This window comes from Zophobas morio, unplaced genomic scaffold, assembly GCF_036711695.1.
Source record: "Zophobas morio isolate AGI-343-1 ecotype UQ-CSIRO unplaced genomic scaffold, CSIRO_AGI_Zmor_V1 ptg000046l, whole genome shotgun sequence".
In the NCBI taxonomy this organism is placed as follows: Eukaryota; Metazoa; Arthropoda; class Insecta; order Coleoptera; family Tenebrionidae; genus Zophobas; species Zophobas morio.
In genome coordinates, this window is record NW_026972151.1 from 5807474 (window position 1) to 5879562 (window position 72089).

Consider the following 72089-nt stretch of genomic DNA (forward strand, 5'->3'; position numbering starts at 1 on the left):
AGATTGGCGCTTTACTACGCGAGGGTGGTCTAACAAGAAGGAACATCTCGCACCGATGACAGACTTAGTAGCTCCCGAGTCTAGAAGGGCGGTCAACGCTGTCTGGCCGAGACGTACCCCGATACGTGGTCGATGATCGTCCTTGTTGTCCAGGCAGACCGTATTAAGTTGAGTCATTGTCGGCGACCTACAAAAAGCTCTGACAAAATCGAGCCAACGGGTCCACTGTCGAGGTGATTCGCTGGTCTTGATAAGGGGTGCGTGGTTACGACCAGCCGGAACGGCGCCCCTACCTAGTTTTTTGGCTGACAATTAGTGCAGTCCGCAGTGATAACACCTTTAGTCCCGCACTTGTAACAAAAACGCGTACGCTCCTGGGTGCAATACGCATGGAAATGATTAAGTTCCCCGCAATTATAACACCTCACTCGTTCTTCAGTCTGGGAACTGACTTTCGCAGGCCTACCTGCTTTCCGGAAACGATGTTTGCCCTCATTCTTCGGTTTATCTAACTCCTCTCTAGTTGACGACGTACTCTCAGGCGACGCTGAAGGACCTACTGCATCCACCAGTGATAACCCTGGTCTTACAGAAGAAATTGGGGTTTTCGATATCTGTCTCGACACGGGGTGGGAAAGAGAGGATGATTCCAGCTTCTTACACAGGTCACGAAGTTGTTGTACCGTCCCGACATCGTGTAGCGCCAACGGAGTGACGTACTCGGGCCGGATCAAACGTCGTAGCCACCGAACTTTCACTTCCTCAGGAGGGGTCTCAGACAACCTACCGAAGTAGGATTCCATTAACGCGAAATAAATAACGACCTGTTCATCGTTTCTCTGAAACCGCTGTCTAATCTGGGCCCACAACACATCGTCATAGTCGCTAGGTAGAAAGTCTTTCTTGAGAGATTTTTCTAAGGAATTCCAGTCCGAAAGTCGATCACGCACAGAGCGGTACCATATAAGAGCATTACCAGAAAAGAGATCTACAGCATCACGAAATAAATCACGGGAAGACACGTTCCTGGCAACCGCTAATTCTTTAACTCGTTCAAGAAACGCACACAAATCATCGGAAGCTTCCCCTGAAAAAGTAAGGCCCCATTTGCAGACCGGAACTACCTTCGATGTGCTTTCCTTTGAAGAACCAGGAGAGCTAGGAACCCAAAGCAGAGATAAAGGACTGTAACCGGGCGAAGTGACGATGCGATCTCGCAAATCCGCCTCCAAAGTCAAACATGTCGCATACAACTCGTCTCGCACCCCCCTTGTAGTATCTAGGTCTGTCTCCGAAGTAGGCATCCGCATAATACGACCACGAACATGGTTCAATCGCGACGCAATCCGCCGACAAAGAGAGTCGGTGATGGATCCTGACTCAAATTCCAAAATCAATGTCGTTACTGACTCCAAAGTGGTCTCAATTTCGCCCCGATCAGTTTCAAAATCTAAACTCTCCACACAGATATTAAGAGGAGTACTTTTTTCTTTGAGGAACTCGTGCTCTAAGAGTCGCCGCTTTTCCTTCACGGGCCTACTAGTCCTAACACGCCTAATAAGCAACTCATATTCTACCTCGTAGTCTGACAGATAATCTACAATAATTCCTAATGCTTCCATCGCCAAACAATAGTTTGCTCTCTCTTTCAATTCGCGAAAACGCACCAGCTAGCCAAAATAATTTTAAGAACGCCCCACGTTTGAGCGCCAATTGTGTTACCTTAAAACGTCGTCTCTGCTATAAAAGCGAGGGAAGATACACTTGCCCGTGCTCACTTCCGGGAGAGCCGGTAGGTGGATCCGAGGTTTTAATTCAGAATGAAAGGCTAATTATTTTGGCGAGCTGTATAATAATTAAAATATTTAGGGCTTTTAGTACAAAAAAAAATATTATCTAGGTTAGTAAAAGGTAACAAAACTACAACTAATGTCAGTAACGAATTACCACAACAAATGAACTGACGAACTACTACGCAACAACGGTCTACTAGCTAGTTACAGGAAATGCTGACTATTTCACAAATAAAAAAAATTGGGCGCCATCAAATTTATGCGGGTACGTGAAAATTTGAAAAAACGTTGAAAAGCATGTAAAGAGTGAAAGAGAGAGACGCAAAAAAAACGGTTGGGTCTGGCGACAAACGATAAGAAAATTTCCGATCGCGATAAGGCGTGTTCTTTTACTCGTAGCTCAAAAAAACAGGAGTCTTCCCACAGGACGACGGCGACGCGCTGACCAAGTCCTGCCGCGGCCTGGATCCCCCGATGTTCAACTCACCAGGTCCGCGTCTTCGACGTCGCGATCATCCAAAAACTCCGGGTCTCCTAGCTGGCGCTACGCCCAGCAAATTTCCCTCGTTTCGCTGCCCTCTACGTCGCCTCTGTACGGCTCCGAAACTTCGCCCCTGGCGTGGACCCTACAGGTGGAGCAATAAGCCTACATGCGGCAAAAGGCACGAAATTTACCTTATACAAGGGATACGCCTCACTATCAATCTATGGAACTGAGTACTCTCAAAAAAGAAAGGAAACCATCAGGTCAAACCTCGCCAAACTCAAATCACCTCTTCTCGGCACCAACTCTCACTCTTCTCTCACTTTGCACCCCCACCTCTCGCTTGGCCGTCTCCGTCCCCGCCAGTACTACTTCGTAGAGGCAAAAAAAACTCAAAATTTGGCGGAGCTGCCGGCGACAATCCGCAATAAAAAAAGAGGTCGAGATCGGTGACAGGCGTTCGCTACGACCGATTAAAACCATCGAGCGAGACTTCGTCTAAGCCCCTTTCACCCTCGACTCCAAAAAAAATCGTAACAACTTTTACAAACTTTTCTTTGTTCCAATAGGTTTTAATGACATTTTCTGTGTGTTTAACATAGCTTTTCCACTGTTTCGGTGTTACATTTTGTAGGGCTCGGTTCCAGGCATTAAGCGGGTTTTTAGATTTTAAAACGTCTTTGTCGTAGAAACGTTTTGCTTGACTCCATACCATTTCTATGGGATTAAATATACAATGGTATGGAGGCAAACGTAAAACATCATGACCAGCTGCAGTAATAATATTGTCTACTAGATACACTGGATTTTTATAATGAGCTTTACATAGCTTTAACAGTGTATCTTTTTTATGCAACTCTGAAAATGCGATACAGTTCTTTTGCAGCCACAATTGAAGATCAACTTTTTTCCACGCCGTTGTAGGGCGCTTTTCTTCAAGTCGACTATGGTAACTGGCGTTGTCTAAGACTATTATACTAGGTTCTTCCAGTTTTGGTAACAAATCGTTTTGCAGCCACTTTTCAAAATTTTCAGCGTTCATTTCGTGATGATAATCCAGAGTGTTGTTTTTACTTTTAAATATAAGAGAAGCATTTTCTACAAATCCTTCTTCGTTACCAGCATTGATTATAATGTATCTCCCTAAAATTGTTTTGAGGTAACTTCAGTATTAGACATAAATGCATTGATCCTGTATTAGCCTGAATTAAACTCAGTGCAGCAGATACTCTACAGCCGTCTCCTGAAGTTCTTTTGACAGAACGTAGATCCTCATCCTGCCATGATCTCCTAACGGTTCCATTTGAAAATACCCAAGTTTCATCCAAATATATGAAAGGTTTTTTCTCTGCAGAATTAACATTCTCCATATATTTTGATAGAAACACTTTCCTCAGCGCTACAACATGTGGTTTTTCCATTAAAGCACGTCTGTTATCATCTTTTTTGTATGAAAATCCCAAATTCTTTAATAGAAGTGCTACACTAGATCTTTTATATGTGTAGATAAATTTAGCTGATAATTCTGCTCCCAAAGTATCCAAATTTACATGAATTCCTAGAACAAATTTAATGTAATTAAAATTTATTGTATCTATTTGAATTGAATCTCTGGGAATCTATAGAATAGTTAAGTTCAAATTCTAGTTGGAAGAAAATTGGGTCAGAAAAGTTAAATTTGATGTAAGTCTTACTGTTTTGCACCATATCGTACAATACAAGACGAACTTCTCGTTTGATGTTTGGATCCAGGTCAGATGTTGCTTTTTTTGGACGTTTTCGTTTTATTTTTCTTGCAGTTGCATCAGTAAATTTTTTATACTTTATTACTTGGTTCCTACTAATTCCGAGACATTTAGCTGTGATCTATAAACATTCAAATACCCATAAGAAACCATGCATACAACTGCACGATTTGTTGACCTCAGCTGGCGATCCCAAGCATAGATTTTTATTTTTGAAGAAAGCGTAAGCATTTGCAATCATCTTTTGCGCCACAGTATTGTCTATTACTGTTAAGTAATTTAGCTTCATTTGGTTTTCCTAAAAAATATACACATGAAGCCTTTTAAATAAGCCATCATACACTTACCTGGGCAATATTACTCATTATTAGATCGTTATTGTTTATGGAGTTTATATTTTTGTCTAGGTAGGTTTGTATTTACCCACAACACTAGTTCACAGATAACATAATTTTAACTTAACTTACAAATATTATAATAAACACATCACTATACGATTAATGTAACCCAATACAAAAATCTAAAGCTCAACATGAATTCTAAAAACCCGAAAAAATGTAATTTTTAATTTAAACGATTGAAACCAACGCATGCGCGTCTAACCTCAATGACATTTGTCAAAAAATTCAAGGCTGCAATTCACCAAACTACAATTCGCGCGCTTAATTCTGGGGACTTTTGTGATCTATGGATATTTAAAATAGTTGAATCTATCACTGGAAATACTATAGAATCAAAGCGTTCAGTGAATTAAAAAATTTCAATTAAGAACAGATTTTTATTTCTTCTCCAAAAATATTAACATTGAATTAGTCTTTTTCATTGTAGTGTGAAATATAAAAGTTACAATTATTCAAATTATTAAAATTTATATCAAATTTCCGATGAATGGGCAAAATAATGTCTTCGTGTCTGGAATTTGGACTACAAGTACGCTACCCCTGTCTTCAACATCATCAACTGACATGGCCACCAATTCACCCATTCTACATCCTCCAAAAACTCCCACGACAAAAATTACTTTTTGCAGTACATATTCATCATCAGAAGCATTATCTAAAAACCTTTCCATTTCTTCGAGCGTGAACACTTTGGATTTCTTTGGTCTGTGCCCTACAGACTGTTGTTTTAGGAAAGCTGACACTTGATGAAATCTATAATAATGAATATTTTAAACCTTATATTAATCATTGCAATGTCACAAACCTGCTTATATCAATATTTTCCTTCACAGATAACATCTTCTTCAGTTGGGAATAATACGACCATAGTGATGAAGATTTAGCATTTTTTGACCGTTCCGAAATATAATCCAAAATTATTCTTTCATCTACTCCTTTTGCATGCTTTCGTTTCCTCCATTCACAAAAATTCGTATACTCTTTTTCATATGAATGCTTGGATTTTGCTGGCACCACCTTATTGATAGCTTCCAAAGCTTCGTCTAAGACTGCTGAGGGTACAAACACTTCGTTTTCGTCTTTATCTTCCAAAATTCCAGACATTTTTGTCTAGGAAAACACAAATGCCGCAAGTGTCACAAATTTAGAAAAATGTAAACAACTGGTTGTTAAGCTGGTTGTCACGAAAATTAGTTTCGCAGTTTACACGATTTCTCGATTCGAATTTTTATTTATTGAAATTTTATTAATAAAATTCGTCAAAATGGAATAATAGTACATTATGGAACTAGTGGATGAAGTTGAATTTCAACGGCGAGAGTGATTTTTTCACACGAGCGAGTGCAACGAGCGAGTGCGAAAAAGAAACTCGAGCCGTTGAAATTTCTTCATCCGCGAGTTGCATATACTATTTTTTCTAAGAAATTAGGAAATAAATGTTTGTTTATGGTAGGTATTTTATTTTTGAAATACATTAACTGTAATAGAACAATTTGTGCAATTATCACCAATAATATTTACACTTTTATCGTAAGTATTATTTGAACTTGTATCTTTGTTTAAACTTAGTTGGCTGCTTCCTGTATCAATAACTGCACTTGTATCAGATTCGAAAATGCCGCATTGGCAGCATTCAAAATTTCTTCAGAAACTTCGTCAGTCTCACTCATGTTCATTGTTTTCACTTGTGTAAACTAGCAGTATTAAACGTCAAACACTAACGGGTCGTCCAGCCTAGGCGTCATGATTTTCGAAGCGCGCGAAGCGGACGGTGCGGTCGGTGCAGGCGATACGCGACACGTTTCGCTAGCTGCGAAACGCTCAGGCTGGACGACCCGTTAAAATCGTAGACGGCCGAGTATTTTTCCACTAGAGGGTGAAATGAAATTTCATCCACTGCCAGCGATGGGAAAATGACAAACTTCAACCTTAATGAGTAGAAAAATAGTTATTTATCTTATTAGTGGGATAGAGCCATTATTACAGCACTACGAGTGTGAAGATTGCAGAAGACGAGGTCGTTAGACCGAGTCATCTGTAATCACACGAGTTGCTGTAATATGCTCTAGCCCACGTATGAAATACAAAACTTTATCTACAACTGCCCAAAAATGAAAAAGAAAAAAAGCCGATTAAATTTTTTTATTAATTAAAAATCAAGAATCAAGAGAATTTTTGCAGTGTTATGACAACCGCTCAAATTTGTTGTAAACAACTCGTCAATTTTTAGAAAAAAAATGTTGTTCAATCGAGAAATGAGTGATTCTGAAGCAGAAAGCTTGCCTTTTGAAACAGAAGAAGCTGCTGCAAACCTAGTGTCTTCATTGTTCCCTGATAAATCAAAAACCAAATACGAAAAATTTTATAAACGGTTCAGTGACTGGTGTGCATCCAAGAAAATAAATCATGAAGCAAGATAGAAGGTGCTGTTGGCATTTTTTGAAGATTTGTCGAAAAGTTATAAGTGCAGCAGCCTTTGGGCTGTATGTGAAGGTTATATCGACACTTCGATTGAAAACAAGAAAAAGACCGCTTCTGATATTCTTGGAGGTGATCCTGGAGCCAGAACAAATACTGCCAGTAGGTACAACCGAGATTCAAGCATTGTTAGAAGAGAAATCTTAAATACTGGAGCTGTAACAAACATTTTGTCAACAAAACCTAAGCATTATGGACAAAGATACAAATCATTTCATTTCATCTGGTATTAATATCAGTAATTGTAAGGAATGTATTATCGACGTGTATAACAAATAAGTTAAGAATTAATCAATGTAATTTGTTGTAATTTACATGTTAATAAAATTCAACTAAGAAGTGGAGACCTTCATTACACCACTAGTGGTGTAATCTTTCTATTACACCACTAGTGGAATAAGAGGGTTTATTACTCAACTCAAACAGTGCCGAATGAGTTGTGTAATATGGCCTTTATAAAGCAGTTGTAGATAAAACATTTTATCGTATCGCCTGCACCGACCGCACCGTCCGCTTCGCGCGCTTCGAAAATCATGACGCCTAGGCTGGACGACCCGTTAGTGTTTGACGTTTAATACTGCTAGTTTACACAAGTGAAAACAATGAACATGAGTGAGACTGACGAAGTTTCTGAAGAAATTTTGAATGCTGCCAATGCGGCATTTTCGAATCTGATACCCGAAAAGTCTAAAAAGTTTTATGAGCTAACATACCGAAAATTTATGAAGTGGAGAGAGAGAAAACAATGCCGTTCATTTAATGAAGACGTTTTTGGTGCATATTTTGGGGAGTTAGCTAAAGACAAGAAACCGTCCACACTGTGGGCACAATATTCGATGTTAAGGGCGATGCTTGTAAATAAAAACAACATAGATATTTCGAAATATTTAAACCTACGAGCATTTCTGAAAAGAAAATCCGATGGGTATCACCCGAAAAAATCCAACACTTTCTCCAAAGAACAAATCATAAAATTTATAAATGAAGCACCGGACCATGTTTATTTATTGACAAAAGTAATTCAAACATTGTGGATCTACATAAGTAATAATTTCTAATTTGTTATAGGTGGTACTAGTAATTGGTATTTCGGGTGCTTGCCGCTGCGATGAACTTTATGGATTGAAATTAAATAACATGGAAAACGGTGAAAACATAATCATAACACTTCCAAATACTAAAAACAAAACTTCGAGAAAATTTGTTATTCCTGCTGAATATCTTGATCTGTGCAGGAAGTATTTTGCACTCCGTCCTCCCGCTTTAGAGAGTTCAAGATTATTTTGCAATTATCAATCAGGGAAGTGTACAAAACAATTACAGTTAATGTATTTCAAAAATAAAATACCTACCATAAACAAACATTTATTTCCTAATTTCTTAGAAAAAATAGTATATGCAACTCGCGGATGAAGAAATTTCAACGGCTCGAGTTTCTTTTTCGCACTCGCTCGTTGCACTCGCTCGTGTGAAAAAATCACTCTCGCCGTTGAAATTCAACTTCATCCACTAGTTCCATAATGTACTAATATACACCGCGTGAATCAAACATATTTATTCACTCGAAGAAATGATCTCACTCGCACTGCGTGCTCGTGATATCAACATCTTCTCGTGAATAAACGTATGTTTGATTCACTTGGTGTATAATATTTATTATTAAATGTTAAAAAAACGGTAACTCTAAACATAAAAGTAAAGCATTTCTGTTGGATCATAATAAAATATCACAAAATAAAATAACTTCTTAAAAAATACTTATCCCATAACCTGGGTCGAGATTTGTATATACCTATATTGTGGATGATGTTGAAGTAAAAAACTGTGCTAAATTCTAGCTACCCATAAATACAGATGATAACACTTTTAATTTTTTGTTCACAACTTTCAAATGAAGCACCTTAAAAAAAAACTTTTGAAATGCAAAATTTAACACGTAAGAATTTTTTTTGCACAATAAAGGAGTGTATAACCCCACTTGATAAATTTTCAGAGGTAATTTTCCCCTTTAAAAGTGTTCATGGGCACCTAGAATTTTGCATAGTTTCTTACTTTAGTATTCTCTACGATATATACTTGTAGAAATCTCGACCCAGGTTGAGGTTACATTATCACAAATTTTAATCACATCACTTAAAAAAAAACTAGAATTAAATCAAATATTTTTTCAATAATTTTTTTCAAAAACTAAACTGCCTCTTCTGAGTACCTGAGGTGGAGGTAGTTTCATTATGAATTTGAGATGCATCTTTATGTTGAAGGCAGGTATCTGTTTCTGACTAATACTATTACATTTCTTTTTTGAATAAATCTTTTGAGACGATCCACACTGACTCAATCCTTTTCATTGTCTAACAGCCAGCAAAGTGAAGACTTTTTTATAACTTTTGTTATATTATCTAAGCGTATTCTGACTAGATCACCTTTCTCAACAAAAATATCGTCACTATCAAAACTTCTAAGGTGTATGTCTCTGTCAAATTTCTTAGATTCGTACGAAATTGTGCAAAGATCATTCAGTAAATCTTCATCTTGGTCAACTGGATCGTTTTCCAAACTTTGAAATCAGTTACGTTTCATGGCTATTTGAGAATTGTTGTAATTTTCAATGTGATCGCACTGTTCTTCACTAAACATTTCATCTTCAACTTCGTCATTGCATTCATTGTCTTTACACGGAGGCAAAAATACATAGTTGAAATCTATCACTTTCATTCCTAAATCTTCAGTGTCACGCAGACAATTCCGTAAAGCTGATTCTACGGTGCTTTGTGTATCTTTATCTGAAATGTTTCCTAAGTCATCATTTTTCACAAAATCTCTCTTCATGATTGAACTTTTTTTCTTGATTTCTCTAGGAAAAACGAATTTTTTATCCATATCGTTTTTAATGTTGTTTATGGTTTGCAGTCTGTCACTTCGATGCAACATATCTCTTATACTAAAATTAACAATTGTGCTAAAAGTTGAGGTCATTGATCTAAGGCTTCTAAACATACTCTCACAAGTTTGAGAGCTAAACTTCCAAGGCAAGAACATATCATCAGTAAGATTTTTGCACGACCTGAACTTAATGAATTTGGTATAGTCGTCCAGATCGTACTTCGTTTTTATGACTGCACCCTATTGTGTAGGAGTTAAATCCCTTCACAATGGGTCCGTGCCGCAAGTGATCCAGCGCTCATAAACCATCAACAGACCAACTGTCTACACTACACAGGGCCGTACTTGTTTCGTCCTTGGGAAAATCAAGAAACTGTGAACAACGAACTTAGAGTGGAGAGAATGGAGGTTGAAGAAAATATTTTAGAAGAAAACACAAGACATCAGCATTACCTGTCGCCAGACGCCAAAGAAATAATCAGGAACGTCTACCACAGTTTACTAGAAAAGGAATGTTCTGCTCCCATCAAAGTTTGCAGTGAATTAGTGAAAAAACCCTATTCCACAGTACGAGATATTATAAACAGCAACAATGTTGAAAAAAAAGTTAGAACCCACCAAAAATTTCCAAGAATTCCGGACAAACTGGGAACTGAAATAAAGGAAGTTATTTATAAAATGTATAAAGACAATTAGGTGCCTACAACAAGAAGTCTAAAACTGAAATTACAAGAATTGGGATTTGAAATCATGTATTCGGATGAGACATTTCGACAGTATTTGCGAAGTGTAGGCTTTCATTATAATACCCTGAATCAACGATTGGGTATAATATGTGATCGCTCGAATGATTGTGTTCAGACGTGCAGACGTGCAGACGTGCATTAAAGTGTCTTCCCTTTACTGTGATAAATATTGTGCTTTAGAGACCATGACTAACTTAAAGGCCACTCGAAGTTCTACCGAATTAAAGAATCTTGTGATGGAAGTTGTATCCAGTAAGGACTTCAAAGAAAATCTCTGTGGTTATGTATGCGAGCAGATAATAATTACATTACGTAAATCTGAGGAAGCTAAACAAAGTGCTATGTCCCAGACAGTTACGGATTTAGAAGTTGAAAATGCCCTTCTCAAGTCGGAAGTAGACGAGCTGCGACGTCAGTTGCAGGATTTTAAAAATCACATATCAATCGAACCAGAAAAAAGCAATGCTGACAACAAGAAACTGAGATCACCTTCAATAAACGTTGATAAAAACTCACAGACACTAATCGACATCAATAACACACCGCACGATGAACCCTCACTGTTTGAAAATAATAAAGACCCCCTAGGAGGACGTGGAAAAACCCTGGAAAATACCCATAAACGTGCAAGAAAAGCACCTAACAAAATTGGATCAGCTCCTGTAGATAAGTCGCAGGGAAAACTCATAGGAAAAGTTAGTGAAGTACAAAAAAGGGCGTGGTTCTATGTCGGGAATATTGAAAATAAAGATGCAACCCCGGAAATGTGGTTGGATTATCTCCATGCCTCCTTCCCAGACGACAACTTTGTGATTGAAAAACTAAATAGTAAAGGTGACTATAGTTCCTTCAAAATAGGTGCCCCAATCAAACTTCTAGAGGAGCTATCGCTAGGTGAATTTTGGCCAAAAGGGGTTCATGTTCGCCGTTTCAATTTTTTTGGAAACAGAAGGATAACGCGGATGCCGCCTGCATAAGAATTGTCCATCAGAATGTTCAAAGCTTAAGCAACAAAATTCTGCGATTAGAAAATCTATCATATCCTGCGGATGTATTGGTCCTAACTGAACATTGGATGAATGACAGCAGAATTCAAAGCTGCAACATTGACAACTATAAACTTGTAGGCTTCTTTTGTCGGGAAGAATCTTTTCAACACGGTGGCGTTGCTATTTATGTCAGGGAAAATATTTCAAGTAAAATTTCGTCATATGCATCGGCAAATTCTCTCATGAAAACCATTGAATGTTGTGCAGTTGAATTAACTAATCAGAATATTGTTATACTTGGACTATATAGGCCCCCAAATATTGATAATGTTAGTATAAATACCTTCTTCGAGACATTCGAATCAATTTTGCATCACTATTCTAGATTAACTAATAAATCCTTAATTGTTGTAGGAGACTTTAACTTTGATTTTCTTAACACTAACGACAAAAATGTTAAATACATGACAGATACCTTGAATAGTTACAATATGATACCTCTAATTAAAGAACCAACAAGAATAGGTAACTTCTTCCAGCAAAACTTGCCTTGACAACATCTTGGTATGTAAAGACCAAGCAAAGAAATATTTTAGCTCTGTGTTTAATGAACATATTTCAGACCACTCGGGCCAATTTCTGAGCATGTGCGTAAAAAATTTGCCTAATGGTAATAAGTCCAAATTTTCTTTTAAACGTATTGTGTCGATAACAAATATTGAAAATTTTAAAACCAAATTATCTGAACAGACCTGGGATAGTGTATATACCACAAATGATGTCAATTGGTCATATAATGCTTTTAATTCCATTTTGCAGGCTTCATTTATGGAAACTTTTCCCTTAAAAAAGATATGGCGGAATTGTGGGAGCTACAATAGGGTTTATCGGACATCACCAGAACTGACAGAGTTAAAAAAACAAGTTGTACTCTTTGGGGATTTAGCCAAGCAATACACTGAATTTAGAGGTATTTTTGGTCAATTTAATAATAAATATCAGAACTTATTAAGTGAAATTAAAAAATCCGCAAATGATGAGCGCATTAGAAATGCTAGTAACAAAAACAGAGAAACATGGCGTGTTATACACAACTCTACTGGTAAAACTATTGCAGAGCCTGCCCTTCTGACTGAAGGAAATGTTATCCTGAACCATTCAGATACTGCGAATAAGTTCAACACTTACTTCTCTGAAGCTGCTAATAAAGCGACAAACTCTTTAAGTGACGTTGTTGACTCTGAATTTATTAGGTCCAACATTCCTCTGAGCTCTACTTGTTTCTTCTTTAAACCTGTAAACAGCCTCGATGTAAACGATGCTATTTGCAAATTAAAAAATACCACATCTGCCGGTGAAGACGGTATATCCAATAATTTACTAAAAAATATTATGCACTTTATATCCCCACCACTTGTCCACATAATAAATTTGTCATTCTCTCAAGGCATTTTTCCAGATGCCCTTAAAACAGCTTTCATTATTCCATTCCTCAAAAAAGGAGACCCACGGCTGGTAGACAATTACAGACCAATCAGTCTCCTGTCCAGTATTTCGAAAGTAATTGAACTCATTGTCAATGATAGACTTCTATCCTACTTTGAAAATTATAAACTTTTTAATAAAACTCAATATGGGTTCAGAAAAAATCTAGGGACTGATGCTGCATTAAGCAATTATATTAATAACATTTTTTCATCTGTTGAGAATAAATTAATTACTCTAGGACTTTTTATAGATTATTCAAAGGCATTCGATTGTGTGTCGCATACTATATTACTTCAGAAATTAGAGAGATATGGCTTCCACGGTGTAGCACTTGAATGGTTCCAATCGTACTTGTCCAACCGTACACAACGAGTGGCATTTGCAAGTACAACTATTTCTGATTCAAAAATAGTTACAGTCGGTGTCCCACAAGGTTCCATTTTAGGACCCACTCTTTTTAATATTTTTACAAACGATCTTGCGAGCTATATAGAAGCATCGTGCAATATATTACAAGTATACTTTGCTGATGATGCAAATTTTCTAATTACAGGAAAAGATCCTATTAGCATTTTCAATGTTGTACGGACTTTATACGAAAGAATTTCTGTGTGGTCTAATAAAAACAAATTAATCATCAACAAAGATAAAACCACTTGTGTGCTTTTTGACGAACATACTTTTCTTGTGAAAGACATTCAGGATGTATTAAAAACAATTAATGTAAATCTAACTATTAGACAGCACACAAAGATGCTTGGTATATTTCTAGATCATAAACTATCCTGGATATCTCATATAGATTACGTATGCAATAAACTCTCTCAGGTTTGTTTTATGCTCAAAAATGCATCCCTCCATTGCAATAAAGACATATTAAAGTCATTATACTTCGGATGTTTCCAAAGTTTGTTAATGTATGGGGTGGTACATTGGTATAGATCTACCGCAACTGAAACAATACGTGTATTTAGAATACAGAAATGGGCTTTGAGGATTCTAGTAGGCATAAGAAGAAGAGATTCTTGTCGTCCTTTTTTTAAGAAAGAAAAAATCTTAACACTTGTTAGCTTATATCTGTATCAAGTATTATGCTATGCTTTCAAAAATAGAAGTCATTTTGCAACTTGTGGTCAGGGACATCAATATGAAACGCGCAATAAAGACTTATTGCTGCCAAATAGACATCGTACCTCGCGTTATCAAAAAAGTTTATTGTTTTCGGCTTGTAAAGTTTTTAACTGTTTACCAATGTCGGTCAAAGACACAACAAGTATAACAATCTTTAAAAAAAAGGTGAAACAGTTTCTCTTAGACAAGAACTGCTATTCTTTGGCTGACTACTATGTGTGATGTGTGTAAATTAATGTATGTATTGTCTTCATATATATTCTTTTTATTGACGTATATAACATATGTATTATTTTATGTATGTTTTATTAAATATATTATTATTATTATTATTATTAATGGAAACTCCTCGCTTAAAAAAAATGAGATGGGAATACATTACGAAAATAAGACAATTTCGTGAAGAAGGCCGCTATATCGTTTATGTTGACGAAACTTGGTACGACACACATGATTTAGTAAAGAAGGATCTTACAGACGGGACCGAGAATTGTTACTTACAAGGGCCACCCTCCAGAGGTAAAAGAATAATAATTCTTCATGCTGGCGGAACTGATGGGTGGATGCCGAATGGATTACTTCTTTCAGCCAAACAAATTAAGAATTGTTCAGCTGACTATCATTGTGATATGGATGCGACGTTGTACGAATCTTGGGTTAGACAACAATTAATTCCCAATCTTCCTGCAGGAACGGTGATAGTTATGGACAATGCCAGCTATCATTCAAAACTATTAAACAAAATACCAACAACGTCCACAAAAAAGATGATATTATACATTTTATGAGGCACAATGACATAGACATCCCGGCATGTAAAGCAACAAAAAAAGATCTTTTAAATTGTATAAAACAACTGAATATGCCAAAACAATATCGAATCGATCAAATAGCCAAAGAACATGGACACATTGTGTTGAGATTTCCGCCGTCTTACTGTGTTCTGAATCCCATTGAATTAATATGGAGTAGTCTGAAAAGATCAATTCGACGAAATAACACAACCCCTAATTCAGGCGCTCAAGTGGTGGATCTGATTAGACAAGAGGTTAATAACATAACAATAGATTTGTAGAAAAATTATGTAAAGCATGTAATAGACATTGAAAACAGCTATGTTTCACCTAATTTTCAAGAGTTTGTTGTCCATTTAGAGGACGAAGACAACGACGACGATGTAGTAGACTATTTTTTTGATAGTGATAACGACTGATTTGCAACTACATATTTTTATTATAAAATAACACTATATGTGGATCTGAAAATAGTATGTAAATTATTTATTTATTTATTAATATTGTTAATTTGTTCTCCTTTGTTTAAAATATTTTGTTTATATTATATGAAAAACTGTGAATAAATATATTTATTTCACCATTACGCTGATTTTTGTCCATACCCCACACTTCTGTGAATGAAAGCGGATCCGGTCCTGCATAGGTAGCTCTCGAAAACCTTTAAGACGATTTATGAGACGGCTCTTCACACTTTCAATAGACCTCCAAATGCTTGCGGTAATTGTTATTGCAGTGCCATAAAAACGGAGTACGATCTGGACGACTATACCTCATATCACAAACTCAATTTTTAAAAACTAATTTGGGGTGAAATTATAAATTTGGTTTGTAGGTATAAAGCAATATATTGTATCATTTCTCATCGGAACTGCACTTCATTAACTACAACTTTAATATTTGTCAAGATGAAATATTATGCTGTCAGTTAATGATATACTGGAATTTTCTATCATTATGCCCTTAAAAGGTTATTTAATCTCCACTTTTAAGATTAAATTTATATTTTCTTTCTTATGATGAATGCTATATAGTCATAGTCGTACATGTTACATTTATTAGTTCTAGAAAATATCTAGTTTAACTGGATTTGCTGTGATGATTTTGGATTTCCTTTGTTTTCTTGTTGATTTCTCGTTAATTTCTCATTGATTTCCTCTTGATTTCTCGTTGATTTCCTGTTGATTTCCTTTTGATTTCCTTTGATTTCCTTTGATTTCTTGTGATTTCCTGTGATTTCCTTTGATTTCCTCTAGCGTGTACAATTGATTTCTTCTGCCGTTTACCCCTCGATTTGTTCCAACATCCGGAGCCCCACAGGGCTCTACGTTAGGACCGTTATTATTTTTAATCTTTATAAATCATATAGTTGATGTGATATCTTCAGAAAAGTTATTATTTGCGAATAATCTGAAGCTTTATACAAACATTTATTTAACTCCATTAAGGCTTTTTATCACCTCACCAGCATGACTTTATTGATTCGGAATTATATTTCATTGAGCATATTAATGAAAGGGTAACTAATGTTTTTAGAACTTATGATTTTCTGTAGAAACTGTAGGGACTTCACTCAAACACAAACTCTTTGCACTTTGTTTTGCTCCTTGGTGCACTCAAGACTTGAATATGGTGCTCTGATATGGAATCCTATATATCAGATCCACATTCAGCAGATTGAGTCAGTTTAGCTCAGCTTTTTGAAATTCTTGTGCTTTCTGTTAGACAGTACGTATCCAGAGAGGGGTTATGACCATTCTCCTTTACTTGCAAGGTTTAAATATGAAAAAAAATTACGTCATTATGGTTTCACCGATTTCACATTGGTGAGATTATTATCGTTTAAAATGTACGGCTTCATGTATAGGAATTGTAGAGATTTTACCAATATACAGCGTTGGGCTTTAACTAGATAAATATTTGGTTATCTATTATCTGTATATAGATATAATCAAATTTAGTCACAAAATATTTGCATCTAGATAAAAAATATGTACCACAGATACAGATACCTACATCTTTTTTATTTTACGTTTTATTCGTATTTGATAGTTTATTACTTATTGCAGCAGTAATTTCATGTTGGTGATAGTGCTTCCATAGACAAAAATCGAGATAAGAGGTCCACTAATAGAGTTCTGTGACTAATACTAAGCCATTCATGGTGTATTTCCGAATTCAAATCAACAATTATTATCACCCAGCAAGTAGGCTTCTATCGCGCTTCTTTTGTTAAAGAACAAGCTGTTCCCTTCTTTTCGCAGGTAAGAGTTGAATCTAAGGGAGTCCTTCTCTTTTAGTATAGGGTAAATGAGTTGTAGCAAGAAAACTATTGTGCACTTTCAGCTTGGCTGAATGATATAGCGATTCACTTAGCGGTTAGAGCAGTGACGTTAAAAACGTTGAAGCAGTGCGTTTACATGTACAAGACGAACTGAAATAGCATTTTTTAAAGGTATATAAGCTATTTCTATATTATTTATAATTAATAAAACAAAATTAATCATTTGCTCCATCGGCATCGTGGCAGTGAGCATTACCACGCATTACCTACCATCTCTGAACCGACCGACAGTTGAGAAACCCTGAAATCTGTCAATGTTTTGGCTTAGGCGAACGGAGTTCCGAAATACACTATAATTAATCATCTGTTTACCGGAACCCTCATATTTTAAATACCAAAATATTCTATATTGTAGCCTTCAGTAATATCCATCTTTAAATCAAGCACCCTATACGTGAAAGGCAAGGGACTGTCGTTAATCAAGCACCCCGAAAGGAACAAAAAACTACTTCGTCCACATCGTTGTTCCTGGGTTACGCTAAAAGTAGTTTATTCGTCAGTCATTTCTATAGGAACCAATTCCCTAGTTATTCGAATTTTGCAATATGAATAAACTTTGTTGACCACGAATTTCGAGTATTTACATAAGACGCGAGATTTTCTATTGCCAACATATTACAAAATCGTAAGCATAGGTCCTTAGCAGAAGAAATCGAAAAAATTTGAATTTCTTCGATTCAGCGCCTTCAGCGCCATCTATCACGAATCGAAAAAAAATTTTCAGACAAATCGTACCATACGTACTTTTAGCAGTTCCCATTTGAGGTTTCGAAGTTACCCCCACCCCACCTATAAAGAGAGAGAGAGGGGGGGGGGCTAATTTTAGAACTAATTTATTTTCTTCACGGCGGCATGATTAAAGTTTGATACGAGACATTGTTTTGAAGAGTGCTTATTTTTCGAGATATTTGAAGATTTCAGGTTAAAAATCTGTGCACGTTTCAATAAACATCTTTACTGCAACATTTTTAATTATGTATTTCTGTTACTATGTTGAATACAATAACTAATTAAAGTAATTAATCGCGATATATGTATCAAATCGGTTTAAAATGAAGTAAACACTCAGTCGTGTTTAAGTGTCCAATCAGTATCATTCGACCTATTACAATTCGTGATGGTCTTGCTGTTTAATAAAAATAACATGTAATTTTGGAGATTATGCACACGGCAGATAGCTACAACACAAATCCGTTGGTTAAATATAAATCAAAATTCAATGAAGACAGCAAATGCTAGCTTAGACAGGTAAAATTTAATAAACGTTTGGAATAAAAACGTAAAAATATCAACGTTTTGTTTTTACTCATAAATATGAAGAGTTTACTACTCATAACTATTTAGGTACATGCATGCATTTTTAGAATTCCGTCTGAACGAGGCACTGCATGGAACAGTAAATTTCTAATCAGCGCAGAGAAATACAAAAAGTTTTTGGATTTGTTTCCTGTGGTCGTGAACGACGTAACGAATAACACTACAGACCCACAATTTGCTGAAGCAAATACACACTGAAAACGAACTTCTTCATTATCTCGCCCCCTTTGGTAAAAAATTGAGGGGTTTCATTACATTCATAGCTTACGAAGCTCTTGAAAAACCAGAGAATGTTACACGGGGAAATCGCAGATTAGCAATGCTCATGGTTTGGGCTTTGGAAATTGTAAGTCGAGTTTATTTGGTTATTAGGACCAGGAACAACGAAGCTTCTTCGTTGTTTTTTGCCTTCGCTAGGTTTTACGTGGAGAATTAAACAAAAAGTTCCTAAATCCTTGATTTAAATTGCGATCCGGATTTTGGGCCGTTAAAGTTTTGATCACTTACAATCAAAATAAGACAATAACGTTTAATAACGTGGGCATTCGCACTCGTAACGGGATTTAAAACCTCCGCTTGGGCTTGAGATTTGAATGCGGAGAAGGAAAACCAGAATCGGAAGCACGCGGATTCGGAGAGAGCATAGCATAACTGTGCTTGAAGTACGTATTAACTTTTAGTCTTAGCTTTTTTTATTGTAATTTTATAAAAGGGCGATTACTTAAACAAAAATGGATAGCATTCGACGCCACATTCTGCCCCAACTAGTGTAGTTAGTATAGTATTATTTTATTAATGATTTATACGACGAAATCAAAAATCAAAATTCAAATCAGGTTTTATTGCATATTGCTTCCTCTTAAATAGGACTTTTGGTCCATTTCTTACGCGTCAGGTAATGTTTTTATGTAAGAACACAGTAAGATAAATTTTTGATAGTTTAGCCGAAAAGAAATGATGCTCATATTGTTCTATTTCACTCAGAAGGTATTTATATCCAAACTTCGTTAAAGTGTCTTAAAAAATGAAAGCAGTTCCTATTTAGCCTAAAATCTGTGGCTTGTAAATCAATACAGACTGAAGTAATAACATTTAAATGTTCTCTTTTTAGATGCAGTCAGCTTCTCTTATAGCTGACGACATCATTGACGAAGGGGTAATGCTCTCTGCTGGCACAGAAAAAAATATATTGGATTTAAAGCAGTTAATGATGCACTGCTTCTTGAATAAGGAGCTTACCTATTACTCAGAAAATATTTTAGAAATCATCACTGTTATCTACCCTCGATGTTGTTGTTTCATGACATTACTATGAGAAATGGTTTGGGAGAAGTAGCGGATTGCCTGTCTGTTAAAGATGGTAAACCCCAACTACAACTTTTCACGATGGACAGGTTTAAACGTATTGCTGAATACAAAACTGGGTTTTACATTTTTTATTTACCAATAGCTTTAGCCATGTATATGGCAAACATATATGACCTGGAACTCCACAGAAAGTCGGAAGATTTGTCTAAAGATTTGACATTTCTGTATCAGGTGCAGGTAAGTTGTACTGACAGTTTGCGAAACTATGAAGCATGTAATAAGTATATGGAAATATTTCATCACATCTTTCTAAAGACAGTTATATTTGTCAGAATGACTTCTTGGACTGTTATGGTAACCCAGAGAAAAGTGGTAAAAGGGGAACAGACATTGAGGAAGGTAAATGTACATGGCTGGCTGTAATGGCCATGAAAAAAGGAAATCATTCTCAGATAGAAACGATGAAACAGTGTTATGGTTCTAAAGATCCTGAAGCAATAACAACAGTTTTAAACTTATTTGAAGAACTAAATCTGAAAGATATCTACCAAAGTTCTGTGGAAAAATCTGTCAATCAGTTACGAAAAAACATCTCGCAAAACATCAGTAATGAAAATTTACAGGCAATCTACTTTAAAATTCTAAAAGCACTTGAGCAAAGACCCTGTTAAGCAATTACAAGTGCGTAGGTTTTGGATAATTGATGCTAACAATTTCGCGAATATTTTTAACGATAAATTGACTATTTTTTAACACATATGGAAATTAAATAATCCGTAATTATTGCTTGTACAAAGTGGATTACAATGTGTGATGATGGAAGAATTGTTAAAATAAAGAAATTTTCTCATTTTGCGTACATGTCAATTCGCTGCCAACAAACGCCGGTTTTGCCGGTCTAAGTTATAAAAAATTCCGTTGTTTAAATTATTTACTTGCTTTTAAGACTATCTTTAACGCTAATATCAGTTTTTAATTTTTTAGCGCCTTATCTCTTTATTTGTTCTTGAAAAAGCAATAAGTGTATTAAACCTATTTGCTAAAATCACAAATTTTATTCTGTGATAACATCATTCGTATGTGGCAAAAAAGAAAGAAGTTTAAACAATAACAATTAAAATACAAGTGTGAGAGTATAATATTATATGAAGTTTAAGCAACTTTGAATTTATAATAAGGCACACTAGGCACTGGCCTAGGGCATCAAAGTTGGAGGGGCCCCAAAACCTTTGGAAATGTATATTTAAAATAAAAAATTGCAACATTTTATTATTATCATTTAGTTTTTTTTAATTTGTGGTAGGTCACCGCTGCTGACACAGGAAATCACATGTGCAGAGGCGGCCAGTTTGCGAGCAAATCAGTACAGAATACTGAACCTTAATAGAACCCGTATCCTTATGCTAGCAAAGGTGGGTTTGCCGTACAAAACGTGTGCAAGACTATAAAGTAGTTTCCGAAATTCGTGAGAATTTAAATAGGAGATTTTCTAAACAGGTCATATAAGAAACAAATATTTCAGCATCGTACAGTAGCAGATTTAGTAGCTTTCGGCGCTTCACAATTTGTGCAGTAGCATTCAAATTTGATTTTTATTTTAGTACCTTTGTACTGTAAATGTTATTGTTGTCAGTCATATTTAGAAAAGGTAAGTTTTCAGTTCTTGTAATTTTCATAAAAGTGAACGGCATTTCATTTTTTATTGAAGAATTTTTTATATTTAAAATGAAATTAAAATTCGTAAATTATTAATAAATTTAAAAAGGCCCTTTAACATTGCCACAAATTAAAAAAAAATGTCAAATTGCTGTTAATTTTTTTTTTCCGTTATACAAACAGTGTATAATTTTTTTTCGGCTTCGACAGGCGGGTAGAATCTTTCGAAATCTGCTATTCAAAATGACAACATTTTAAAGACACTTTCGGGCACCCGTTGGGAGGCTCATGCTGTACAACTTCAACAATCTTGGAATCATTTAATAAGATAATAAATACTTTAGACTCAGTGACGGCTCGTGCCAAAAAAACGTGGGTCGGCCAAACATGAGGATGACACTAATTAGTAAACATTTTTTAGTTAATAAAATGTCATTGTCATTCGTTAAATCAGTTTTACGCCGTTTCGCAGATGGAGGAGCTATATCAGCAATTTTAAAGTAGCAATCTCTTCAACATTAGAATATATCTTTGAAAATAATGATCTTCATTTCGAATTCTTTTTAAAAATTTTGCTAACTCCTTAAAGTTGACTTGATTATCCGAACCACTTGTTCCGTCGTTACCTCGAAATGCCATTTCTTGTGTTGATAGAAAAATAATCATATTTATTAAATGTTTTACCATAATTCTGTTTTCTGGAACAGTTTCATTGTATTTATTTATATATGTATTCGTGTCTGGCACTATCCAACGAATTCGCGATATTGTGTTTTCCGAACAATTTCAATTTTAGAGTCAAATGAATATGCTCCTTAGAAATTTTGCGTTTGGCCAGTGCACGATGAACTTCTTTTAAATTATCACAACCACTAGAATTATAAGGGTTCTTGGATTCTGAAAATAATAAACAATACCAGAAAAATAATTTGTTACGTGTTTCGCTGCCAGCTAACGAAGGATATTTACAGTAGAGTGTTTTAGAAAATGCACGATTATGACCAGGCTTCGTTTGAATCAAATTGATAATTAACGTTGCTTCACAAAAACTTTATGGCCATAAGTTAGTTCTTTAAATTTATGTATTAATAAATAATTAACCAAGTCGCCATTCATGTCAACTATATTGCGAAAAGTGTCCATCGTGAGTTTTTATACGAATTAATATAAATATATTTAATTATTTACCAATTCAATCAAGCGCTTCGTACAACCATGGCCGACTAGTATAAAGATTATGGCCTGTCCAAGAGGTACGATACGTGTTGCCATCTATTAATAATTACACTTAATAATTTAGCAAAATTTTAATTTGACTCGACATTATGGGACTTCAAAACGTGTAATGGTGGTTTGTTTGGGTATGAATGCCTTTGTGCCTTTCAAAAGGTGTTAATAATTCTTTTGTCGATTTAGAATTATTAATAGATGGCAGCACGTATGGTACCTTTGGCATTCCTTTGGACAGGCCATAATCTTTATACTAGTCGGCCATGGTACAACGTGCAACCAACACTGGTCAAAAATATTCATCGTTCGTTAATCTTCGGTTTACTAATCGTCCAAGTACGTTGGATTGCTACAACCGAGCCGGCCGGCCGACCGCGGGTGGAAACTACATGGGAATTCACGGACTATTTTATGTAAAATATTTTTTATTACAGGAGATGAATACAATTTCAACACTCTACAGTTAGGAATATACCGTATTAAGATATATGTGATCAACAGATTGCAGTATTGTTTGAATCATCCAATTTTACCCAACTAAATTAAATTATTAACGACTTTCTTAAATTTTGAAACTTTATGCTTGACATGCATAATTCTTTAATCAGTTTTTAATAATTTATGAAATAATGAAAAACTGTAAATATTGAAATGAATAAAATAAAAGAGCGATAAGTAGAAACGAGCGCGCCGCATCCAGGGTGTCGTCTGCGTCTGCGGCAAAATCGGCCAGAGCGCTATCGGCCGATGTTGTGTGTTTCAATCTACGCCAGAATTGTAACTTAACGCAGCCATATACCCATCGGAAAGCATAAGCCGTAGCTCGTAGATTACTGTTGGTAATTTTTCAACGCATCGGCCGGCCGGGCCCGTGTCTATATAGGCATTTGACATAGTAAAATAGTTTCTCTCCGGGATGAATTTAAAACATTAAATTGTGTCTTCATTATTAGAAATTAATAGTAATTATTTTTATTTATTTATGTTTATTAATTTTTTAATTTTTAAAAATTATAGTATCAGTCTTTCAAAAATGCTAATAAAAAATTTGAATTTCCAAAAAAAAATTGTTTTATTTCTCAAATTATTTGGTACGGCCTGGCCGACCCTGCCGTCCCTGACGAGCCGTCACTGTTTAGACTATATATTTACAAGTATAACTTATAAATGAAGGTAGATTCTTGTTCAATAAAAAATTAATAAAATGTAAAGGCGTTATGCAAACACTCCTTTATTCCTGGAGAGAGTTGGGGGCACCACCACTCTTTGGTGCCTAGGACATTAGAATTATTGTTAAATCCGGTCCTGAGTTTAAGTAATGTTTATTGCACAAAATTTTTAGAGGATGTCATCACGTTGTTGGTGGGGATAATTAACTAATTTTGGTTAGCGTTTTACCGTCTACGTTAGCACCTTTTTTTAGCTAGGGTGTCCGCTATTTGGCTCCCTTCTGTTCTATTATATCCCGGCACCCAACACCACTGGCGGCGTAAAGGGGGGCGGTCCGCGCCGAATACCAAGCACTAACGGGTGACAACGACAACTCACTAGCACAGCTAGAGCTTACTTAGAGGATAATCACTCTGCAAGAGCATACAAAAATAAATCGGGACAGCAGACAGACGGACAGACAGACAGATAGACGGAAACGGGAGACCTATTTCTTCGTACTCTAGGGATCATGAAAGCCCGAGAAAATGTAAAAGTTGAGAGTCGGCCGACGGACTTGATTACAATACTTCCTTCGCTTACGCTTGAGAAGTAAAAATAATGTTATTGATAGATTTTACGAAAAAATAGACCATCGTAACAGAGCAATCAATGATATTCTCGTAAAATTTATTAGTGTTGTTCAACCTAAAGGTCGAACTATAAATTTGTCGCTGACGTTGCTGTTGTAAGATAAATACTCATCGAAGGTATGCGTCGTTTCTATCATCAGTTGACGTTGCCGTTGAAAGTTGGCACGCCGTTGGGGTGACGTTCGAGATGACCAACATTTAACTTTTGCCGTTACGTTGCCGTTGACGTTGGGTTTTCAAACAACCAAATTGGGGTAGTGTAGTGTAGTTTCTGGTTGACAGCACTAATTCCACGAAAATCAAATTTTGAACACTTTACCTTTTACTCACAGGCCAAACGATTTCAAGTCTCCTGAAAATTTTGTCTGTTGGATGTCTACGTTCGGGATATTTCTGTGCGTACAAATTTGTCCCCACTAGAACAGTTTTTGACACTCTGCTCAAAATTAACAGTGACATAAGAATACCAACTTGAATTCATGATATTTTTTAATTTCTACTACATGCATCAAGGGACAGAAGAAAAATGTCTATAGGGATAAGTCAAATTCGCCATTTACGCTTAATCAGCCTATATGTGTAGTGTAATCTTTTTTTCACAACAAGAAATGTAAAACATGTTTAAAATGGTAAATTTTTGTAGGAAAGTATCGATTTTGCAATTTCGGTCTGACAACGAATGAAAAATTCATCACTATTGTGATTGAGACGGATGGGCGGGGCTTCCCTTTTGGTTTTCTTTTTTAATTAATATATTTAGTTTTCTGTGTATAACACGATTACTTAAAAACATATTTCTCATGGTAATTTCTAGTAGAAAAATAAGAATTTTACAATTAAGCTCTGCCTCTCGGCTTACGACGAATAAAAATATCATCAGAATTGAGATAGGGCCGGCGGGTGGGGCTTATATTTTGGCTTTTTTTCTTAATATACATAGTATTCTTTCAACAACACTATACTCAAAAATATGTTTTTAATTTCTCGTAAAGAAATTGTGCTATTAAGTTCGATCCCCTTGGTTCACGCTGAATAAAAAAGTCATCATAATTTTTTGCCGTTTTGTTTTATTGGTTTTGCAATTAGTCTCCGCCCCTAGGCCTGCCAACAAATGAAAACTTCATTACTATTTATATCAGGGCAGATATGGCTGTAGCTTAATCTTTGGCTTTAATTTTTTCTTAATATATATAGTATACTTTGAATAACACGACACTCAAAAAATGTATTACATGGTAATTTCTTGTAGTGAAATAATAAGAATTTAGCTTAAATTCCGCTCCTTTGGCTCTCGACGATTAAAAAAATCATCACAATTGAGATAGGACGGGTGGGCGGGGCTTATATTTTGCCTTTTCTCTTAATCTACGTAGTTGTCTTTTCAGAACAAGAAACTTAAAACATGTTTGCAATGGTAAATTTTTGTTGACAAATATGGATCTTGTAATTAAGCCCCGCCCCTCGATCTGACAACGAATGAAAAATTCATCACACTTGAGAGTTGAGGTCGGGGCGGGTATGATGGATGGGGTTTAATCTTTGGCTTTATTTTTTCTCTTAATATACATAGTTTTCTTAGTGTAGACTTATTTCGACGAAAAGAAACTAAAATATCTAAAATGATAAATTTTTGTAGTAATCAACTTAAATCCTCCACTTTTCTTCTACAACATCTTTAAATACGGTAAAAGTTGAACATCAAAGTTACTATCAACGGCACTTGGAAGCCGCCAGCATGTTTTCCAAGAAGCGGTTGAGTGGGCTAGATTGCAGCTTTTCAGATTCATTGTAAAATGGGGCTATTCAGAGTCTGTTCCGAGTCTAGCGCTGTATCTAAGATTTTTTTAACCATTTGGTTTCGGTGGCTTCATGTAACAGGTCCACAGTGAGCTAAGCGCGACTAAAGAGGAAAGGAAATTTTGATTACGTCATAGAATATTTTGCCAAAATGAACGGCACGTTTAGGGAGGGGGGGGGGGGGTACTCAATAGAAAACCGCTCTGGGTGTCAAACAAACCACGATGCGCCGCCTCAGAGAAACGCTATTTTTTGCCTTTAAAGCAAGGGGGTAGTCTGTGCTCTAAAGCTACTAATGCAGCACTTGTGCGTGAAGCAGACATTTCTGTTTGTAGAATCATTAGAGTATTACCTAAGGATGAAAAAATCCTGCATTTAGTCCCCTACAGCCATATCCACTGCCTTGGTCCCATTTTGACACGTCTGAACACCAAACGAGGACATATTTTGGCGCTAACAGTGGACTCAAAGTCGAACTCAACTAGCATTAGATCCGATGGCATTGTCTTGTGGTTGAAGTGTTTTGTCTGTAAAATCCTCAATACTGCTTCGGTTTTAACATAAAGGTCTACAAGTGACATATCTAGGGAGACTGAGAATAAAGTGAATAGTCCTTGCGGCCAATTACGTACAGACGAATAATTGTGCCAATATTTTTAGAAGGTAAACCAAAGAAAAGAAACAAAACGATCTTTACAAAAGTTTGATAGAGCTTCTACGGTGAAAATACTAAACACAAATACAAAAGTTTTTTGACAATGGCATAATTAGTCCAAATTAGATAAACTTGGCCCTCTCGATACTATGATTTGACACCATGTGGTTTCTTTTTGTTGCCTCATCTCAAAAACAGTTCATTTCAAACGTCTGTTATAAATCTGAATGACTTGCAACAAAGAATCGTATAAAAGTGCATGGAAAACAACAGACTTCAACAACGTCACACTATAGCATAGTTCATTTCAATCGACATGTAACATCATGTCACTTCACGTCTTTTATTTATATGTTAGTGGAATTCGTACCTAATACATATGGAGTTATTTTGGAGTTTAATAAAACAAGTATTTTTGAGCACAAAAAGTTAATGGAAGACTTTAATTAGGCTAAACGTTTCAATAATAACTACGTTTATTTACTTAAATGTATTTACTAACGTTTATTGCTGTGTGAAAAACAATTCTTACTGGCGGACAGAAGGATATGACTAGCGAGCCGCAGGCGAGCCAGTGACCTGGAGCCAATAAAAACATGTTACCTTGCGTGTATTGTTCAATATTTTATTTGTTTCTCAGTTGTAAATAACTATTATAAACTATTAAAAACGCTAGAAGGTCCAATATTTGAAGAAACATCGTATGAGCTTTAGACGTATTGCCTTGGAAACGCACGTCAGCATGGCACTTGTCATAGCATTTACTGTGTTGTCTAGTTCTGTCATTTAGATTTTTCGATTTATCGTTTTCGATGTATTGAAATGAGTGTGGCGCAAGCTATATTACTGAGGAAGCAGCAATTGTGAGTGAAAATTTACCTGAATCAATATTAACCTAAGGTGATTTTGACAGAACTTCTCTCGCCTTTAAAGTACCAGCTTCTTTGAAAAAATTATAAAATTTGATTTTCCGAATTTTATTTACTATTTTGTATCGCTCCTTTAAGTTAAAATGAAGATAATGTATGAAACAAAAAAATCGTTTTCCTTTTTTTGTAATACTTATTAAGAAATTTCGCTCGCATCTGAAGCACAATCCACCAAATTCCGCTTCATCGAAAAATTATAAAAAGCACATGGTCCGCACATGGAGAAAAATGTTCTCTCGGTAATAACAACTTTAAGTGTTTATGTATACAGCCAAAGAATATCTGGTAGATGTCTGTTTGAATTGAATGAAATTGTCTATTATATTGCGCGTCTATATTGCGCGTAACAGCTTAACTTGATTGTTCTCTATGATTACAAAATTTAAAATTTTTATTGTAATTCGATAGTGTTCTTTTAAACAGAATCACAAAGAAGACTAGAAGATCTCGGGAACAATATATTTTCTAAATTTCGACTAACGATCCGTAAAAAAAACCGTAACATGTGATCCTAGCCGAATGCGCTGTCTTATGATCTTGTGCCATAAAATCTGCCAAAATTTATTGCTGATATCTAGCAGCGGTTAACTTACCTTGAAGGTGATTACTTTGAATAAGCCACTTAATCACATGGTGATTATTGGCATAATTACCTCCAAGCCTCAATTTTTTGACCAGAGTTCCGGAACTTTATCACATATAGTTTTAATGAGTTGTGAAAATGTCGACGATATTGTTGGAAAATCTTCCCGAAATTCATCTCAAATTTTAAATTTACTTTGTTGAAATGTACACAATCATGAGACCAAAAGTACGAAATATTAGTAAGAAAACATTAAAGTGAACCTTTAGAAGCACATAGCTAACACAACATAGTCAGGTTATTCACATATGTCACTTCGCTTATTTTCATTTTTATGTTTGTATAACTGGTAAGTATATTTTGTAGTTTTTTGTGTTGCTTTAACAACATCTTTGAAAAAAGAAGCCAATTATTATAAATGTTTTAATAAACGTTTTTACAAAAATATCTTCATTATTTCGGTTCCTACGTTGAATGTAATGATAATAATTATAGTCATTAATGTGTCTATATTACATTGATTTAAATTGGAAGAACAGTTAGTCAAGCATAAGTGTCCAATCAGTATCACTCAAAAGGTTGCGTGTTGTGATAGTTTTGCAAATGAGCGTAATTTTTAACAGAAATAACATGCAATTTTGGAAAATATGCACACGGCAGATAGTTTCAAAGGCAAAAATTTCTGCAACACACACCCGTTCGCTAAGTCTAAATCAAAATTTGATGCAGGAACCAAATACAAGCCTAGACAGGTAAAAACTGATAACACTTCTTCTTTTAGTCAGAACGCCTACATTGAAAACCTAAAAATACCAACATTTTGTTTTTGTTAATAATTTTGTCAAGTTGTCCATTTTTACACTTTCTATCTAATCTGGTTGAAACTTTAAAGTTTGTCGTCCAAAGCAGAAATTCCTAAAAAAATTTCCCCCTAAATGTATATGACGTAGTGGTCAAATTCAAAACGAATACGGCTGAACAGATTACTGTTCATATTTAGACATGTACATGCAATTTTAGAAGTTCGTCTGGACCAGGAACTGCATGGAACAGTAATTTTTTAGTTAGCTCGGAGAAATACAACGAATTTTTGGATATGTTTCCTATGATAGTAAGCGACTTAACGAATGCCAAGGCAGACCCAAATATTGTTGAAGTAAATGTACACTACGACCAAGTTCTTCGTTATCTTGTCCCTTTTGGTAAAAAATTGAGAGCTTTTATTACATTTACAACTTACGAAGTCCTTGAAAAACGAGAAAATGCCACACCGGAAAATCTCAGATTAGCAATGATCATGGCTTGGGCTTTGGAAATGGTAAGTCGAGTAAATTTTTCGTTGTTCCGACAAACTGAACTGATAAAGTTGAAATGATTTAATTAATTTTTAGCTACAGGCTGCTTCTACTATAGTTGACGACATAGCTGACGAAGGAGTGATGCGAAGGGGCTCCCTCTGCTGGCACAGAAAAGAAAATATCGGCTTTAGTGCAGCTAATGATGCACTACTTCTTGAACAAGGAACTTATATATTACTCAGAAAATATTTTAGAAATCATCACTGTTATCTACCCTCGATGTTGTTATTTCATGAGATTACTCTAAGAACCGGTCTGGGAGAAAGTGCGGATTGTATGTCTATCCAGGATGGTAAACCTCAAATGCAACTTCACACGATGGAGAGGTTTAAACGCATTGCTGAACACAAAACTGGCTTTTACACTTTTTATTTACCAATAGCTTTAGCGATGTATATGGCAAACATATATGACCTGGAACTCCATAAAAAATCGGAAGATTTGTCGAGAGATTTCACGTTTTTGTATCAACTGCAGGCAAGTTATACAGACAATTCGTAAAACTATGTAACGTGGAAATGCAGCAAATGATATAAATATCGATTAACTAACATAATTTGAAACTGAGTCATCCTTGGAGAGGATTTAGCATGTGCATGATTAAAAGACACTGATAAATGTCAAAAAACAGCAAATGTAGAAGCATACTATACGGATTAAATTCCAAAGATGACTTGTTTACAAATTATGTTGCTTGCCCTATATTTCATAGTATGTAGTTTCTGTGCGATCTAAATACTCTGTTTGATACTTATATTTGTCAGGATGACTTCATGGACTGCTATGGTAACCCAAAGAAAAGTGGTAAAAAGGGAACAGACGTTCAAGAGGGTAAATGTACGTGGCTCTCGGTAATGGCAATGGAAAAAGGAAATTATTCTCAGATAGAAACGATGAAACAGTGTTATGGTTCCAAAGATCCTGAAGCAGTAACAACAATTTTAAACTTATTTGAAGAACTAAATCTAAAAGATACTTACAAAAGTTGCTTGGAAGAATCTTTCAGTCATATACGAAAAACCATCAAGCAAAACATCAGGAATAAAAATTTACAGTCAGTCTATTTTAATATTCTCAAATCTCTGGAGCAAAGATCCTGTTAAAAAATTCGGTTTTGGATAATGGATGTTAACCGGTTCTCGATTTTTAAACTTAACATGTGTGTAATTTTTAACGATAATTTAAAACTATCATCTTGGATTCGCCGTATTTCTTAAATAACACCTTATTTCTTATATAAAAATGTGATGTGTGATAGTGGAAAAATTGTTGAAATAAAGCAAGTCTTAAATTACTTCTTATTTTTCGCACTCGCTATTTCGTCAATAAACATAGGTTTTGCGTATATAAGAATTCCATTCTTTAAATTATGTTTTTGCTTGATTTGTAGAATTAAAACTAGGTACTTTTAACGCTTTTGTGAGAAACTTTTCAATACTTTCTTACTCAGTATTTTAATAGTTTTAGCTTCTTACCACTCAATTGTCCTTAAAAAGCAATGAGTTATGTTTGCTAATATGAACATTTTTATTCTTTGATAATATCGTTCTCAACACTGAATACTGACTCCGAATTTTTTTTCGACGACGGTAAGACTGATAAAATGTTAGTATTTTTTTTCTTTACAGTTTTATTTTATTTTGGTATAAGTGCACACGTGAATATTTGCATTTGTAATAATTTTCTCTCTAATAGTGTCTTATTTGTCCAAAACTCATTATCTGCATAATATGTAAAACCTATGCAAAAGATAGGCGTATATTCTAAAAAGTTTGAGCAAGTTCTAAAAAAATTACAGTGACAACACGCTTATGGATAATTCACAGCATTAGTATTTCAACTACATGAGAAAACAACCTTCTTTGTACAATATTATTCGTGAAATAAACCATATTTGATACCTGTTTAATTTTTAATTTAACTAACTCGTAAACTATTCTAGTTTATATATCTTGAGTCATCGCCTGTTAGAAACACAGTCCTTTGTCTTGTCATCTTTGAAAATTTAATTGTCTGACCCTCGCCTTACGACTATTGTAGTTTGGGTACGATTTCAGATGAAATTATTTAAGATTTACGATTTTTATGGATTTGCCAATGATCTTGCGATTCTGGGTATGCTGAATGCAAAATCTGACATGCGCAGTGATGTTTCATATTTTCGAATATGTAAATTTTCGTTTTTTAAGTTTCGGGAGATTTTTTTAGTGCGATTTTTTGTAAACTGATTTTATGACGGTCCGTCACACATCATTATTGGTACTTAGTACTACAAGCTTTAATTTTTTATTTTTTTATTAACTATTTTAATTAAATATCAATCAGTAAATTTACTTCAAAAGTTTTAATGGTTAGATATTTTTTTAATAACGTTTACAACGTATTATGTTCATTCTTTGGTTCTTTGCAAAATTATATCGTTACCACACAAACGATAACAATACTGATAACTCCTGCAGATAGCGTAACGAGTTTTGTGACACCAAAATTACATAATAGTAAACAACTTCGGGCTTCTGGCGATACATAAAATTATGCTATGCAAAAAAGTTTTAAGAGTTTATAACAATTTTTTGTTGAAACTGAAAACCAATCTACAACTCACATGATGATTTCTTTTGCAGTTACGTGTTAACATCAGTCAATCACATCAGCATTTAAAAATATGTTGAAAGTACTAGTTGATTTCAAAGATATTGAGTTAAACATATTTTTTTTCACTAGCAGCCATGAAGTATGCAAATGTCGACTCATTTAGAGGTAGCAAATTCAACTTTTGCGACGCATGGTAGTTGGTAGACGGTAGAAGATAAAATGATTAATTCAGCGACAAATGTAAACCGTTTTCATTGTGTTGAAGATTTAGATTAAGTTTAATTAGAAATCAAAACAAAATCATGTTGCGTCAAAAAATTAAACGTTTATTTTTTCAGTTTATTGTCTTATGGTTTCTACTAGTGAAAAAATAGTATATTAACCACGTTTGCTAAACGACTTCTAGACCTCGGGCTTCAGAGCCCTCGACGTTGCGCATCTCGGGTTCTAATTTGCGCTCGGTCTAGAATGCTTGGCTTTGCAACCTTGGCTAATAATATACTATTTTGGAACTCAAACTCAAACTCTAAGGTATATTAATATAAATATTTCAATTGTCATAACTTCTGCGAGTTTTCACTCATCCCTTTTGAGGCGAAAGAAATTAAGAAAGGTAATTTTTGACAGGCGTACAAAAAATGTAGGGTATTGTGACGTACTATGTAGTCTTAAAGTGAAAACACACATATGTTGTAGATATACATTCTGGTGACCAAATATGAATTAAAATTTAGCGCTGAAAAAAAAAACAACGTTGCGAAATCGCATTTGAATAATTTGAATTTGAAAAAAAAATGTCATTAAGAAAATCGTTAAACATAGGCAACCACGTGCAAGTTTAGTTCTTTTTTGGTAGTTGGTAGCTCTTCTAGAGAATTTCTGGTTAGTATCTAGTGAGAGGGTTGGTAGTTAAGTGTGCTGGCGGTGACGCGTCAATGTTTTTTTGTTTGGTGTGAGTGAAAGCACGCGGCAAGGAAGGTAAATTAAATTTAGTTGGTTTGATACCTAGTTAATAATAAAAGGGGAACACTTGTTTAACGAAAATTAATCGAACCGATGACGACGCCAGTTTCCCCAACAAGCGTTGCTAATTATTGCGTTTTTTTCCGAGTGGAAATATGCGTATTTTCGACCGACGCTAACACGTAGTATAAAATTAGTTTTATTGTTTGTAAATTCACAGTTCATGTTAGGATTTGAATCGTTACTGGTTCTAACACAATTTAACAGTCATGAGTTTGTTCAGATAAAGCACTTGCTAGGGGACTTTACAGGATACACTTAGTCAGGACTCATCCTTTGTTTATCAAGTTATAAATAAGGTTTCTGGATGATTATACTAATGATAAACGACAACAGATAGCTTCATGTCTAGTCACAGTTTTCAGTTTGAGTATTGGTATCTATTTATTATATGATCTAAGGTTGCACCAAACGGTTATTACACTTGTTGAAATACATTTTCAAACTTCCATTTTTCTCTAGATCGTCGGTTTCGTAACTGTGTGATAAATCGTTTGTCGTAGATAGAAAATAGTAAGATTACAGTGACCCTAAGATTTTGTGCAAACGGCCTTAAATACATCCCTGTGTGATGTGACGCGTGCCGTAGTGGCAGAACTTGCAAGCCGTCGTCGGCTCCATTTGAGCCGGTTTTATTTTATTTTTATTGGCAAATTTCGACTCTATGGACGCCTACAATATCTATGCAAGCTATTTTAACACTTCTTAATTCCCCACACAAGATTGCTAATGGTTTATTTCCGGCAGTTAAATTAACCTAACGTTGTCCCACTCTGGGAAAAGGACTGTGAAAAGTGCGGTAAAATTCATAATATCGTGCACTGATTAATTGTTTTCCCTTAGGCAGTTATCATCCGGACATCAACGAGACGTAATTCTCGCGACGTGGGAGATGGCATTATCGAGACGTTTTCTCGCGACGCGGGATGTATTTTGTGTTTATTTATCATGTGTTTGTTTGGGATAAGCTGGGGACAGTCCACGATGTAAACTTTCAAAGCTAATTGTTTTAAGTAACCAGTCACTTGGATCATGGCATAATTTAACGTCATGTAAATTCTTTGTTTTAATCGTTTATAAAATGTGGCAAATTTTAACCTTATGTAATTTTGTTAGCTATGCAATTTTTCACCTCATACAATTTTTCTCTATCTCACAATTTTAGCCTCAGTAATTTTCTTTGCTGTATAATTTAAATGGAACGTAAATATTTTGTTGATTAAAGCTTCCATCATATAAATTGTCTGATGTCCATTCTTAACTTCTTAAGAATTCTTTGCTGTTTAAAATTTCAGGGGAAAGAACATGCTTCTTCAACATTACTAACACCATTTAAAAAGTCCCATTATGTTGAAAGTAGCAGACGAAGAGGCATCAATTTTAGAGTCTTGCCGCCTCGACTGCGAGAGGAAAGGACCCGCAAAGTCGACTCCAGTGTGGAGAAACGGCTTAACGTTACCAACGCGGAAAGAAGGTAGATCTCCCATAGGCGATGGACGGGTACGAAAATAACGAATGCACTTGGATAGCACACTTCGTATTGTACGTTTGGAAGACATAATACAAACTTGATGGGAAAGGAGAGATTGTACGAAATGGTTACCTGCATCAAAGTACTTAAGGTGCGTATGTTCAATTAAGATTAGAGTGAAACTACGAGAAGAGGGAAGAATAGCCGGAAAGCGTTGGTCATATGAAAGAGGAGCTTGTCGGAGGCGTCCACCTACACGTAAAATTCCTTATTCATCGATCATAGGAGAGAGTCTCTGAAGGGTTTTGGGCAAACGTTTATGAATTTCAATGAAGGCGATCACCGAAAAATTACCCCGTTGTATATGACGAATAAAAATCATTTGAACGCTGGAGTACTCGAAAGACTTGATAAGACCCTTTTTCCTTTTCGCCGGAAAGAATTTACCATTAATGAAGAGACGGATGTAGCAAAGAATGAGAATAACTTTAGGCAGCGAAGAATGGCGGTGGAGAAATTCAAAAATTAGAAACAAGCACTGCCTTAAAGGATTGGGCCAAATGCGTTAAAAACCCCAAGGGATCGAAAATGCGGGCGACATGGGATAAAAGCTATCTCTTGGTACAGCGTTGTTGCAAAGGGCGAAGAGATATATGAAAGGAGTCTGTGGTAGGGTGCCATTGAAGCCCCAGAACCTTCAAGGTATGAGCGTGATCACTTCCTTCCAATGAAGGGGCATCTAAGCACACGTGAGCGGGCGGAAGATCATCCAACAGTGAGGGGGTGTAAGAGGCCCACTTAAGCAGCGCAAAACCTCCTCGCTTCAAAAGAACAATCAACTGAGCTCTTATTGAGAGGGAGTCTGAATAAGACCAACAGCCCGTGACAACATCGTCAATGTAGGTATCCTTGCGTAAAGCGGTGGCGGCTAAAGAGAAAGAAGAACCTTCTAGGTCCACTAACTTAAGCAAGACTCGAATAGCGAGATACGGAGCAGAGCTAATTCCATACGTAACGGTCTTTAAACGATAGTCCTGAAAAGGATCTTGGGGCGAGAAGCTCCAGATAAGCCGTTGATAGACACAATGGGCATCCCTTACCAAAATCTGCTGATATATCATCTTAATATCTGCGGTCAAGACAAAGGGGTACAATTGAAAACTCAATAAAATGGTTACCAGATCCCTTTGTAACTTGGGTCCACTCAGTAAGTGGTCATTAAGCGAGGTCTGACGAGGCAAACAAGCGGAGGCGTTAAACACTACCCTCAGTTTAGTAGTAAGACGCGGAGTGTAATAGGTTGGCTCCATGTGCTTCAAGTCAAGATACTTTTGCATTCCGCGTACTATTGAGGTTGTTTTACAAGTTTTGTCTCCAAAGAGAGAAAAGGATTCATAGCGAGATCTCCACTCTCCGGAAAGTTGGGCAGAATGTCTTTAAAAGGCAAGGAGATCACGAAGCGACCACCGAAGGTGCGGAGTATCCTCAAAATTTCCCACAGTTTCTGAACAAAGTTTTCCAATGTCCCAAAAGAGTCAACAATAGCAAACAGTGTCTGAACTGGCAAGCCATAGGGCGTATTCTCGTCGAAACTTTGAGAATCCTTTTCAATTTCGACACTTTTCAAAACTGCAGAAAAACAGTATATTTTGAGTGGCTTAAAAAATTATGAATAATATAATCAGTTTTAGTTTTGCGAGTTCTGGTTTGTTGTGAAGGGGTTGTGATTTAAACACATATATGTTTAATTTCCCGTTTAATTCTACGTTTTCTCTTCTAGCTCACACTGCCCACATGGCAATAAACTTTTTACACTCTTTACACGGCAACTTCCTCTTACTATTGACTGCTTTATATATTACTTCCTCGTAACAAGGGAAAAAATAAAATATAGAGGAGTCAGCGATTACAAAACATTTGACAAGCAACCTGATTTAATAAAACTAGCAAAACTATAGCGAAATGAAATGCAAAAATAACTTTACTTTTCTTTGCAACAGGTTCTTGCGATAAAATAACATAGCGTACAAAAATGCACTCTCGTACGTGTACCTACTTGCCTTTATTATATTTTATCATTGTCCGTTTTTACCACCAATTGCTATGCATATATAAAGCGCTGTGGTGGTAAAACTGAAGTGAGTTCATTGTTAAAGCGCTAAGGAGCAGGTCATTTATTTTAACTGAAAAAAATTGGTCTAAAGAGTTTAGACAGTACTTCCCTCGCTGTCGGAAACTTGACGACTGCATGCCTATTGTGTTTTTTTTCTCATTACATTTTTGTAGTGGGAATTTAAAAAAAAAATGTGATGACGTCATCAACATTTTTGCAAGGACACGTATATCAGTTGGGATAGATGTAGTGTAATACTAAGAATAAAATTATTGTATTCCCAAATTTTCGGGAAAATGAATTGGGTCGTGGTGAATATTGATTTCTTATAATCAATAAAATAACGAAACAATTTACTCACGTATACGGCGCCGGTGTGTAATATCTAGAGAGCGGATTTCTGTCGGGCTAGGCAAGGCCAAACTCGGTACGGCTCGTACGGGATGCGAATTCATTGCGGTTGCGGACTGCACTTCGTTTATTTGAGATTAGAATAACGCTGTTTCGTTGCACTCTGCTGTTAATTCCCGTTCTCATTTACTTAGCCGTTTGATTAATAAATCGTTAATTATATTTATGGAATTAGTACCAATTAAATTCAGTGATTATCTATCACCCGCTACTGAGTCCCGGCGATCCAGCGCGTCCCCACCTATAATCGTGACGTAGCCCGACAAAAATCCGCTGTCTAGTAATATGAAAGGCAACTGAAAATCGTTTATGTATAAATATTCTTAATTTAAGATGACAAGCGCAACAGCATACGTGAGAGTCAAACAGAGAAACTGTAAACAAAATGACCATCGGTTTTATTGCTTCGACTTCCGCTTATTATATAAAACATTGGGTTTTATTTTAATTCTTGACGGTGAAATTCACAATTGGTTGATTGTAAACATGTCTATTCCACATTCGCGGAACCTAGACAGCGCACACGTCTGTAATGTTAAAGTCGATGTAAATAAGCGTGCTACCCTTATGTTTCAACCGAGTTTTTACTTTAAAAAATTTTGTGTCTACCAAATTGGGTTGGTCCAATGTAATACTAATAATAAGTGTTGCCTTTAATTTAATCAATAAAATAAATTGACTTCATTAATTTTTTTGAGCCACCTCTTAAGAAAATCTAAACAATATGAATGAAGTGATAAATCACAAGTACAGACTCATCATATTTTTACGCTTTAGATAGGATTTATTCGGCAAACTTTCGAGCTGACGTCATCAAATTTTTTGAGGGGGGGATTAGCAAATACATTTTGATAAAAACGTTAACGTGTTTATGATAACTTTAATACATCTCCTATATTTCAAAGCATTCGGTTTTGTTGTTCCTGATTAACTCAATAAAATAAATTCACGCATTCATTAATTTTTTGAGTCACTCTGTATATGCAAATTGAAAAAATTTGAATGGAATGATAAATCACAAGTACAGACTCATCATATTTTGTATATTTTAGATAGGATTTATTCAGCAAAATTTGGGGGTGACGTCATCAATTTTTTAGGGGGGATGAGCAAATACATTTTGATAAAAAATTTACCATGCTTATGATAACTTTAAAACATCTCCAACATTTCAAAGCATTCGGTTCTATAATTCCTGATTAAATCAATAAAATAAATTGACGCATTCATTAATTTTTTTCGGTCACCCTGTATATGCAAATCGAAAAAATTTGAATGGAATGATAAATCACAAGAAGAGACTCACTATATTTTGTACATTTTAGATAGGATTTATTCAGCAAAATTTTGAGGTGACGTCATCAATTTTTTAGTTGGGATGAGCAAATACATTTTGATAAAAAATTTACCATGCTTATGATAACTTTAAAACATCTCCAAGATTTCAAAGCATTCGGTTGTGTAATTCCTGATTAAATCAATAAAATAAATTGACGCATTTATTAATTTTTTTGAGTCACCCTGTATATGCAAATCGAGAAAATTTGAATGGAATGATAAATCACAACAAGAGACTCACCATATTTTGTACATTTTAGATAGGATTTATTCAGCAAAATTTTGTGGTGACGTCATAAATTTTTTAGGAGGGGACGACCAAATACATTTTGATCAAAAATTTACCATGTTTATGATAATTTTAAAACATCTTCAAGATTTCAAAGCATTCGGTTTTGTAGTTCCTGAGTAAATCAGTAAAATAAATTTTGCGCATTCATTAATTTTTTTGAGTCACCCTGTATATGCAAATCCAAAAAATATGAATGGAGTGATATATCACAAGTACAGACGCATCATATTTTGTACATTTTAGATAGGATTTATTCGGCAAACTTTTGAGCTGACGTCATCAAGTTTTTGGAGGGAATAACCAAATATATTTTGACTAAAGATTTATGATGCTCTTTAGAGCCTTAAAACATCTGCAACATTTTAAAACATTCGGGTTAGCAGATTCAAAATTAAATTGCAAAATGTTGTTTTATGATTTTGATTTTTTTTCCAAAAATCTGGACGTTTCGGGTAAAAACTGAATTCGGAGTCGTAAACTACATGTGTAGGACTATGTTATTTTATACAATTTAAGACCCATTTACTATGTACAATTATGAAGTGACGTCATCGCATTAGTGGTGGGGATGATTAGACAAATTTTGGTTAGCGTTTTATGATATTCCTAATATAAGTACAAAATTTCACAACAATCGGTCCAGTACTTTCGGAGATTATCTGTCTAATAAAAATCCGGGACGGCAGACGGACAGACGGACGGACAGACGGACGGACAGACAGGCGGAAATGGGAGACCTATTTTTTCGTATTCTAGGAGTCATGAAAGATCGAGAAAACGTAAAAGTAGAGAGTCGGCCGACGGACTCGATTACAATACTTCCTTTGCTTACGCTCGGGAAGTAAAAATGTTTACAAAAATCTACACTGTTTATATTGCTGTTGCAATTACTCTTTTTATTTCGTTTGTCAATGGTAAGCATTATCAAAAGAATTACCACCAACAATTATTGTTCAAAATTTAGGTGTAGCTGATGAATGGAAAGAAAAGTAATGGAATAATGCATATATAACTTTTTGCACTCTAGCACTGGCATGGGTTCTTCAAGGACAGCTGAAATTCTGAAACTTACAACTTTTGGAACCACAAGAACTTTTCTTATGGCTTGTTATTCCAGAGCGCTCTGGACAACAGATCTAGGACCCACGCCTATGGGGTTTTCACTATTCAATATTAGTTATTAATAAACGCACACTGTAATAACTCCCAGTTTTATTTTATCAAATCCTGGGTATTAAAATTTAAATATAAAACTTGCAGAAATTACCTTTGCGAAGTAAGAAGGAACACTCTAACAGGTAGGTGATTAGAAACATCGTTAATATCTGATTTGAAAATAAGACAAATAAGATTTTTTTCAATTTATTAGATATTTCAAATTGTTTGATTAAAAAATGAATTTAATTTATTATAAAGGAAGTTGAAAGTGGCATATCCTAAAGTAACGGAAAATTAGCTTTCCTAAAATTAAATTATTGACTACGGTGATTGATGGGAAAAACTTCTGCAATGTACCGTTAAAGTCAATAGATAAATAAGAATGATAGATGACAATTAGTGTAACTAAAAACTAGGTCTAGAATATGTTGATTTACGTTTTTTATATTGTTATAGTGACAAAAAATAAAAAACTCTTTAAAACTAGTCAGTGTCGTAGTACAGTTATTTATCCAAAATAAACTCAGGATCACTGAAGTCAGTTACTTGCCCTAAAAATGCTGCACATACTAAATACTTCAAAAATCTTGTATCAAAGATAGTTTTTTTTAAACTATTGTGCTCATATTTCTCAATTATTTCTATGGCATAGGTTCTCTCGATTATTTGCATTAATTACTTCCCGAGCGTAAGCAAAGGAAGTATTGTAATCGAGTCCGTCGGCCGACTCTCTACTTTTACGTTTTCTCGATCTTTCATGACCCCTAGAAGACGAAAAAATAGGTCTCCCATTTCCGTCTGTCTGTCCGTCTGTCCGTCTGTCCGTCTGTCCGTCTGTCCGTCTGTCCGTCTGTCCGTCTGTCCGTCTGTCCGTCTGTCCGTCTGTCCGTCCGTCTGTCCGTCTGTCCGTCTGTCCGTCTGTCCGTCTGTCCGTCTGTCCGTCTGTTGTCACGGATTTTTATTAGACAGATAATCTCCGAAAGTACTCGACCGATTGTTGTGAAATTTTGTACTTATATTAAGAATATCATGTAGATGGTAAAACGCTAACCAAAATTTGTCGAATCATCCCCACCACTAAAGCGATGACGTCACTTCAAAATTGTACATAGTAAATGGGTTTTCAATTGTATAAAATAACATAGTCCTACACATGTAGTTTACAACTCTGAATCGACTTTTCACCCGAAACGTCCAGATTTTTGGAAAAAAAATCAAAATTATAAAACAACATTTTGAAATTTAATTTTTAATCTGCTAACCAGAATGCTTTGAAATGTTGCAGATGTTTTAAGGCTATAAAGAGCATCATAAATCTTTAGTCAAAAAATATTTGCTTATCCCCTCCAAAAACTTGATGACGTCAGCTCAAAAGTTTGTGGAATAAATCATATCTAAAATGTACAAAATATGATGAGTCTGTACTTGTGAACTATCACTCCATTAATATTTTTTGGATTTGCATATACAGGGTGACTCAAAAAAATTAATGAATGCGTAAATATATTTTATTGATTTAATCAGGAACTACAAAACCGAATGCTCTGAAATCTTGCAGATGTTTTAAGGTCATAAAGAGCATAATAAATGTTTAGTCAAAATATATTTGCTTATCCCCTCCAAAAACTTGATGACGTCAGCTCGAAAGTTTGCCGAATAAATCATATCTAAAATGTACAAAATATGATGAGCCTGTACTTGTCATTTATCACTCCATTCATATTTTTTGGATTTGCATATACAGAGTGACTCAAAAAAATTAATGAATGCGTAAATTTATTTTATTGATTTAATCAGGAACTACAAAACCGAATGCTTTGAAATCTTGCAGATGTTTTAAGGTTATAAAGAGCATAATAAATTTTTAGTCAAAATATATTTGGTTATCTTCTACAAAAAACTGATGACGTCAGCTCAAAAGTTTTCCGAATAAATCGTATCTAAAATGTACAAAATATGATGAGTCTGTACTTGTGATTTATCATTCCATTCATATTTTTGGATTTGCATATGCAGGGTGACTCAAAAAAATTAATGAAGGCGTGAATTTATTTTATCGATTTAATCAGGAATTACAAAACCGAATGCTTTGAAATCTTGGGAATATTTTAAAGTTATTATAAGCATGGTAAACTTTTGTTCAAAATGTATTTGTTCATCCCTCCTAAAAAAATTGATGACGTCACCCTTAAATTTTGCTGAATAAATCCTATCTAAAATGCAAAAAATATGATGAGTTTGTACTTGTGATTTATCATTCCATTCATATTTTTTAGATTTTCTTAAGAGGTGGTTCAAAAAAATTAATGAAGTCAATTTATTTTATTGATTAAATTAAAGGCAACACTTATTATTAGTATTACACCCCAACCAACCCAATTTGGTAGACACAAAATTTGTTAAAGGAAAAACTCGGTTGAAACATAAGGGTAGCACGCTTATTTACATCGACTTTAACATTACAGACCTGCATTTGTTTTATGCGTTCACTTGATTCCGCGAATGTGAAATAGACATGTTTATAATCAACCAATTGTGAATTTCACCGTCAAGAATTAAAATAAAACCCAATGTTTTATATAATAAGCGGAAGTCGAAGCAATAAAACCGACGGTCGTTTTGTTTACAGTTTCTGTGTTTGGCTCTCACGTATGCTGTTACGCCTGTCATCTTAAATTAACAATGTTTATACATACACGATTTTCAGTTGCCTCTGATACGTAGGTATACGTGAGTAAATTGTTTCGTTATTTTATTGATTATTACAAATCAATATTCAAACGACCCAATTCATTTTCCCGAAAATTTGAGAATATAATAATTTTATTCTTAGTATTACACTACATCTATCCCAACTGATATACGTGTCCTTGCAAAAATGTTGATGACGTCATCGCAATTTTTTTTTAAATTCCCACTACAAAAATGTAATGAGAAAAAAAAACACAATAGGCATGCAGTCGTCAAGTTTCCGACAGCGAGGGAAGTACTGTCTAAACTCTTTAGACCAATTTTTTTTTTTTAACAATTGAAACTGGACTTAAAATTAACCTATATTTGCTATTATTTTGCCGAGCAGAGATCAATTTTCGTTTCAAACAAAGAGGTTTCCTCGATTCGTTTTACATTTTAGGTCATTAGCTAGAGGAGTATATAGGAGTTTTATGGCAGGGCTGGTGTGACTACTGACTTACACGACTCAGATCTAGTTGTGTTGACCTGCTCTGATTAATATCACTCAAGAGACTTAAGGTTCATGATGAAAAAATTTAATTTATTCGTTTAAATATATATTTATCAAGTTTAAAATTGTGAACAGTTATCATTTTACCAGTTGTGTGTTTTTAATGTACACATGATGGGTCCTATATTGTTAAATTTTGAACCAAATCTTTTCGTTAAGATCTGTTCTATATTAACATAAAAGTCGCAAGTGTTAATAAATAAAACTGCGGGTTATTTCATTGTGCGTTTATTAATATTCTTACGTGTAAACCCCAAACGGTGTGAGTTCTAAGATGTGTTGTCCAAATCGCTTTCGAATAAGAAGTCATATATAAAAGCAGTCCCAAAAATTGTATATTTCAGAATTTCATCTATGTACGGCCATCACTATCTGTATCGATATCTTCCCCATTTTCTGCTGAAAATTTTTAAAAATTATGGTGGTACTTCTTGTGTTAATACTTCCCCTTCACAAAAGAAAGAAGAAGAAAAATTGCAACAGCAATGTGAACAGCATGGATTTTTTTAAGCATTTTTTTCTGTGGAAACAACCGACCTGGTCTTTTAATGTTTTAAAAAAGAATGCACCACTTTACTACCACAGCCAGCAATCACTGATAAAAACGGACAATTATGTACAATTTAGTGCATTTTTGCAAGCTATCTTGTTTTATCAAAAGAACTAACCAAAACTATAGTTATTAGTCTCCATTATTATTCTTAGTGCGATATGTTTTTATGTGTTTTGTTTTTATTTTAAGAGTACATAGTAGATAACGAGTTGTACAATAAACTATAATTAACATAACGCCAGTCAATAGATCATTCCTGTGACTATGTTTCTACGTTTTCTAGTTATAAATAATAGCGGTAGGAATCGAATTGAAGACACTTAATACAACCATTATCAAAATAAAGATTTTTTTTACATAAAACTGAAGATACTTATGTTGAAAACAGTTAATTAAAAAAGAGGTTCTCATTTACTGAATATCGTGGCTGAGCAGTTGTCTGGAGTAAGACAGGGGTCGGTTCTAGGATCGCTTATTCTTTTCTACATATTAATGATGTCACCAATAGGTATATTCTCCACGAAACACTTATTTAATGTACGCCATTGACCTTAAGATGTATGCTGAAGTTGAGCAGATCGTAATTTGTAGCAGGATTTAGATAATCTGTAAAATTTCTTTGCTTAGACAATATGTCTGCAGCAAGGTTTAAGAAAGTTATTTATGTCTGTAATCTAATGCCTCTAATGATACATTGGAAGTGAATTAGATGATAACAAATTGTCATTGCACATCACATCGCCAATGTTAAATATAACAGCTTACGAAGTGCTTAGGTTTTATTATACGCAACTCCAACGATTCTTTTATAACCTGCAGTTATCACTTAACTAATACTTGAGTTATTTAAATTTTCTAAAATAACAGACGCGTATACTTGTGGTTTATGAGTCCGTGTTGAGTACCACCCCAGTTAATTCATAATATGGAGGTGTACTCCGTTTATTTTCTTTAGTTTACGCTCGGGAAGTAATATATAAAATTTCATAAACTATATTAAGATGCAAATGGACTGAAAGAAGGAACAATCATTGTGTATTTAATATAATTCTTCAAGTAGTTTCATTAAGCTATACCTACTCTATATTTAAATTTTTAAGGTCGAAAGTGTTGCCAAATAAAACTGCAGGTTATTTCATTGTGCGTTTATTAATACGTTTACGTGAAAATCCCATGAGGTGCGAGTCCTAAGATGTGTTGCCCAGAGCGCTCTGGAATGTGAAGTAAAAGTTGTAAGTTTCGGGATTTCATTTCATCATTTCTTTTTTCTATAAAGATCATGAGCAATACTATCACCATCACCTTCTTGAGCTGTAAATTTTTAATATTTATTATTGGTAAATTGGTAGTAATTCTTTTGCTTATACGTACCCTTGACAAACGAAAGAAGAAAAACAAGTGCAACAGCAATATAAATTGCATAAACTTTTTTAAACATTTTCGCTCAGTTAAAATAGACGACCTGGTCTTTAATAAGTTAACAACGAATATAAATTGTTTTACCACCACAGCTCTTTATATACACAGCAGTTATTGATAAAACGCAAATTAAGTGGAATTTAGTGCACTTTTGCAAGCTATCCTGTTTTATCACAAGGACCATCTAGAATTATAGTTATTATTATTCGCATTAGTAGTTTTTAGTGCAATACGTTTTTATACAAAGGTATATTTTTTAATTTAAAAGTATGTAATCGATAACACCTACACCACATTTCTTTGTACGTCTGTCAAAAACTGTCTTTCTTTTTTACGCTTTTCTCAAATAGTCCAACATTCAGAATAAGATCTTCACTCATCTGGTTACTAACGAAAATATTTTTTATCAAATATAATACATAAACAAACAAATCGCATATGGGTTTCCTAATTAAATATCTTATCAGCTCCAGGTTATCCTCAGTTAAAAATAATAATATAATTTTTTTTTCATTCATTCATTCTCATAAAATTCAGTACCAATCGAAAGTACAGAGCATCGTTCTTATTAGGTTACATATTTTTTGCTCTAGTCTGTTTCCTCCATGTTTTATGAGTTCATTTACTATATTGTGTGGTTCAGCTGCCTCATTATGTTTAAGATGTGCTATTACAGCGCTAAATTCTCCTTCAGTTATTAACTCTTGATCTATTTCTTCCTCGCGTAGCGAATTTTCCACTTTTTCTACCTCATTTACCATGACGTTTCCTTGGATTACCAAGTTTTTATAATATTTTCTCCACCCCTGTATATCTGTTTTACCATTGTCTTTGTTCTTTCTTGTTTTGTTATAGTTCTATCAAATTTTCATTGTTCTTACTATGTTCTTCCAGTTCCCTCATTATCTCCTCAATCCACGTCATCGTTTTGTGTTTTGCTAATTGTGTGCTATTCTTCCTAGTTTTTTGGTAACTCTGTGTTCTTCTTTTGTTCCTGGATTTAGATATCTACTCCTTGCATTAATGGTTTTTCTTATTATCTCTTTCCGCGTACTATTCGAACTGTTCATTCTTTTTTTCTTTGCCTACTTTGCCCAGTATTTTCCCTCTTTTGTTTCCTATTGCTTTCTTATGTTACTCCATTCTTTACCTATTGTTCCACTGTATATCCATTTCGTTAGTTATATGTCCATTTCTTTTTCAAACTCGGTTTTCTTTCTGTCTAGCTGTCCTACATTTCATTATTTCCTTCTGTTTCGTCGTCTTCTTTTCTGGACTAGTCTCAATTTTATTTTAGCTACTACCAGGCGGTGATCTATCAGCCAAATGATTATATGTTCAGTTTTACAGGCAAATTTTGTATTAGCTATTATCATGTCCATTTCCATGACTAGACTGCCCATTCTTTGCCCATCTTTGAGTTAAAATCTCCTACGACTGCTAGTGTGTCATGCTTTTGAATTTTTTCGCATATTCTTTCTAATTCCTCCTAGAATTCGTCCATATCTAGCTCCAGTGCTTCTTCTTACGTAAGATATTCTTCCAGTCACTTAGTTTAAATCCGGTATGTTTTCTCTTATACTTTTATTTACCTATTCGATTTTTCCAATTTCATGCCAAATTGTCATATTTTTCATTCCTTCAGTTTTCTCCACTTGTTAGTCTTTCCTTTGGGTTCTTGTTATTTGCCTAGTTTGATTGCTCGTATGATTGATTTTCTCTGAGGATTTTTCCCTTATTGTATGTAAATTCTTAATCAAAATAAGTATATCTGTTTATTCCCCCCCAAAAAATTGAAGACATCGCAAAATTAAGCCGAATAAATTCTACCCAAAATGTGCAAAATATAATGAGTTCTTACTCGTGATTTTTCATTGCATTCACATTTTTTGGGTTTCCTTAGACATGTGGCTCCAAAAAATAGAATAGAATGAGTTAATTTATTTTATTGAATAAACCAGGAAAGGTTCCACAAAATTTTGGGAATATAATATTGTTATTTTTAGTATTGCACTGCAGAAATCCAAGTTGATCTGCGTGTCCTTGTAAAAATGTTGACGAAGTCATCGTAAAATTATGTAACGAAAAAACTCAACTTGAAAATGGTGAATATGTTTCATTGTACTTTAGGTGCGAGAAAAGATATGTCGAAACAACTTTCCAAAAATTGTATTTGAGTTCGTGAACCACTCTCTACTTTTACGTTTCCTCGACCTTTCATGGCTCCTAGAGTACGAAGGAATGGGTCTCCATTTTCCGTCTGTCTGTCTGACTGTCCGTTTCTCTGCCTGTCTGCCGTCACGGTTTTTTTTTACACAGATTATCTCCGAAAGTCTGGGCCGATTGTTTTCAAATTGTATATTTACATTAGGAAGATCATGTAGATGGTAAACACTAACCAAAATTTGTATAATCATTCCCACCAATAATGTGATGACGTCACTTCAAAATTGTACGTAGTAAATGTGTTTTAAATTGTAGAAAATAACATAGTTCTACACAGTAATTTATGACTCCGTGTTGAGTTTTTACCCGAAACGTCCAGATTTTTGAAAAAAAAAAAAAATCAAAATTATAAAACAACATTGGATTTTAATTTTGAATTAAAAAAATTGTTAATCAAAATAAATATGTTTGTTCCCACCAAAAAATTGATGACGTTATCTCAAAATTTTGTCTTATAAATTCTACCCAAAATGTGCAAAATATGAGGAGTTTTTACTGATGATTTATCATTGCATTCATATTTTTATTGATCAAACTAAAAACGAGTTACCACATTTTCCAGAACATGTCTTTATTAAAAAAATTATAATAATGATATTCGAAATATTTTGTCGATTGTATAATAGTTTTGATCCTCTGTTTTGAGGGGACGAACTCATTCAAATCAAACTAATTTCTGCGTGACATTCTTCCGATGTATAAACATAAACCCTTTCAATTTGTTTTTCTTATCGAGAATAAGGTAAGGACGTAGAGTAATTGAGTCCACGGGACAATTTGATACTTTCATATTTTCTCGATATTTCATAACCCCTACACAAAGCCGTAGCTAGGAGGAGGCTAGGGAATGCTGAACCACCTCTAGATTTAGACAAGTTATAATTAACCAAATGTGAATTACAACATCAAAAATCAAAGTAAAATTTAGTCTTTTATTCAATAAACGGAAGTCAGAGCTTTAAAAAATCTGGACCATCGGCATTGTGATTCGGTTATTGCTAATCGTAGAAAACATCTTTTAGAATTGACAGACATACACATATGAAAAACGAACAAACCCAAAACCCTATATATCTGTTTGGAATCAATGTAAATGTTTGAATATCACAAATTTAATAAAAACAAAGCAAAATCTGAATTAAGTAACTGGATGCAAATACATATGTTATTACGGGCGTGTGGCAGCAGATTTTAAGGTTACGGCAGTTAACAGGAGCACAACAAAAGTACCCCCGGGGCGTGGCGTGCTATCACAAAGCCTACCCGCACGCATATCTCCATTACGAACGTGCTCTGCGAAACTAGGCCGCTATGATCGGAGATCCGTAGTTGGGTCTCGGCTATGGACAGAAGCAGCAAGCAGAATCCTGATTGTTAAATTGTGTTTGCACTGGCGATTAAGAAAAACTAACTTGATTGGTGAATTTACAAACAATGACACAAATTTACAGCACGTGTTTCGCGTTGAACGGAAGTCTGCATTTTTCCAATTAAAAGACCGCAAGAATTAACCACGCGGGTTGGGGACACCTGAGTGACGTTGGCTACGATTGATTGTCGTTAAACAAAGGCTTCCTCCCATTTTATTAACTACCAAACCCACTAATTTAAACCTAGCTCTTACCACGTGTTTACACTCACACAAGCACATTCAGAATGACCCTCCACCATGCAGTTTGTCTCTACCAACCCTCTAACTAAAATTCCCTAGCGATAGCAAGCCGACATCTAACTCAATAATCATGCAAAACTAACCCCTAAGCGCTATTAATTGTCCGACTACCAAGCAAGCGTTTCCGTGCACCAGGTTGCCTATGTTTAACGATTTTTTTGTGATTGAATTTTTTTCAAATTCAAATTATTCAAGTGTGATTTCGCGCCACTGTTAATTAATTTCAGCGCGAAAATTTTGATCTAAATTCGGTCACCACAATATATTAATTCTTATTCTCTTTCTTCACCGGGTATCGGATTTGTCACTTTTTCTACCTCGCTTACCATGATGTTTTCTTGGACTAGCAAGTTTTTATAATGTTTTCTCCATTCCTGCTTATCTATGTTTACCATTGTATTTGTTCTTTGTTGCTTCTTTATAGTTCTATGTAATTTTACATCGTTCTTACTATGTTCTTCCAGCTCCCCATTATCTCCTCAATCCACGTGATCGTTTTGTGGTTCATTAATTTTGTGCTATTCTCCCTAGTTCTTTGGTATGCTCTGTTGTCTTCTTTTGTTCCTGGCTTTAAATATCAACTCCTTGCATTCATCTTTGTTTATCTCTTTGCGTTTACTATCGAACTGTTCATTCTTTTTCTCTTTATTTCTCTGTTTTTCCCTATTGCTTTCCTTACCCATTCTTTCCCTATTGTTCCACCTTATATGTATTTTGGTTAGTTGTATGTCCATTTCTTTTTAATATTCAGTTTTCTTTCTGTCTAGCTGTCCTACATTCCATTTTTGCTTTCCGTTTTGTCGCCTTCTTTTCTGGACTAACCTCGGTTTTATCTTAGCTATTACCGGGGGAATTTTGAGTTAGCTATTATCATGTCTTTGTGTTAAAGTCTCCTACGACTGCTAGTATGTCATGCTTTTGGATTTTTTCGCACGTTCTTTCTAGTTCCTCCTAGAATTCGTTCTTATCTAGCTCCACTGCTTCTTCTAGTTCTTCTTACGTACAATATCCTTCCAGTCATGTTTTTTAATTCCAGTACAATTCTGTTCTGACTTAGTTATTTCTTACTCTCGGCCCTCAAAATTTCTTATACATTTCCATCAACTCCTTCCTGCTCTTCAAGTCTTTTTTCAAATTACTCTTTCCGTTTCTTCATTATTTCTGTCTCTTCTGTTAGTATTTCACCACTTTTGTTTTTAATAGATGGACTTTGTTCAGGTCACTTTCTAAAGTCTTCCCACGTTTTTTCTTTACTTCTATTACCAAATCTTTGCGTTACTTGCCTTTGTTGTTTGTATTCATCGTCTTTGTCGAATGTTTTTGAGTTTAGGTATTGCCACCATTTTATCTTCCTAATTTTGATCTGTTCGAGCTTCTTTCGGTTATTAGCTTTGCAAATTCTACATGCCTCTTTCGTTGTTCCGTTAATACTGTCAGTGTGTTTTTCTAGTTTTGCAGTGTTCTAATCGTTTCGGCTGCTACTACTTTCTTTCCTCTTTTGGGATTTTGGTTGGGATGTTTTTCTCCTTCTTCTTGTTTTATGTTTGCATTTTTCTATTTATTTTACGAAACGCAGACGATTGGCTTAATTTCCACCGTCTGGGACATGTAGATTCCAGGAATTCGTTCAAAAACTCTAAAAAATAATATAACTTTTGGAGCTTCGTTAATTATTTTTATTCATAACGTTTAAAAATGTTTGCTTTGGTATTAATTCCACACAGATTACTAGAGAGCGGATTTCTAGGTTAAATGCTTTTTGTGAAAAATGTAAGCACTTCAAAACTTTTTTATATCTGTAACTGTGATACAATTTGGAGTCATTTGACACATTTTTTTATGCTTATTTGCGTTTTTTTCAATTTTATGCATATTAAAACTTATATGCTTATTTAATTCTTTTTTCGACGAATATGAGTTTTAATACATATTTTGTTCAAATGCCGGCCTTGTCGGGATGACAAATACTTGTTAGTTAGCCGTATCGTATAGTATGCATTTTACCTGGACTTGACCATTGAAGTACACTTACTCAAGACCCTTTCTGTGAATAAGTTTCGATCGTTTGGGTAATAAAATTTTATTATAGGATTGTAAAAATACTCCATAGAATTTATGACTTCAAATCCTTATTTCCGTTGATAATGAATTAAAGCTTTTAACCAGATATTCTTTTTCGGCATTTTGCGGCAAGACCGTTGAAGATTTTCTAGAAAAAAGGATTATTGTACCCAACTACCTACCTTAAAATTTTTCTAATGGAAACTTTTAAGTAAATGAACCGTTTATTTCACAACCATCAGTCTATCACATCTGTCGTAATACAGTGTTATACGTGGTTCTCCCTTGTTACATGTTGAGTTCTTTTCGGTAATATTACTAATATTTTAAAAGAATGCCGAAAGTAAAATCGACGCCGGATGAGTGGATAAGGGATTTTCCAGAATTAAAATTGGAAAACAACAAAATATTCTGCAGAGCTTGTGTGAAAACCGTAAGCCCACTAATTTTTTTTTTTATCTATTTTTCTTTGTTAATCCTGTATATGTACGTTGTTTTAGATTCAAAATATAACGTGACGCAACATGTCAGAACGACTCTTCATGTAGAAAGGAAGAAAATGTTTGAAGTTTCTAAAATTAAACAGTAGCCCATACATGAACCTGTTGCATCTACTTCCATAAAAGATGAGCAGTTTCAGTTTAATTTCGATTTATGTAAAATGATGATCCAGTCCAATATACCTTTAAAAAAATTGGAGAAAGGCCCTCTTCAAGAATTCCTTGAAAAACACTGCAATCGACATATTCCGGTTGAAAGTAGTCTCCGAAAAAATTATGTAGGCCCAGTGTTTCAGCAAGTTTACAACGAAATTAAACATCGCATTGGAGACAATTATTTATGGTTCGCTGTCGATGAAACAACCGATAGTTGTGGAAGATATGTGGCAAGTTTAATTGTTGGAATCTTAAATGAAAATTTCCCTAGTCGAGGGTATGTAGTAAGTTTGAAAATGTTAGATAAAACAAATGGCAGTACGATTACCAGATTTGTAAATGACAGTCTTACGTCACTATTTTTGCCAAATGCCGTACCGGCGAATAAAATTTTATTGATGATCTCGGATGTTGAAAGCAGGGAATAATCTAAAAATATTTTACCCCAATTTAATTCACTCTACTTGCATTGCCCACGGTTTAAACAGAGTGGCTGAAGGATACGTTTTCAGTTTCCTACTGTTAATAAATTAGTGGCAAATGGTAAAAAGATTTTTGTTAAAGCCTCACTAAGAGTGCAACATTTTAAGGAAACATTTCCAAACATACCATTGCCCCCAGAGCCGATTATAACGAGATGGGGAACATGGTTACAGGCCACATTTTATTATGACAAATATATCGAAGAATTTGAGGAAGTAGTTACCGAGTTTGGCGAAGATTCTTCTCAATCGATTAAAGATTGCATAAATATTTTGGAAAACAAAGATTTGCGACAAGATCTAGCTTTTCTAAGAAGCAGTTATCAATTCGTATGTGAGGTAATAGAAAAGTTAGAAAAACCCAACATGTTGTTGGTAGATGCCATAAACTTAGTGAAAGAATTTAAACAACAAGCAAACGCAGTAAGGGGTGATATTGGTACTAGAGTATCTCAAAAACTTGACGAAGTGTTAAATAAAAATGCGGGTTTCGGTGTTCTCTCCGACGTTGCTCGTGTTTTACAAGGCCAGAAGGTGGAAAATTTGGAGTTAGATTCAACATTAATTGCAAAATTCAAATTTGCGCCAACAACGAGTGTGGATGTTGAACGCACATTCTCCAATTTTAAACACTTTTTAAATGATCGGCGAAAAAATTTTACAGTGGACAACTTGGAACATATTACAATCATAAATTGTTGTTGTGTGTAAAATATAAAGTCTAGGATTATTGTAATAATATTTTATCCAAAGTTCTAAGAAGTGTTCTTTGATTTGTAACATGATTATGTTTTTAATGCTTTTTTGCTTAAAATAAAACTTTTTTAATGAAAGTGTTTTTGCTTATAGTAAAACTTTTTTATTGAAAATGTTGTGCTTATTTAAGCGCTTATTCTTAATATTTTTGTGCTTTAAATCCGCTCTCTGCAGATTACAAATGTAGATAGCAATTAAAAAATTAAGAACTGTCACTTTATCAGTTGTATGTTTTTTACTGTACACATGATGGCTCATATATTCAGTCAAGTTCTGAACCAATGGCGTTGTATTATTATTAAAGAAATAAGTTCTTCCATTCAAAAATTATTAAAAATTTAAGGTCGAAAGGGTGAATAAATAAAACGACGGATTATTTCATTGTGCTTTTATTAATAGAGTTTTAGTGAATAACCCACGCCAGTGCTACAGTGCAAAAAGGTGCATGTTCCATTATTTTTCTTTTGATTAAGGAGGACCTAGAGGTTTTCCCTCATCTTGAGCTGTAAATTTTTAACAATTATTGTTGATAGTAATTCTTTTGCTAATACATACCCTTGACAAACGAAATAAGAAGAATCATTGCCACAACAATATAAACAGCAGAGATTTTTTTAAACATTTTTTCAGTGGAAGTAAACGACCTAGTTTTTAAATATTTTAAACAAGAATACACTATTTTACCACCACAGCTCTTTATATACACAGCAGTTGCTGACAAAAACAACAATTATCTATATCTACAACACATGTAGTAGGTACACTTTTGCACGTTATTTTGTTTTATAAGAAGAAACAAGTGAAACTCGTTACGGTAGTATTATTAGCAGTGCAATTAGCTCTTAGTGCGATAGCGTTCCACGTGCTTTGTTTTTACTTTGAGACTACATAATATATCACAATACAACATATTTTTTGTACGCCTGTCATAAATTACTTTTCTTAATTCGGTTCTCCTCAAAAGGGATGAGTGTTAAAACTCTCAGAAGTTATGACAATTGAAATATTTATATTAATATACTTTAGAGTTTGAGTTTGAGTTTAAAAAAAAAGTATGTTTAACTCAATAATATCTGTTTAAATACTGATGTAATTAACTGATATTAACACGTTATTATAAAAAAAATATTATCCACTGTTACAACTTTTTTGCAGTGTATAGTTTTATCTATCGCCAGAACCGCGAAAAAGTTGTTTACTATGTAATTTTGGTGTCACAAAACTCGTTACGGTATCTAGAGGAGTTATCAGTATTATTATCGTTTGTGTGGTAACAATTACTTTTGCAAAGAACTAACGCTTTGTACAAGGACGACTGAATATAATACGCTGTCAACATTATTAAAAAAAATATCTAACCGTTAAAACTTTTGAAGTAAATTTACTGATTTATATTTTATTAAAATGGTTCATAAAAAAAATTAAAAACTAAGTAGTAATAAATAATAAATGTGTGATGGGCCGCCATAAAATCAGTTTCCAAAAAAATGCTCAAAAAAATCTCCCCAAACGTAAAAACGAAATTTACATATTTGAAAACATTAAATATCACTGCGCATGTCAGATTTTGCATTCAACATACCCAGAATCGCAAGATCATCGGCACATCCATAAAAATCGCAAATCCTAAATAATTTCATCAGAAAGTACAATCGTCGCAAGGTGAGGGTCAGACAATTAAATTTTCAAAGATGACAAAGGGCTCTATTTCTAACGTGCGATGACTCAAGATACATAAACTAGAACGGTTTACGAGTTAGTTAAATTAAAAATTAAAAAGGCCCCAAGACGGTCTATATCCTAGTACAAAGAATGTTGTTTTCTCATCTGGTTGACCATAAAAAAAACTGATGCTGTGAATTATCCACAAACGTTGGTGATTTATATATTTTCAAACAAATTATGTCAGCGTAAATTTGTATTTTTAAGTGTTTTGACTGTAATTTTTTTTAGAACTTGCTCAAACTTTTTAAAATATAACTTTTTCATGGATTTTACAATTTATGAATTTGTATAGAGATAAAACGAATTATTTTCAAATTTTCAACATTTGTAGAGAAATATTTATTATTATCAACAGTTTCGCAATACAACAGATAATGAGTTTAGGACAAATAAGACACTAATCATGTACAGTTTTATGATAAAAAAAGTGTTATTGTTTATTTTAATATCAACACATCAAATCGAATATTTTTATTGAGGAAATTTTTACAAATATTCACTTGTATACCCGTACAAAAATAAAATAAAACTGTAAACAGAAATAAAAAACGTACCAACATTTTATCAGTCTAATATGTTTTTACTGTACATTATATATATATACATTATGACTCATTGTTAAGCCCTGAACATGCTTTAACGAGCATATACTATAATTATAAAGATAACACCGTTCTAGAAATAATTTCTGAGGCCATTATTGTCCACGCGTTAAACTTATAAATAGTGAGGATAATGATAAAATCTGAATAAAGGACATTAGACGATGCTATCAGAGGATTAAAAAAGTTTCCCCCAGAACAAAAAGTCCTAAACAAGAAATTATGTAATAATCCATGACGTATTCACTTTTTGAACAATGACCTACAAAAGTAGCATCTTTTGCTAACATTTTCATAACATGGTAACAAGCACACGCATGGTGAAAAATTTTGGAACGACAATATTTACTATCAACAGTTTATTCATCAATTATAAACAGAAGATTTGCTATTCTTGTCCCGCCAGAATGAGATATATGCACAAAATTTAAAAATCCGCGAAAAATTCAAAATCTGGCCTTGAATTGTGAACGGTGAAATATTTTAAACATCAAAAATTTAAACACACAAAGAGAAAAAAAATGGATCGTCATTAAAGTAATAGCTAAAAAAAGTTACTAAGACGTCTCTATCTCCAGAAAGTCTGCCGCATATTATACTTTATAGCCCATCTTTCACTCGGAACTGGATTCTCCCATGTTATTTGACTTTTGTTATGGCAAATGGACGTGAGAGAAAAATCGTCAGCTTTAACTAGAAACGGTATGTTCCGCTTCCGCCATGCAAACAAGTCCTTTTCAATCATTTTTCTCGAAAGTATAGCGATAACTGAATGAGTATTAGAATTATAAAAAATGAAGTATCTAACATTTAATTACGCCACTCTCTAAGAGAAATTTTAAACAAACGATGTTATTTATTTGACTGATGAAAACTTTCAAGGTCCTTTCTATTAAAATGGACCAACATTAAAATTAGTTTAAATGCCATAAACGAACTATTATAAAACTCGAGTGAGAAGTTTATGAAGTGTGAATAATATTAACTTAAGTAAAAACATCCAAAACATTTAGATATATAATTATATAGTGACAAAAAATAGCAAAGCCTAAATAAGAGAATTTCCTCCACGTATTTTACAGGACCATTTTTCATGATTATTATCAAACTGTATTGGAATCATGAGCAATTAAAAACTTAATTTTGTAGTTTGAAATTACAAACAATAAAACTAAAATTACACATGTTGATGAATTGGACAGTTTCACTACATTTGAGATTAGAAAATCACTAATTAACTGACATTACTACACTAATCCGACCGTAGCGTCGGATGCGATTCATTTTTAAAACCGTTTTTTATTCACTAACATCTCCAATTTTAACTGATATTCTTTAGTCACCAAAAAATTATTGTCTCAAGAGCTTTTTACCTCTTGAATGTAAGCTACAGAATTATTGTAAAATTGGCGAACGGAATATGAAAAAGAAGAATGTGTCGTAGCAGTTCCATATTTAACGGTTAAGAACATTTGATCAGTCGATAAAGTACGAGGGCAGAATATGCTGCACACGCATAATTAATTGGGTCATTGATAATACATAATAATACACGATAAGAGCCATCTGATAGCACAATGGTCGGTAAAGCTGGGTGGAGGGGTTCTTCGATTACGTAACAACGATGAGGAAGGAGGACCGTACTAGCTCTAGACCGACAAACTAAACGGCTGTTTTGGCGGAACTGAACTGTTCTGTTGGCAATTTTACCAAATCAGGAATTTCCAAAACTACTGGATGAATTGACATACAAGAATCAAAAAATCACTTCATAAAATTTTATTCTACAGGTGTTTGACGAGTACATGAACTGATCGAATTGTCATAGTTCTCAGTAAGTAACGGAAAAAATTAGGCTCAATAATTTCCATAAAACGCCACTTCTGAATCTTTTAACATACATCCGTTTTAACCAAAACTGCCTTAAAAAATGCAGTTTTTTGACAATTACACAAACGCGTAATATATTGACCTTCGAAAGAAAAAAAAAGAAAACAATAACTTATCTAGTAAAAGCTCGTGATAAGTTAGGCGATAAGTTACTATTATTGTTGATATTACTATTATTATAAAATAAATTGCGTGCAGAAATGCGTTAAAATATACATAATTGTTCATTTTAATCAGTAGTTCGCCGAATATAAGGATTTGTTGTGGAAAGAACTACATACTTGTTGGTTAAAATATCAAAACACCCAGTCGATTATTTCAACTGAAAAAATGTTTAAAAAAATCTACGCTGCAGTTTGTGCTGTTGTCGCTGTTGCTCTTCTTATTTCATCTGCCTCGGGTACGTATCAGAAGAAATATTGCCAAAAATATTAATGTATTAAAATTTACAGCTCAAGACCCGGAAGGAAAGTAAATGACTTCGACAGAATTTTTGTTTGAAATATGCTCAATATATGCACCTTTTTGCACTGCACTGGTGGGAGTTCTTCAGCTGAAATCTTAAAATTTGGAATTATTGTATAATACAACTTCGTCCCACATGTTTCAATTCCAGAGCGCTCTGGGCAACATATTGTAGAACTCCACACTTTGTGCATCCCTCACCTATCAGTATTAATAAATGCATACAAAAATAAATATCCTGGAGTTTTATTTTTCCTTCTGCCGATTTACACGCAGTTACCAACATTTTGTTCCATTTTTACTTCCCGAGCGTAAGCAAAGGAAGTATTGTAATCGAGTCCGTCGGCCGAGTCTCTACTTTTACGTTTTCTCGATCTTTCATGACCCCTAGAAGACGAAGAAATAGGTCTCCCATTTCCGTCTGTCTGTCCGTCTATCCGTCTGTCCGTCCGTCTGTCCGTCCGTCTGTCCGTCCGTCTGTCCGTCCGTCTGTCCGTCCGTCTGTCCGTCCGTCTGTCCGTCTGTCCGTCTGTCCGTCTGTCCGTCTGTCCATCTGTCCGTCTGTCCGTCTGTCCGTGTGTCCGTCTGCCGTCCCGGATTTTTATTAGGCAGATAATCTCCGAAAGTACTCGACCGATTGTTGTGAAATTTTGTACTTATATTAAGAATATCATGTAGATGGTAAAACGCTAACCAAAATTTGTCTAATCATCCCCACCACTAATGCGGTGACGTCACTTCAAAATTGTACATAGTAAATGGGTTTTCAATTGTATAAAATAACATAGTCCTACACATGTAGTTTACAACTCTGAATCGACTTTTCACCCGAAACGTCCAGATTTTTGGAAAAAAAATCAAAATTATAAAACAACATTTTGAAATTTAATTTTTAATCTGCTAACCAGAATGCTTTGAAATGTTGCAGATCTTTTAAGGCTATAAAGAGCATCATAAATCTTTAGTCAAAAAATATTTGCTTATCCCCTCCAAAAACTTGATGACGTCAGCTCAAAAGTTTGTGGAATAAATCATATCTAAAATGTACAAAATATGATGAGTCTGTACTTGTGATCTATCACTCCATTCATATTTTTTGGATTTGGATATACAGGGTGACTCAAAAAAATTAATGAATGCGTAAATATATTTTATTGATTTAATCAGGAACTACAAAACGGAATGCTCTGACATCTTGCAGATGTTTTAAGGTCATAAAGAGCATAATAAATTTTTAGTCAAAATATATTTGGTTATCTTCTACAAAAAACTGATGACGTCAGCTCAAAAGTTTGCCAAATAAATCGTATCTAAAATGTACAAAATATGATGAGTCTGTACTTGTGATTTATCATTCCATTCATATTTTTGGATTTGCATATGCAGGGTGACTCAAAAAAATTAATGAAGGCGTGAATTTATTTTATCGATTTAATCAGGAATTACAAAACCGAATGCTTTGAAATCTTGGGAATATTTTAAAGTTATTATAAGCATGGTAAACTTTTGTTCAAAATGTATTTGTTCATCCCTCCTAAAAAAATTGATGACGTCACCCTTAAATTTTGCTGAATAAATCCTATCTAGAATGCAAAAAATATGATGAGTTTGTACTTGTGATTTATCATTCCATTCATATTTTTTAGATTTTCTTAAGAGGTGGTTCAAAAAAATTAATGAAGTCAATTTATTTTATTGATTAAATTAAAGGCAACACTTATTATTAGTATTACACCCCAACCAACCCAATTTGGTAGACACAAAATTTGTTAAAGGAAAAACTCGGTTGAAACATAAGGGTAGCACGCTTATTTACATCGACTTTAACATTACAGACCTGCATTTGTTTTATGCGCTCACTTGGTTCCGCGAATGTGAAATAGACATGTTTATAATCAACCAATTGTGAATTTCACCGTCAAGAATTAAAATAAAACCCAATGTTTTATATAATAAGCGGAAGTCGAAGCAATAAAACCGATGGTCGTTTTGTTTACAGTTTCTCTCTTTGACTCTCACGTATGCTGTTACGCTTGTCATCTTAAATTAAGAATGTTTATACATAAACGATTTTCAGTTGCCTTTCATATTACTAGACAGCGGATTTTTGTCGGGCTACGTCATGATAATAGGTGGGGACGCGCTGGATCGCCGGGACTCTGTAGCGGGTGATAGATAATCACTGAATTTAATCAGTACTAATTCCATAAATATAATTAACGATTTGTTAATCAAACGGCTAAGTAAATGAGAACGGGAATTAACAGCAGAGTGCAACGAAACAGCGTTATTCTAATCTCAAATAAACGAAGTGCAGTCCGCAACCGCAATGAATTCGCATCCTGTACGAGCCGTACCGAGTTTGGCCTTGCCTAGCCCGACAGAAATCCGCTCTCTAGATATTACACACCGGCGCCGTATACGTGAGTAAATTGTTTCGTTATTTTATTGATTATAAGAAATCAATATTCAAAACGACCCAATTCATTTTCCCGAAAATTTGGGAATACAATAATTTTATTCTTAGTATTACACTACATCTATCCCAACTGATATATGTCTCCTTGCAAAAATGTTGATGACGTCATCACATTTTTTTTTTAAATTCCCACTACAAAAATGTAATGAGAAAAAAAACACAATAGGCATGCAGTCGTCAAGTTTCCGACAGCGAGGGAAGTACTGTCTAAACTCTTTAGACCAATTTTTTGCTTTATATGAAACTTGGAGGCATGAGTGGAAGTGAGGAAAAATTTTAGTGAAAGTATATCGTTGCGAAATAAACCCATACGCCGCCCCGGTACGACACCTATGAGTTCCCAAGCTTTCTAGTACGCACGACGTTGATGGGTTGATCATCGGCTTTCCATGAAGGCAAGTTTGGAGCGAGTTACCGAAGTCTCGATTGCGGGATCAGAAAACTCTCGAAGCGGCGTTCTCGATCCATCGAGAGGAACATATAAATTTAAATAGAGGCCACCGTCGGGAACGATTATTATTCAGACGAGTCGAGTCTAACGAGTGTCGAGAAAACCCAGTGAAGTTGTGCCGGAATTATGTGGTACATAATCGCGCTAATAGTTAGTCGTGTAAATTCGACTTAGTATAAGAAATACATTGTTGAGTTTAACCCACGCCGATTTTTAAACACCTGTACAACGTAACAATATTAACAGGAAAAGAGGTTAAGGAGAAAAAATAAATGTGCAAAATATTTGTCTGATAGACAGAAATTATGTGAATCATGTAAAATGCTGAGAGAACGAGGGAGAGATTCAATTAATTAGACAAAATAAAACCATGGGAAACACTTCGAAATTCTACACCAAATCGGAGAAAATTGGACTGATAAGAAAAATCTCATCGTTAGAGGAAAGTGGTAAAGGATTGGACATTTTAAGGAAAACTTTAAAACTAAGAAGATTTTCATTGTAGAGAAAGTTTTGCTGCCAAAAAAAAACATAAAGTAATGTACTGGGTGTATAAATAAGACATCAAAATGTATCTGTTTATCCCCCCAAAAACTTGACGTACCTACTACCTATTTCTTGCTTTTTAAAACGTGCAAAATACCAAAGGACTATTAATATTTGTTAGTTTTTTTTTATCAAATTGGCAATATACTTAAGAATTTATGACCCAAAATTTGAAATTTTGGGCACCAATTCAGGAGCTACCATATTCTCACTGGTTTTTTAGGTGCGCTCATGTCAAATTGACGACTGTGAACATGCTAACATTGCTGCCAGTAATTCAAAATTGCCATCCAAAAGCAGTTATTTTATTGATCGACTGACCCAATTTTCCCGAAAATATTAAATTCATTATTATTAAATAATTTTAAACAATATTCTGCAATCTTTAAAATAGTATATATTTATTCCAAACCCTTTTTTATTTTTTATTTTAATTTTTCAAAGCAGCATTTAGATTTTTAACGTTTGTCAACGCAAAATAATTACAAATTTTTGAAAGATTCCAAATTTCCAGGTATGTTGATAACCGTTGACCACACATTTTGTTAAAATTCGACCTATCATCATAACCTAACTTTCTTGATTTCTTAATAAAAGTGACTTAGCGCCAAACACTTGAATCAGGTTCGGCAGTAGCAACACAAGAAAGATTTCGCAGGATTGCGATTGGTTAATTCTACTATCAACCCAAACAGTATTTTTGATCACGCTCTATTCATTTTTCCTGTTAAAATATTTTTTTAATCACAACAATGATAGAAGTAGGTACACATTTTTAATTTTCATAAGTGTACATTTTTTGTTTTAACAAATAACGAGTGGTACAATTCACACTAAAACAGCATCACTTAGGCTTTGATTAACACTTTTTATGTAAATGCAGAGAACTAAGATGTCTTTTTAAATGAGAATTATTTAGAGTCTTGTATGGACACTTGTTACACCTATACCATTTAATATCTTGTCCACTTGAATGCCGTATATTGACGTGCATTTTTAACTTTCAGCTATTTTTCGCCCTATACGGACACTCCTGGCACTCGTACTATTTAATATTCTGCTCGTCTATGTGGTGCAACTTCACGTGATTGTGGAGGGTGGAATTGTGTTTAGTTTTGTATGGACACTTTTTACACTCGTACCATTTAATGCTGTTTTCATCCAAATGGTGCGTATTTATGTGGCTTTTCAAATACCGTTCTTCCTTGGCTTTGTAAGGACAACTCTGGCATTCATACCATTTAATATCCTTGTCATCCAAATTCCGCGAAACCATGTGTCTTTTTAAACACGAATTTGACTTAGCTTTGTACTAACACTTTTGACATTCGTGCCATTCAATGTCCTTTTCCTCCAAATCTCGCCTGCTTACGTGTCTAGCTAAATAAGAATTCTTTTTAGCTTTATATGGACACTTGTCGCACCTGTACCATTTAATATCTTGTTCAGGCAAATGGCGGGCATTCACGGACTTCTTAAATAATTTTTTTTTCGAGCTTTATATGAACATTTCTGGCATTCATACCATTTAATGTTTTGTTCATCGACGTGGCGTAGCTTTATATGACTGTTAAGATTTGAACGGTGCTTGGCTTTGTAGGGACACTTGTCGCATTCGTACCATTTAATATCTTGATCGGCTAAATGGCGCGCATTTACGTGAATTCTTAACTTCCAGCCGTTTTTAGCCCTATATGAGCATTCCTCGCATTCGTACCATTTATAATGTTTTGTTCATCTACGTGGCGTAGTTTTATGTGGTTGCTAAGATTCGAACGGTGTTTGGACCTATATGGGCACTGGTCACATTGGTACATTTAACATCTTGTTCGTCTAAATGACGCGCATTTATGTGGTCTTTTGATATATAATTGTATTTGGTTTTATATAAGCAGAGCTTACATTGGTAGTATTTAATCTTCTGCTCATTCAAATAGTAAGTATTTATGTATTGTTTTAAAATCAAACGGTGTCTTTGGTCTGCTAAACATGAAGCAGTGTGTTGTAGCCATTTAAGAACAAAAAGTGTTACAAAAGAGCATTTTTTACAGATGTACTTCTGAATTACGTGTTTCTCGTTTGGTAAATCTTCATCAGGTTCTTTTTTAATGGTATGGTGTTCCTGAAGATGTTATTTAAAAATGAGGGTTAGTTCTGTTTGGAAGTTACAATCTTTGCAGTAATAAGTTTCAGGCGAGTTTCCACAAGTAAAATGAGGTGGTGAAAAGTGATGTCTTCGGTTTTCCGTAAGAATTACTGAGTTTTGCTTCGATTGGATTCACTATAAAGTTTTATTACAAGACAGAAATAATATTGTAATTTTCTTACCGACTGGATTTAGTTGTACTTAAATATCATTCGCGCCTTTTTTACCAAAATTCTTTACATTGCTTATCAATTTAACTTTTTTTAACATAACCTATAAACTTAATATTGAGAGTAGGCAACACACAATACACGTATCATTATCAGGAAACCATCTTGGTTGTACATATAATATTTTATTAATCATTTATGCGAAGAAATCAAAAATCAAAATTCAAATCAAGTTTTATCGCATTTTGGTTCCTCTTAAATAGGAATTTTGGTCCATTTGTTACGCGTCAGATGATGTTTTTATTTAAGAACAAAGTTAGTGTAAAAAGTAAAGTCGCAATCAGCACTTAAGACAGTTTAACCGAAAAGAAGAATCATATTGTTCTATTTCACTCAAAAGTTATTTATATCCAAACTTCGTTAACGTGTCTTAAAAAATGAAAACAGTTCCTTTAGCCTAAAATCTGTACCTTGTAAATCAATACAGACTGAAGTAATAACATTGAAATGATTTTTTTTTAGCTACAGGCAGCTTCTTATAGTTGACGACATCATTGACGAAGGGGTAATTCGACGGGGCTCCCTCTGCTGGCCCAGAAAAAAAATATCGGCTTCAAAGCAACTAATGATGCACTGCTTCTTGAACAAGGAACTTACATATTACTCAGAAAATATTTTAGAAATCATCACTGTTATCTACCCGCGATGCTGTTGTTCCATGACATTACTATGAGAACTGGTTTGAGAGAAGTAGCGGTAAACCCCAACTACAACTTTTCACGATGGACAGGTTTAAACGTATCGCTGAATACAAAACTGGGTTTTACACGGAAAGTCGGAAGATTTGTCTAAAGATTTGACATTTCTGTATCAAGTGCAGGTAAGTTGTACAGACAGTTTGCGAAGCTATGCCACATGTAATATATGAAAATATTTCTTCAATTCTTTCTAAAGACAGTTATATTTGTCAGGATGACTTCATGGACTGTTATGGTAACCCAGAGAAAAGTGGTAAAAAGGGAACAGACATTCAAGAAGGTAAATGTACATGGCTGGTTGTAATGGCAATGAAAAAAGCAAATCATTCTCAGATAGAAACGTTGAATCAGTGTTATAGTTCCAAAGATCCTGAAGCAATAACAACAGTTTTAAACGTATTTGAAGAACTAAATCTGAAAGATATCTACTTACCAAAGTTCTGTGGAAGAATCTGTCAATCATATACGAAAAAACATCACGCAAAACATCAGTAATGAAAATTTACAAACATGCTATTTTAAAATTCTGAATGCGCTTGAGCAAAGATCCTGTTAATCAATTACAAATGCGTAGGTTTTGGATAATAGAACAATTCCTCGACTATTTTTAACGATAAGTTAAAACTATTTTTTAACACATACGAAATTAAATAATCCGTAATTATTACTTATATAAAGTAGAATATAATGTGTGATGATGGAAGAATCGTTGAAATAAAGTAAGTCTTAAATTATTTTTACTTTTCGCACTTTTCGCTCCCAACGTTGGTTTTGCCGCGTTCTAAGTTATAAACAACTCCGCTGTTTAAATTATTTACTTGCCTTGTAGTATTACGACTACCTTTAACGCTCTTAGAAGTTTTTAATTTTTTTAGCACCTTATCTCTATTTGTTTTTGAAAAAGCAATAAGTTTATTATATTTGCGAAAATCACAATTTTTGTTCTTTCATAACATCATTCTTATGTGACAAAAAAGAAAGATGTTTAAACATAACAATTAAAATACAAGTATGAGAGTATAATATTTTATGAAATTTAAGTAATGTTTATTGCACACAATTTTTAGGGATGTCATCACGTTGTTGGTGGGGATAATTAGCAAATTTTGGTTAGCCTTTTTTTAGCAATGATATCCACTATTTCGTTCCCTTCTATTCTTTTATATCCCGCACGCAACACAGAGAAATACTATTTTTGCTTGACAGTTAATTGGGAGGTTGTTTGTAGTCCCAGACCGTTACATACACGATAAAGGTGCCTCTAAAGCAAGCACTTTTGTGTGCAAAGCATAAATTTCGGTTTGTAGGATCATTGGAGTATTACCTAAGAATGCAGAGATCCTGCATTTAGTCTCCTATAGAGCTATCCACTCCCTTTGTCCCATTTTGACCGGTCTGTACACCAAACGAATGCACATTTTGGCGATCTCTTGGTGGAGCATTATCGACACTTCAACAGTCGACTCGAAGTCAAACTCAACTGGCGTTAGATCCGATGACATTGTCATCGACTCTGTTCGAATTAGTCCAAGTTCTTAATGTGATCTATCATCGTCTCTCGTGGTTTCAAGTATTTTGTCTTTGAAGTCCTTAAGGCACTCAATACTGCTTCACTTTTAACATAAACTACAGGGAGCATATCTAGGGAGGCTGTGATGGTGAAGTTAATATAATCTTAATAATGACAACGAGGGATCCAAATTGTGCAACAATATTCGAGTTTGCTTCTCACTAAAGCATAAAACAATACTTTGATACTAAATATATGTTTAAAATCAGTTCCATTTCTTATAATAAACCCTACAATAATTGTTAGAGAACCATTAACTATTTGTTCGATATATCGGACAAAAGACAAACAAGAATTAATTACAATTTCTAAATCTCTGAATTCGTTACAGTTTTAGCAATTTTAACTCTCCTATTTTATAATATATTTTTTTTCTGTTCAGTCAGTGAGAATAGACACACTTGGTGGTTCGCTCCTCATATTGTCACTTATAGTGATATTTAGCTTCCAATGTTGAGTGTCAGCAGTTAATTTCATCACATTGCCTTGTTTTTGGAAAGCGTATATTATTAATTTATAGGCGTTCCTATTTATATTCAGACTTCGAATTTATCACGTTTTTATTTCGCTTTTAAAGTAAGTGATAACATATCACTCATTCACGCTGTTCCTCTGGTCCTTTTTTGTTTTCCCACCGTAGTGGGCTCTGTGTTGGCATAATTAGTCAGTCACCCTGAACGACTCCTGGGTGGCAAGTTTTGTGTCCCTGTTCTATTTTTAAAGTTTATAGGAGTACTTTATATAAATCTGGATTCAGCTCTACCCCCTGCGATGGCCAATCGGAAGCTGAGATGTACGAGTAGTGGCCGTGCAGGCGTTACCCGACCTCACGGATAAAAGAGCGATCAGAGCGGAAACTCGCGGCATCTGCTTCCCCCATCATCCCGCATGACAGCAGGAAGCGACCAGAAGTCTCGTCTAGAAGGAGAGAGAAATCAATTCCCTTTTCCAAAGCGAAAAACTCAGCTGATGGAATTCGAATCCAGCCCATCAGCATCGACTATTTTAGTGGTTTCGCAAGATTCCTGGAACAAATAAAGGCCCCGTACCACACCTTCGTACTCCCAGAGGAGAAAACGCTGAGAGTGGTAATTCGGGATATCTCCATCGGCATCTCTAGTCAGAATGTGCTGGAAGAGTCGTTCTTGAACACCGAGGACCAATCGATCTGGAAAATGGACCAAGCGTTGAGAAGCGACAAGAGGCCACTTCTACCGATTCACAGATGAGGACAAAGCCGCCGCAGACGACGAGTACACGGACCTTGTCGAAGAAACAGTAGAAAATCTTCGAGAAGAAGAACCAGACGACGACGAACTCATACGCGAAATCAATCCCGACGAAGTCCGAACGGTCATTCGAAGCCTCAAGCCTAGGAAAGCGCCAGGTCCCAACCAGATTCCAAACAAAGCTCTGAAAAACCTCTCCGAAGAGGCCATCGTCGCCTTGACGGGTATTATGAACGCACTGTTCAAATTTCGTTTCTTTCTAGGTAGATGGAAACAGGCCAATGTCATCTTCATCCCGAAACCAGGGAAAAATCAGTTTTTCCCCCAAAATCATCGCCCCATCAGTCTTCTTTCTTCGGTGGGGAAGATCGCTGAAAAGTCATTCGGAAACGGCTTGCCAAGATCGTGAACGATATAGGTATCCTTTCCGACAAGCAATTTGGCTTCCGACTCCACCATTCCACCTCCCACCAACTTCTTCGGGTCGTAAAATTCACAACAAAGTCAACTGAATGGAAACAATTCACAAGCGCAGTCTTTCTCAATGTAGCCAAAACTTCCGACAGTGTTTGGCATGAGGAACTTGTTTACAAGGTCCACTTTGCAGGCATTCTGTTGGCGTTGGTACCACTCATAGACTCATTTCTGAACGCCCGCACGTTTCGTACCCGTAATACTCCAATCAAGTCAAAATTTGATATTCGTTAGTTTCTCAATCCGAGGATTGTCTATACAAAATTTCAGCGTATTTGAAGAAACCCTCAAAAATCACCCCCAAAACAACCTTGCAGACTGGGGGTTAAAAATGCTCCAATCAAGTCAAAACTCGACAGTCACTTATTTCTCAATACGAAGTTGGTTGATACAAAATTTCAAGCCGTTCGGAGAAATCCTTAAAAATCACCCCCAAAACAACCTTGCAGACTGGGGCTTAAAAATACTCTAATCAAGTCAAAATTTGACATTCGCTAGTTTCTCAATACGAGGATTATTGATACAAAATTTCAGCCGACTTGGCGCGAGATATTTTGGCGCAAACTCAACTTGGCGCAGGGACACTTTGGCGCAAGCCATCTTGGTGCGAATGAACTCGCACCAAGACAAATAGATATAATTATACAAAAATTGCACCCGTTGTTAGCATAACCTAATTTTTATAGTCTCTAACGCGTGGAGGGGTAATGCCGACTTTTTAATGGACATACGGGCGCTTCGCGCCCGGCACCCCATTATAAACATACCCCTAAACGGGGAACTTCTTGCTCCGTGGATCATTTAGTTATTGGAATTTATGCGAATGAAACTGTGTATTTGGTTGCCTACAATTAGCATAAATAACAGGGTGATACCACGGTACGAAAAATATTTTTTTGTACACGCTCCCAAAAATGGTTATTTTAGGGATTCAAAAGTGTCCGTAAAATGAGTCTTTTTCGTACTAGTACGAAAAAGTTGCCATGGCAACATTTTGGGACTGAATAGTAAAAACTATAAAAACAATAATTAAATAGCCACATTTATTCTAAAGGAGTAGATACAACAATACAATATTTATTTCTCAAAATGAAAATGGAATGAACAGTTCTGAGCTCCCTGAAAACTGTTGTGTCCAAACGAAATACCTGAGGAGCTTGAAGGTATCAGGCTGATGTCTCTTGATGTCGTGGAAGTAGCTTCAGTAGTAACTAATAGTGTGTTAGTCGATGGTTCGTTTTGCTTTTCTCCCAATAACTATCTGCATATCTTCTTCTTCCTTTCAACAGATTCTTCTATATATGATTCTGCGACAGAAGACGACCTAAAGTTTGTTACTATTTAGAAGAAAACAATAATTATATTGCAAAAAAATTACTTCCATCCTCCTAGCCGTTTCAGGGAGATTAAATCAACATCACTATCAGCCGCCCGAGATGCAGAACTTCGTCGGAAGCAATGCCCTGTATATTCCTTGGGATTGGGCAGGTTAAGAAATTCAGCAACAACCGAGGGCATTTTCGCAAAAGAATGAATTCCTACACGTTGAACAGTGCATTTTCCATTACGATAACAAATGAAAAAATAATCGTGTTGAACTGTCTCGGGCCATAATCGTAAAAACTTCTGGTATAATTCCAGGCCATTGACAGCTTTGCCTTTAGCTATCACTGGAAATACTCTCTTAATGTTGCTCTTAGTATCAGGAATTGTTATAATTAGACATTCTTCGTCTTTTTGGACAATATCTTGAATTTTTAGTGAATGTAGCTCCTCACGCCTACATGCACCACACACACCAAAAAGAAGGGCAACCTACAAAATGAAAAATAAATCTATCTGATACATAGAATATTTTTTAAACTTACCTTTGTTAATAAATATTTCATATCGTCTGCATGTGTCAAAAATGTGTCAATTTCTTGACGTGTCAAAACTTTTGACTTCGTGGACTCGTATCCTACTGAATTTCTCTTTAAAAACGCAATGACTCTGGAAAACTTGTTTATTTCAATATTTTCTTTGACAGACAAAACAGCTTTAATCATTGAATATTTTGACCAGAGAGTAGATGGTTTTACTTCTTGTGACTGTAACAAAGTACGGAAATTATCATATATAATTTCCCAAGTGCGAGGAAAATTATCAAATAATTTCGAAATGTCAAACACGAGTGCTTGCTGGGGCATTTAAAAGTACGAGTGCACGTTACCGTTAGAAGATATTCGTAATGGAGAAATTGGTTTTTGGACAGAAAAGAAATAAACTCAGAAACTATAGATCTTTTTTTAAAATATCACGAAGCGGTTAATCTTGATTCCAGCGAGAAAAAAATTATTTCTGGAAGCATTGCATTTAAATACAATTTTTCAAGATGCGTTTCCATATATTCCTCATCTTTTTCTCTTATGCGATACTCCAAATCAATTTCTCTATAAACAACAAAATAACAGCGTTTCCTTTGTGTAATACATAATTGACTTTGTATTTATTGATTCATACAGGGTGTTAGGGAATGCTCTGGCATAAATTTGAGGGTGAACGTATGAGGCAAAATGTAGTCGGAAATCTTTACAACTTTGTTTCCTATTGTTAATAAATTTTTAATTATATTTATTTTATTGGATGCCACCGTTTGAGAAATTCTGTTCAACTTTCATTGTTACAAAGGTAAAGTCGATTGTATAATTTTCAAAGTAAAAACGGTTGCTTAGCAATCGGTTTTGAAATGTCACCGTTTGTCTTTATTGACAAGATTTAATTTTTTCCACATTTTGTATGCGGTAGTTGCTAATGTACGCGTTGATTAGTAGAACATTATGATCAATGTCGGAGACAGATACTTTTAAAAATATCTACATACAGATATAGATATATGGAAAATAAAAGTATCTAAATACAGATTGTTTTCGATGTTTTCGAAATGTATCTACATAACAGATACAAGAAAGCAGATACTTTTTGAAGCTTTGGCGAATAAAATAACTGAAAATATGTTTATGTATTTTTTATATATTGTTTAATGATTTTTTTAAAATTAACAACATTTCGAACGTATTGTCATCTAAATTATTTCTTCCTGGTGTCAGAATTTGGTTTTCGCTACTAAACACCCGTTCCACAGGTGCAGAAGAAGGGATAGTGGTATTAAATTTTGAAAATCAATATTTTACTTTAGCATAGTTATTCAAGACTGAAAAATCTTTTCTTTTTTCCTGCAAATAAGCCATTGCTTCGCTGTTTGATGTGTCGCAAATTGTGTAATATTTATTACTTAAGCTTAAAAGAATATTTTTTTTTGTTTTTATTCTCATACTACAGTGTCCAAATTGTGTTTGAGTATATGTCCAGCATTAAAATTAATATTTCAAAAGAATATGGGAAAATGTCAAAAGAATGTGCTGAAGGTCTGTTGTTGGTAACCTGTCATAAATTATTATTCTTCAATATCGGCTTACGATGTTTTTATGACCATGTCCGGTAATCGTCTATCCTGGTGCGGCATACATTTTAGGCTGGCTTTGACACTTTTTATTTACCAATAGCTTTAGCGATGTATATGGCAAACATATATGACCTGGAACTCCACAAAAAATCGGAAGATTTGTCAAGAGATTTCATGTTTTTGTATCAACTGCAGGCAAGTTATACGACAATTCGTGAAACCATGTAACGTGGAAATGCAGCAAAAGCTTTGCATTGTTTTGACTTTTACGAAAAATGATATAAATATCAATTGAGTAACATAATTTAAAACTAAGTCATCCTTGGAAAGGATTTAGCATGTCCGTGATTAAAAGACACTGATAAATGTCAAAAAACAGCAAAGGTAGAAGTATACTATACGGATTAAATTCCAAGGATGACTCGTTTACAAATTATGTTGCTTGCCCTATATCTCATAGTATGTAGTTTCTGTGAGATCTAAATACTTTGTTTGATACCTATATACTTGCCAGGATGACTTCATGGACTGCTATGGTAACCCAAAAAAGTGGTAAAAAGGGAACAGACGTTCAAGAAGGTAAATGTACGTGGCTCTCCGTAATGGCAATGGAAAAAGGAAATTATTCTCAGGTAGAAACGATGAAACAGTGTTATGGTTCTAAAGATCCTGAAGCAGTAACAACAATTTTAAACTTATCTCAATATGAAAGATACTTATAAAAGTTGCTTAGAAGAATCTTTCAATCATATACGAAA

General features: G+C 34.7%; 5 protein-coding genes and 1 long non-coding RNA gene across 6 annotated transcripts; 4 read left to right on the forward strand and 2 right to left on the reverse strand.

Annotated features, from left to right (window-relative positions):
• Positions 1–282: 282 nt before the first annotated feature.
• On the reverse strand, positions 283–2789 carry LOC135142074 (uncharacterized). Its single transcript, XM_064073734.1, has 2 exons — positions 2469–2789; positions 283–2419 (listed from the first exon to the last, which is right to left on the reverse strand). The coding sequence occupies exon 2, from the start codon at positions 1620–1622 to the stop codon at positions 294–296; it is 1329 nt and encodes a 442-aa protein (XP_063929804.1). The 5' UTR covers positions 1623–2419; positions 2469–2789; the 3' UTR covers positions 283–293.
• On the reverse strand, positions 2741–4387 carry LOC135142160 (uncharacterized). The gene is made up of 3 exons (XM_064073830.1): positions 4370–4387; positions 4182–4320; positions 2741–3420 (listed from the first exon to the last, which is right to left on the reverse strand). Exons 1-3 carry the CDS (start codon positions 4385–4387, stop codon positions 2741–2743), a joined length of 837 nt encoding a protein of 278 aa, XP_063929900.1.
• Positions 4388–14500: 10113 nt separating this feature from the next.
• LOC135142161 (uncharacterized protein C21orf140 homolog) lies at positions 14501–15351 on the forward strand. The gene is made up of 3 exons (XM_064073832.1): positions 14501–14781; positions 14829–15162; positions 15214–15351. Exons 1-3 carry the CDS (start codon positions 14501–14503, stop codon positions 15349–15351), a joined length of 753 nt encoding a protein of 250 aa, XP_063929902.1.
• A 3002-nt stretch (positions 15352–18353) lies between these two features.
• On the forward strand, positions 18354–19769 carry LOC135142091 (uncharacterized). The gene is made up of 3 exons (XR_010282461.1): positions 18354–18524; positions 18641–18939; positions 19705–19769. It is a non-coding gene; the product is annotated as an uncharacterized LOC135142091 (long non-coding RNA).
• Positions 19770–19903: 134 nt separating this feature from the next.
• On the forward strand, positions 19904–21154 carry LOC135142090 (farnesyl pyrophosphate synthase-like). Its single transcript, XM_064073751.1, has 2 exons — positions 19904–20138; positions 20234–21154. Exons 1-2 carry the CDS (start codon positions 19905–19907, stop codon positions 20570–20572), a joined length of 573 nt encoding a protein of 190 aa, XP_063929821.1. The 5' UTR covers position 19904; the 3' UTR covers positions 20573–21154.
• Positions 21155–27863: 6709 nt separating this feature from the next.
• Positions 27864–31014, forward strand: LOC135142162 (farnesyl pyrophosphate synthase-like). The gene is made up of 4 exons (XM_064073833.1): positions 27864–27904; positions 29574–29871; positions 29945–30388; positions 30676–31014. The coding sequence occupies exons 1-4, from the start codon at positions 27864–27866 to the stop codon at positions 31012–31014; spliced, it is 1122 nt and encodes a 373-aa protein (XP_063929903.1).
• Positions 31015–72089: the final 41075 nt, after the last annotated feature.

Bases quoted from the DNA above. Each gene is read 5' to 3' on its own strand.
- LOC135142074 (XM_064073734.1), bottom strand. From the start codon at position 1,622: ATGGAAGCATTAGGAATTATTGTAGATTATCTGTCAGACTACGAGGTA.
- LOC135142160 (XM_064073830.1), bottom strand. The intron at 3,421-4,181 runs GTATGCATGGTT...AAACAATTTTAG, and splicing joins GGTCAACAAATCGTGCAGTT to GGAGATACATTATAATCAAT.
- LOC135142161 (XM_064073832.1), top strand. From the start codon at position 14,501: ATGAGATGGGAATACATTACGAAAATAAGACAATTTCGTGAAGAAGGC. The intron at 14,782-14,828 runs GTACGAATCTTG...ATCTTCCTGCAG, and splicing joins TGTGATATGGATGCGACGTT to GAACGGTGATAGTTATGGAC. The intron at 15,163-15,213 runs GTGGTGGATCTG...ATAGATTTGTAG, and splicing joins CCCCTAATTCAGGCGCTCAA to AAAAATTATGTAAAGCATGT.
- LOC135142090 (XM_064073751.1), top strand. From the start codon at position 19,905: ATGAGAAATGGTTTGGGAGAAGTAGCGGATTGCCTGTCTGTTAAAGAT. The intron at 20,139-20,233 runs GTAAGTTGTACT...TATATTTGTCAG, and splicing joins CATTTCTGTATCAGGTGCAG to AATGACTTCTTGGACTGTTA.
- LOC135142162 (XM_064073833.1), top strand. From the start codon at position 27,864: ATGAGTGTGGCGCAAGCTATATTACTGAGGAAGCAGCAATT. The intron at 27,905-29,573 runs GTGAGTGAAAAT...ATGCAATTTTAG, and splicing joins TTACTGAGGAAGCAGCAATT to AAGTTCGTCTGGACCAGGAA. The intron at 29,872-29,944 runs GTAAGTCGAGTA...ATTAATTTTTAG, and splicing joins TGGCTTGGGCTTTGGAAATG to CTACAGGCTGCTTCTACTAT.